A 60,948-nucleotide genomic window follows, 5' to 3' on the forward strand; every position below is an offset into this window, starting at 1 on the left:
CGCATAAGGGCGTGTGCTTAACTCGTGGTCTATCCGTTAAAGTCTGAAAACCTTAAAAAATATCCGGTACACGTTGTAATCTTCTAACTTATCAAATCAAAGTCTGGCTGGCTTTGTTATTTAGGGAGAAAAAGTCTCTTTTTTTTCTTTCTTTTTTTCTTTCTCATAGAGCATACTTGGAAAAATAATGTAACAAACTTTTTTTTTTTTTTTTTTTGCATAAATAATGTAAACTAAGTTAATTAGTTTGTTGATGATTTACAACCTTTTTTTTATAAAAATTTTGGTAAAAGATAGAATCCAACTTCATAACTTTAAAATAAAGCCTTTTTGTCTTGCAGTATTTAGGAAAACATATGATAAATTTTCAACCAAAAAAAAAAGATCAAGAAATATTGTTCTTTTTTCTTAAATCTTACTTCCACTTTCTATATTATGATATGGTTATTTGTTTCACATTAAGATTGTCTAGATGAGAGTAGTTGGGTGTTTGAAAAGTTCTCAATATCCACAATAACCAAAGAAAAAAAAACTTGATTTGATGAGAGTAATATTAAAATGGAAGATTTCTTAGGAAGTTCTTATGTTTCATTATCTATATATAAAAAAAAAATTATTATTATTACTTATTCAGATAGCTTAATTATGTTTACATGAATATAAAATACAAATTGTTTGTGATGTACGTTAAGGTAGGCGCTCGGCACTCATATCTATTAGCATAAATTGAATTTACTTAATTTCCTACAATTCTAATGTAATGCTTAGAATTATAGGATAAAAATTTTGTGTCATAACAATATTAATAGGATTCATTTAATTTTAATGTATATCAAATCAATTACATTCATATAGGCTTTATAAGTGTAAGACTTCAGCTCAAAAAAAAAAGTGTAAGACTTTTTCTCAAAAAAGAAAAAAAGGATATTCTTCTCAAAAAAAAAAAAAAAATATATATATATATATATATAAAGAAGAATTTGATAGACTAAAGGCATATGCTTTATGATTTATTATAAATCATCTCTTTTCTTTAGCACCGAGTATATTTGGGCGAGTAGGTTTCTAAATCACACACACTGCATGTGAATTTGAATAAAGGCCAAGTCTTTTTGTCTTCCTATATCACAATCTGCCAGGTAAGCTTGAATTAAAACATTAATTTTTGTCTTTAATGAGACTAAACACACTGAAAATTACACCTTCGTTTAGGTCCACATTTTCTCTGCCGCCTTAGTTTACTAGAAGTTTTGCTAGTCCTCCTTTCTAGAGAATTCCAAACAAATGGGCTCTTTATTTGTCCATCCACCCAAAATTTGAAACGATTGGGCCCAGTCCGGGCCAGGTTAAGCTAGCCCAAAGAGAAATAAGAGAAACAAGATGGCTAACTTTTTTTTTTTTTGTTGAGAATACTAGATATTTTTAACACACACGAGGGGAATGGATAAAATTTTAAAGAAACTTACAGTAATGTATATCCAAAAGGGCTTAACTCTTCAATATACAGCACAAACTTTAAACTTCTTTAAGCCTCTAACAATATGGCTAACTTGATTTGTCCCAATTTGAAATCAATTGGAATTTGGACCTATTCTCCTGTTATTAAACTGAAAAATTATTCACTCTTATGGAAAAACAACCATGTGTTTCTTCCCCATCAATAAAAAGAAATGATTTCTTATCAATTTCTAAATTTACGAGTCCCTTATAGTGATGAAACCTACTTCTTATCAATTTCTAAATTTAAAGAGTCGGCATAGCTATGAAACCCACAATAATTTACTTGTATTGGTTAGGAAGACACTGTGTATAATACAATAGAAATGAATATATAGATTTTGGTTGAAACTTTATTTTACATCTTATTTCTCTTGCTATATATTATGTGGTTTGAGGGTTGTCCAACATATGTTGAAGTTTATCTTGAGTAGGAGTTAGCCACCAGTAGTGTAATTGTGAAAATTAAAAATGAACTGTAATATTCAAATGTGCTTCCTATGTTATTGGGAAACTCATAGAATATCTCTTTTTAATTTGCCAAAAATTTTGTAACTCAATTATTTAGTTAATACCTCTTAGTGTGACTTTGTTTACACTTTTAGAGCCTAAAATGCACATTTTCAGCCCCAAAATCTAAAATGCATGTTTGGTAAATGATTACCATCGCGCGTTATCAAAAAGTAGCTTTTCCAAATACGAAGGATTATTGCGTTTTGAAAACAGACCATGGAACTGCTTTGCCAAAAACGCAAATAAGTTTGAAATGTTACCATTAGTCATTTTCAGCATTATCCCTAAACTACCCTTATTTTTATTTTGAAATCCCAATTTTAACAAGATCTCTAAAAAAAAATCATGTAGAAGAAGAACTGTTGCAGGCTTCTTCTTCTACTGTGTGATTCTTCTTCAATTCCAACATAAACCCACTACTGCTGCAGACATCTTCTTCAACTGCGTGATTCGTCTTCTGCAGTTGCGACTTCTTCTTCTCTCATTTTTTTTTTTTTTTTGTGTGTAATATATTTCTTTCTTCTTGTCTTTTGGGTGAAGAAGAAGAACTGTATTTTGGTGAGTGGAGGAAAAGAAAAGATATTTGATGGGAATGGGGGAAGAAACGGGTGGATGAGAAAAAAAGTGAAGGAAAAAATAAATAAATAAATAAAGGAATGAGTAGGACACGTGTATATCATGTAAGGAAATTTACTAAATAAAAATTACAATTATGTTAAAACATAACAAATTTTCACAACAGTTGAAGTATCAAATCTTTCATACGTCAAAATAAAATTAAATATATTAACAAAATATATTAAGTTACACCTGGTGTAACTCCTTAAGAGTTACACCTTTTTTGTGCCGTAGATTTCTAATAGATCTAACGGTTGAAAAAATAGCATTAAATGATTAAAGATTTCCACATTAATTACCTAATTAATAACAAATTTTCTCTATCCTCATTTACTACTTTTTTTTTTTTTTTTTTTTTTTTTTAATTTTAAATCTTTTACCCAATAAGGGCATTATCATCAAACAACCCGATTAAGTTACAAGATCCATATATTTACCAAACTGTCGTCTAAAGTATTACGAACTTACTATACATGGAGAAGTCCCATATCGAACTCAGAAAGCATGGAGACCTCACCAAAGAGGTCCTCTCAAGACACCCAGACACAATAGCTACATACTTTTTGGTTTGCTCTTTTTCTTCCGACAGTGAAACAACATTATTAACATCTTAATGGCTTCCTACGCACCATCATCTTCAAGGTTGTTGACCCACTCACATTCATCAATCCATTCACTATATATATCTATGGGTTCAGTTAAAGATGTTATAGTTGAAGATAGGGCGGATTTGAGATCAAAAAATAAAATAAAGAAAGGAGTAGGACAAGAGGAGTGTTTATGTAAAGAAAGCATCAGATCTTGTGGAGTGTCAATCAATGAAAGAAGGTAGCAAAGTGTCAAAAGTGTGTTCTATAATAAAAATAATTTTTGTTACTAAGCTTGCAATTTTTTTTTAATTAATTTTTTTAAGGAAGAAAGGGACACAGTTAAATGATACCCAATAAGGTCTATGGAAAGTAGTAAATGAGGATAGAGAAAATCTGTTATTAATTAGCTAATTAAAGTGGAAATCCTTAATCATTTAATGCTATTTTTTCAACCGTTGGATCTATTAGAAATCTACGGCACAAAAAAGATATAACTCTTAAAGAGTTACACGAGGTATAACTTGAACCCATCTCTTGTGAAAATATTGTGACATTTTATTATATCTCTAAACTTTTTAAATTAGTACAATTTTTCTTTAGGAAAAAATAGTGCTATTGACAGAATATTTTTATAACAATTTCATAATAAAGTTTACATAGTAAGTTGTTATTGGTTCTCATCTAGACCTATTAGTGACATTTTTTTTCCTATCATTAACAACTTTTCATATAGACTTTATTGTGAAATTTTTGTGAAAATATTGTGTCCATAACTTGCATTAAGAGAGATAATTAAAACAAAGAATTATCTTCATATATATCTTGTCCTTTTGGTAATTTATAACTCAAACTACCACTTTTATAAGTATTAGCCAAAACACTCAGATTTTTCTAAAAACACTTTTTGATCATTTTTACCAAACACTATGCTTTAAAAAAAAAAAAAAAAACTCAATTTCATGCCGCACTTTTTAAAATTGCCACTTTTTCAAAAAACACAATTTGAAAAAGCTTAATCAAACTCACCCTTAGTATCTCTAATAAAAAATCTAGGGTTCAAATTCCCAAAGTTACGTTATTATTATTATTTTTTTTTCATATAACAGTACTCAATTAAATATTCTGAATTGTCTCTAATATCTACAAAGTACAAACTCTCCCCTTTTTCTCCCTTTTATCTCTTATTTACAAGGAGACCCAAAATATTGTATATGTATAAAAACTATAGTGAAGAGAATTGGAGAGAATGAGTCTCATATAGCCTTTGAACTTTGAACTCTGTGGACGTAGGCACATTGTCAAACCACTTTAAATTTCATCTTTTTCTTTTCGCATGATATTTTACATTCGTGTTCTATTTATAAGATATTTTTCCATATGCAAAGGGTAATGTGTTTTGAACCATATATGAAGGTATTCTTTCATAGTATTAGTGACTGATAACTTTGGTCCAGAATGCAATTAAAAAGGCCTGACCTTAGGGTAACATCAGAAAGCAAGTGAAGAAGATATATCGTTTACCCAAAAAAAAGAAGAAGATATATCACTAGCAGGACTGTAAAACCCATTACGCAAGGAATCTAACGCATTACAAGGGTAGTGTGTGCTTGAAGTCGATCTTATTTTGTCTTGATATCAAACAAAGTTGATGGAGGACCCTTCATTTTATACATCAAGACAGTGCTCTCGTTATCAATTACTTGCTGATAAGCAATGAACCAAGCCTCTCTTTCTACGATGTCGAAACTATAAAAGCAAAAAAAACCAATTAGATGCTCCTGTATCTGTATGGGACATGTGGTCACCATGCTTTCATACATGCATGTGTCCACATGAGATGTAGTAGGCATCCTCATCAACTCAGATATTATTTTGCTTTCGTGTTGAATTGAAGAGCTAAGATTGTGATAGTGATGGAACATTGGGAATTAACCTCATCATATCGACACCGCATGCGCTATAAGACTTGTGGATAGCACACGGCCTTTCAAACCATGAATAGTTGAGCATATTGGAATTGTCTTTTGCTATGAAAGAGTTTGTTCAGTAAGATCTATGGAGAAAAATTCAAGCTAACTCTTTTTTTTTTTTGAGAATAAAAATGGGGTCTTTAGTGTAGACTTATCTAGTGTACTATTGGAGTTTTGATGCTATCATCATGGACACAACATATTCGTTGAAGAACTACTACTCGAACTAATTAATTTCTACTAAGCTTTAAGTAAAGTAATACGAGAACTTCTACCACTAAACCAGAACTCATGGTGGTTCAAAATAACTCATTTAGGAATGTAAAAGCAGCCGTCTTTAATTTAATTGCTTTTTTTTTTTTTTTGGCTGAATTTAATTTAATTGCTTTAGATATGGTTTATTATCTTAGTTCTTACCAATATTCCCATCGCCAATCTTGAAAAATATCGTAAGCATTGGAATATTAAAAAGTGTGCCACATCCAGATAATATTGCTACATTCAGGATCATCACCATGTCAACCAATTGTTGTGGCTGTGAATGATAATATGGTTGAGGATTCTTTGGCTTCATGTAGAACCCTTGATGCGATGTCAACCAAGTGTTGTGTGCACGCTTTTTTCTTTCTTTCTTAAAGGTAATTAAGCTCACCTAAAAGATCTTAAAGTCTTAAAGTCCTATTCTAGCCTCAAAATTTAATCCTGAGGTATCACAAATGCACAACAAAAGAAAAATAAAAAATATGGAGCATCAAATGGTCGATTCTGTTTCTTTTTTTAGTATATACATACTTTCCTTTTCTTCCTTCTTATAGCCAAGTTACCAAAATACTATTTTTAAACTAGCAGCGCAATCAATCCATTATTCACATAGAAGTTTTCCATAAATAAATAAGAGATAACAACAGAGCCAAAATGACAACACATTTTTTTTTTTTGGAAACAAAATGACAACATATTTAAAAATATAATGACTTAAATAAAAATTATGAGCCAAAATATACCAAAAAGATGTGTTTCAAGCTAACATTTTCTTAAGGGCAAAACGATAAATAAATTTTATTGAATACCTTTATATTCAATGGGAAAGAAAAAAGAGATGACATTTTTTAATTAGACAAGAGTCCCTTTCCCTTTAACAAACCTTGCTAATGCTTGGGTTGAACCATAACAACTTTTTTTTCTCCATAATTGGATAGTTGGGGTGGGAGAATTTAAAACTTAATTAGATGTCTAAGTTAGAAATACAAAGTGAAATCAATTAAACTACAAGACTCTTGACGAACTATTACAATTTAAATGTGAAAAAGAGAAACAAAAACCAAAAGTGCCTTTATGATTTTATCTACTAATCGATTGCTTAATGTCATTCATTAAAAAAAATTCCAAATTTGTTAGACAACATTGTTCCGACTTGATGAAAGGATGATTGGAATGAAATTTTAGGAAATATTTTGTATATTATATTGTTTGAGAGATTAGTAAGAAAACAGGAAATGATTAAATCAAATCCATAATCTACAATGTTTGACTTTTGATTGACTTCATGATATTTTGCCATATAAACTTTTAAGTACTTACAATTTTAAACCTAAATATTCTTATAAATACTATTAATAATTACTATAATTATCAAATTTGACATTTAATATTTTCTACCCAAACACAATCATTTTATTATTATTTATAAATATACAAACATAATTATAATACATGTCTATCAAAAAATTATCATAATTATCAAATTTTATATGTATATACCATATAAAAGGCTAAAAGAAAACAAAATCATTTTCAAAGATAAAATAAAATTTTATTAAATTTTTTTTAATGCTTTACACGGTTCCTAAGTTCCTAACTAGTAAGTATATAATATCCTTCAAAACTTTGTAAAACGATTCATTCCTCATTAATTGTGTGAGATTACACTTTTATTGAAACACAAAAATAATATATGATAGGCAAAATAATAAAATTACACTTTTATTTCCTTTCATGTGCTCATTTTATAAACTCCTAAAAATATTTTTGAAAAATATTTGATTGGTTTCATTCCAATCCACTCAATAAACTTTATGTATTCCATTCATTTCTTTACGACTTCCTAACATGTTATAAACCTTCCTATAATTCTTTTTTTTTTTTTTTAATCTTTCTTTAAATAAATAATAATTTGATAAAATAAAAATAAAAACAAAAACAAAAACCATGAAGGCTCCTTGCCCATATCTCTAAAACTCTTTTCACAAATAAATGGCGACAATTCTATTCCATTCAACCCGAAAGCGATTCCCAAACCTCAATCATTCACTCTCTCTAAATACACCACTCTCCATTCGCATCATCACCACCACAAGCCCGATACTATGGCCACAGACGCCTCCCCGAAATTTCGGACCGTCCCGAAATCCCCAGAATTCCACACCGAAATATCGGTTTCACCACCAACCCACGACGGCCTCGAGTTCTGGCAATTCATGATCGCCGGTTCCATCGCCGGCATGGTCGAGCACATGGCTATGTTCCCAGTTGACACACTAAAAACTCGGATGCAAGCCATTGGTGCCGGTGGGTCATTTCCGGTTCAACATATCGGAGTCCGACAAACTCTCGGCTCCATTTTGAAGCTCGAAGGCCTTGCCGGACTCTACCGAGGTATCGGGGCAATGGGTCTCGGTGCAGGACCGGCACACGCAGTGTATTTTTCGGTCTACGAGTGGAGCAAAGAGGTGTTATCGGGTGAGAATCGGAATAACTCGGCTGCACATGCAGTTTCGGGTGTTTTCGCCACTGTTGCTAGTGATGCTGTGATCACACCAATGGATGTGGTGAAGCAGAGGTTACAGCTGAAGAGTAGTCCTTATAAGGGTGTGGTTGATTGTGTGAAGAGGGTGTTGACGGAGGAAGGTTTTGGAGCTTTCTACGCGTCGTACCGGACTACGGTGGTGATGAACGCGCCGTTTACGGCGGTTCATTTCGCCACGTATGAGGCGGCGAAAAAAGGGTTGGTGGAGATTTCGCCGGAAAGTGCTGAAGATGAGAGGTTGGTAGTTCATGCCACTGCTGGTGCTGCTGCTGGAGCTTTGGCTGCTGCTGTCACAACTCCACTTGATGTTGTCAAAACTCAGTTGCAGTGCCAGGTATATTATTCATAATCATTAGTATGCACTTTGTGGTTTGTACACACAACGTTCATCATTTCAAGCATGATATTAATTTTTTTTTTTTTTTAATATTTATTTATTGATATCCACATTTTAAAAAGTGAAATAAGTAATACGTACGGACGATTTGAGAATCAATATCCTATAAGAAACATGCATCTTATGTTTTTTTCCCCTAAACTTACGTATTAAGAGCTTTTTAGAGTAATTGACTAATCATTGGATAAGTGTGATCTCATGTTCCATATCTTTGAATAATTACATACGAAAATTTAGGACCTCATGTTGTAAATGACAATTAAACCTTAAAACCACTAAAATAACCCCTTAATGTTCCACGTAATACGTACATGTTTTCTTGTATAAGCTAACTATTATTTTTATTTTGGTTCTCATTTTCTTGGCTTCAAAGCCTAATCCAATGGTCCAATTGTTCCCTTAATGTTACCTTGATTATGTGAATATAGACTGCAAAAACATTACACATGCCCCAAATCCCAAATATTAGTTATAATATCATATTTCAATTGTGGTTAATCTCTTATAGTTTAATCGGCACATCTCCATGCACTAAATATTGAGGATTTAGGGAGAAAATGGTTCGAATCGAAAGGTTAGCTATTTTTAAAAAATTAAAAATTAAAAAAAAAAAAAGAAAAAAAGAAAAAAGAAAAAGAAAAAAAGCTATGATATAGATGTGAGTCATGACTCATGTGACTAATGGTTTGCATGTATTTTTCATTTCCTCCTATGTGAGATGAGAGTAGAATTTTATGTCAACAAGTTGGTGTTGTATTCACCCCTAGATGATGTTGCAGTAATTATAGAGCACTGACCGACTTATATTCTAGTTAGTGGGTTTGTAGACCCCTTTCCAACAAGTAACCACTTTTTTAAAAGCGAGAGAAAGGTGATGGGGTGGCCAACAATGTTTAAATAATTGTCTCATGATAACTTATCCATTGGTTTTTGGATAAGATTTTGTCCATCAATACCGATATGTCCAAGTTCTTAAACTAAATTGCATTATCAAGTACACCTATAAAAAAAAAAAAAAAAAAAAGCATTATTAAGTACTGTCAAACAACTGACACTTTTGTTCCATGGTAAAGGGTTGGAAAGTTCATAAATTCAAGACTCACCAGATGCATGTATTGTTTATCAAATACTAATAGTCTATTTGGATTGAAGGGGAGTACGGTAGAATTGACTTAAAATTAGTTTATTTTTAGTCAATTCTACTCTACTTACCTTCACTCTTGCTCTCTCCCCTCAATCCAAACAGGCCCTAAAAAAAGAGAGAGAGAGAGAGCTTGTGTTCAGGTTTTCAAATGCAAGGTTAGATCCGTGGAACAAACTTAGCTCAGGCAGCATACATAGATAAATTTTTAGTCAGGTGAATTAGGCTCTCTCCCATTGCATTAAACAAGGCTCTGTGAGATGCTGTCTTTGCCAATATAAATTTCTTCCCAAATCTTGAGTCTCAACTTACATTTTCACTTTTCTAAATATGTCTTGTTGCACCTTGCATATTCTAATTAATCTGTGCTGGCTGTAGTAGTTCTTGTCTTGTTCATTCACTAGCATTTTACTTGACTTTTTCTTGGGGGTGGATAAGATTTGATATGCATATCATACCGTTATTGATTCTCAAGGTCCTCTTCTGATTGCACAGGGCGTCTGTGGTTGTGATAGATTTTCTAATTGTTCGATTAAGGATGTTATAAACAGCATTGTTAGAAAGGATGGATATCATGGGCTTATGAGAGGTTGGGTCCCCAGGATGCTCTTCCATGCACCTGCTGCTGCAATCTGCTGGTCTACTTATGAAGCATCAAAAAGCTTTTTTCAACAACCCAATAAGTACTTTTTTTTTTTTTTTTTTTTTTTTTGGTTGTGAGTTTTATTTGATTTTGGCTTGCTAATGGTGGTTGACCTCCATGGCCACCGTTAGCACCAATATGAGCCACTACCACGACAGCCAAGCCGCCGTACAAGCCACCATCAAACTTTAGGTCGAAGCACTTGACCACCACCATCGGCAGGATGAACAATGGTGCTGTTTTTCTCTCTTTAGTTTGTTTCTATTTTTTGTTTAATCTATGATTGGGTTCTAAAACTTTTTTTTACTACAGTTTGGGTTTGAAAAATGAGAGGGATTTTGGAATGGATTCAGAGGATTTAATTGGTTTTGGACCTGTGTAACTGAAAATTTTGAACTATATTTACAAATGTTGTGTTCTTGTGTTCATGAGGAAAAGATTTAATGGTTCGTGTTTGATCCGTGTTATGTTCTATTTTTAATAAAAGGGTGTTTTTCTAATGTCTGAGGGTGAGGTGGGCAACAGATGGGTAACGGATTGAAGTTCAGGTGGGCAAAGTGATAAGTTTTGAACCACAGGTAGGCAAAGTGAAAACGGGCCTAACCTCAGGTGGGTTTACTGTAATTATCCCTTAAATAATTGTCTCATGATAACTTATCCATTGGTTTTTGGATAAGATTTTGTCCATCAATACCGATATGTCCAAGTTCTTAAACTAAATTGCATTATCAAGTACACCTAAAAAAAAAAAAAAAACATTATTAAGTACTGCCAAACAACTGACACTTTTGTTCCATGGTAAAGGGTTGGAAAGTTTATAAATTCAAGACTCACTAGATTCATGTATTGTTTATCAAATACTAATAGTCTATTTGGATTGAAGGGGAGTACGGTAAAGTTGGCTCAAAATTAGTTTATTTTTAGTTAATTCTACTCTACTTCCCTTCACTCTTGCTCTCTCCCCTCAATCCAAACATGCCCTAAGAGAAGAGAGAGAGAGAGCTTGTGTTCAGGTTTTCAAATGCAAGGTTAGATCCATGGAACAAACTTAGCTCATGCAGCATACATAGATAAATTTTTAGTCAGGTGAATTAGGCTCTCTCCCATTGCATTAAACAAGGCTCTGTGAGATGCTGTCTTTGCCAGTATAAATTTCTTCCCAAATCTTGAGTCTCAACTTACATTTTCACTTTTCTAAATATGTCTTGTTGCACCTTGCATATTCTAATTAATCTGTGCTGGCTGTAGTAGTTCTTGGCTTGTTCATTCACTAGCATTTTACTTGACTTTTTCTTGGGGGTGGATAAGATTTGATATGCATATCATACCGTTATTGATTCTCAAGGTCCTCTTCTGATTGCACAGGGCGTCTGTGGTTGTGATAGATTTTCTAATTGTTCGATTAAGGATGTTATAAACAGCATTGTTAGAAAGGATGGATATCATGGGCTTATGAGAGGTTGGGTCCCCAGGATGCTCTTCCATGCACCTGCTGCTGCAATCTGCTGGTCTACTTATGAAGCATCAAAAAGCTTTTTTCAACAACCCAATAAGTACTAATTATGTTATTATCAAGTACACCTAAAAAAAAAAAAAAAACATTATTAAGTACTGCCAAACAACTGACACTTTTGTTCCATGGTAAAGGGTTGGAAAGTTTATAAATTCAAGACTCACTAGATTCATGTATTGTTTATCAAATACTAATAGTCTATTTGGATTGAAGGGGAGTACGGTAAAGTTGGCTCAAAATTAGTTTATTTTTAGTTAATTCTACTCTACTTCCCTTCACTCTTGCTCTCTCCCCTCAATCCAAACATGCCCTAAGAGAAGAGAGAGAGAGAGCTTGTGTTCAGGTTTTCAAATGCAAGGTTAGATCCATGGAACAAACTTAGCTCATGCAGCATACATAGATAAATTTTTAGTCAGGTGAATTAGGCTCTCTCCCATTGCATTAAACAAGGCTCTGTGAGATGCTGTCTTTGCCAGTATAAATTTCTTCCCAAATCTTGAGTCTCAACTTACATTTTCACTTTTCTAAATATGTCTTGTTGCACCTTGCATATTCTAATTAATCTGTGCTGGCTGTAGTAGTTCTTGGCTTGTTCATTCACTAGCATTTTACTTGACTTTTTCTTGGGGGTGGATAAGATTTGATATGCATATCATACCGTTATTGATTCTCAAGGTCCTCTTCTGATTGCACAGGGCGTCTGTGGTTGTGATAGATTTTCTAATTGTTCGATTAAGGATGTTATAAACAGCATTGTTAGAAAGGATGGATATCATGGGCTTATGAGAGGTTGGGTCCCCAGGATGCTCTTCCATGCACCTGCTGCTGCAATCTGCTGGTCTACTTATGAAGCATCAAAAAGCTTTTTTCAACAACCCAATAAGTACTAATTATGTGGGTGGGGAGGCAAAATCACTGTAATATCTGCAGACAGCTCTATTAGGTGATTACCTGAAAGAAATTGCTCCACCTGTATATAGCTACTGTATTTTGAGTTGCACATAAGCATAAAAGTCTGCTGGTGCACAGAACGCCCACTTTTACAGGTCTTAAGAGGCGATTGAGTTACATACACATCATCAATTCCTCAAACCCAGCTATTGTTCATATTGGTGGTGCTGGTATTCACAAAAGGGATTGGTTACATATGTATATATATATATGCAACAGATTGTTGAGCCCAGATCAAACACTTTTTATATCATGTATCATTCAAGGAAGGAATACTGGTTACTGTATTTTCCAATTGTGTATTTGGCTCTTTGCCATCAGATGTGGAACTTCTAAACCATATTGCCCAAGTGATGCCGTTAATTTTGGAGGTTGACATGTAGTTGGGTCATATTGGGTGTAGAATTTTATCTGTACTTTTTAATTCTACCCGGAATTTTTTGAATGTAGAAAGTTCCACTACTTTTAATTCTAGTTTACTTTTTCAATTGATTATGATATTATTGCTATTCTTTCCTTCTTAAACGTTTTTCATGGAAAAGAAATTTTTTTGCATATGACACGAGAAGATATCTCATGCATCCAGTATATATAACATCCCTCTCAAAACTTGTAAGTTCTACATAATTGTGGGGTTCACTTGTTACGAGAGGAATGTTACATATATCGAATGCATAAGATAATTATTGTTAAAATACGGTAATCCCACTAATCACAATATTTTTATTGAAATATGTTAAGAGAAGTAGAATAAACAATTATCATCAAGATAAGATATGGACCGCTTAAGGAACCATAAAAGTTTTTATTATTGAATAACAAATTTAGTTTCAAGTCTCCCTTTGTAACAAAAGAGAAGCCAATTGGTGTCTATTCAGCAAAGTAGAATGAAAGTGATGAAACGCATTGTTTCGAGAATTAGCATACATTGATTCCAACTCATAAGCACGGTTCTTTGTTTCCCAAATTAGTGGGTAAAATGATAGTTCCCTCGAATAGATGTTAGCTCTAAATTCTAATTCTGGAATGTAGGAAACTACCGCTTTCTTTTCTCATTTTTTTTCCAATTGAAAATCCTCCAAATTGTATACAAATTCAACGGAATTTATAGTCTTAGAGGAAAAAGAATGGCCAAATTTACATGCTGTAGCTATTGAAGCAATTCCCAATAGGTAACGTTCAATATGGGACAAGCATCAGCAGAGAGTTAAAGGATCAAGAACAGCATAATTCGAAGAGAATCTAACCAATCTATCCAATATATTCTAGTTCAATATCTCACTCAAGAAGCACCAGTGGTCTAGTGGTAGAATAGTACCCTGCCACGGTACAGACCCGGGTTCGATTCCCGGCTGGTGCAATGTATTTTTTACTTTTTTGGCAAATTTTAACGATCAACTGCAATTTGGAATATTGGTTGTCCTCGACCATCTACATGTCCACAGGATTCATTTCTTTTTGTTTTGTTTTTAATAAGAGGGAAGAGTTTTGGGCTAGACATATATATCTGTAAATCTTGATTCCAGACTGAGCTACTCTACAAGTTAAATGAATAAAATAATTTTAGTCAATATCTCCAAATGGATAGTGTAGGGTCTAGTTTCTCTACGTAAACCCAAAGACAATTAATTTGTAGAGTATGGGTTGAAGAACTAGAGTGGACAAGGGAGTTTTTCCGCCAAAGATTATCACTTCTTTTCTTATTTATTGATCAGCTTCGCCCACATTCCATGCCCCGTTTCATACTCTCTCCCTCTATTATATAACCACTCTCACTCTCATCCCTACCGTCCACGTGCTCCCCATCCGTGGACGTGCTCAAGTACCTGTCACGTCAGGCAGCTGCTTTTCATCTCTGTGTGAGTGGCGGTAGGTCATGAAACACTGTTCAGGTGTCTTCTCCACATAAATGCGGCCAGAAAAGCTGTTGCAATGCATTGAATACGGTGGCAGCAGCCTTTCTTATTCACAAAAGGGATTGGTTACATATGTATATATATATATGCAACAGATTGTTGAGCCCAGATCAAACACTTTTTATATCATGTATCATTCAAGGAAGGAATACTGGTTACTGTATTTTCCAATTGTGTATTTGGCTCTTTGCCATCAGATGTGGAACTTCTAAACCATATTGCCCAAGTGATGCCGTTAATTTTGGAGGTTGACATGTAGTTGGGTCATATTGGGTGTAGAATTTTATCTGTACTTTTTAATTCTACCCGGAATTTTTTGAATGTAGAAAGTTCCACTACTTTTAATTCTAGTTTACTTTTTCAATTGATTATGATATTATTGCTATTCTTTCCTTCTTAAACGTTTTTCATGGAAAAGAAATTTTTTTGCATATGACACGAGAAGATATCTCATGCATCCAGTATATATAACATCCCTCTCAAAGCTTGTAAGTTCTACATAATTGTGGGGTTCACTTGTTACGAGAGGAATGTTACATATATCGTATGCATAAGATAATTATTGTTAAAATACGGTAATCCCACTAATCACAATATTTTTATTGAAATATGTTAAGAGAAGTAGAAGAAACAATTATCATCAAGATAAGATATGGACCGCTTAAGGAACCATAAAAGTTTTTATTATTGAATAACAAATTTAGTTTCAAGTCTCCCTTTGTAACAAAAGAGAAGCCAATTGGTGTCTATTCAGCAAAGTAGAATGAAAGTGATGAAACGCATTGTTTCGAGAATTAGCATACATTGATTCCAACTCATAAGCACGGTTCTTTGTTTCCCAAATTAGTGGGTAAAATGATAGTTCCCTCGAATAGATGTTAGTTCTAAATTCTAATTCTGGAATGTAGGAAACTACCGCTTTCTTTTCTCATTTTTTTTCCAATTGAAAATCCTCCAAATTGTATACAAATTCAACGGAATTTATAGTCTTAGAGGAAAAAGAACGGCCAAATTTACATAATGTTGTCCCTACACTTCTGTTTTCTTGTGAGTTTCTGATAATATGCTGTAGCTATTGAAGCAATTCCCAATAGGTAACGTTCAATATGGGACAAGCATCAGCAGAGAGTAAAAGAATCAAGAATAGCATAATTCGAAGAGAATCTAACCAATCTATCCAGTATATTCTAGTTCAATATCTCACTCAAGAAGCACCAGTGGTCTAGTGGTAGAATAGTACCCTGCCACGGTACAGACCCGGGTTCGATTCCCGGCTGGTGCAATGTATTTTTTACTTTTTTGGCAAATTTTAACGATCAACTGCAATTTGGAATATTGGTTATCCTCGACCATCTATATGTCCACAGGATTCATTTCTTTTTGTTTTGTTTTTAATAAGAGGGAAGAGTTTTGGGCTAGACATATATATCTGTAAATCTTGATTCCAGACTGAGCTACTCTACAAGTTAAATGAATAAAATAATTTTAGTCAATATCTCCAAATGGATAGGATTAACTCCTATGGTGTAACCTTTATTTTCTTTTGCAATAGACTTATATAATAATATATTATAAAATTTGTAAATTAAATAGTGCCTATGTTATTTAGAAATAATTTTTTTTTTATAAGTTTTATGTAATGGAACATATAATATGTCTTGCAAAGTTGCAATATGTTTTACATTTAACAACAATACAATAAATGTTACACTTTAATTTTTAGTTATTACTAGTTGCAAACCCGTGCAACTATGATATGATTATTTTTTATTGGATAATTATTGAATTAATATATTAGATTGTATATTCTTTAAAATTCAATATGTGTTATTTGAAATTATGTTTTAAATTAGAAGTTTTTTTTAGTGTAACAAAATATATTTTGTAGTCAGATATTATATATAATGAGATATATATGAAAACACAATGCAATAATTTTATTTTATTTTATTTTTTAAAATTGATAGTGTGAGAACTATCAGACTAAGTTGTAACTATGTATACTTTGTTTATTACTATACAAATGTATGCAATTTAAATCTTATAGATATTTTTTTTTCAAAATATCAAAATATAGATCTATGTCTCTATCTTCCTCACAATTGAAACTAAGTGAAAAATTAAATAAAGATAACTATGCAATAGATCATTATCAATAAATCATATGTCATAAAGTGGAAATATAAAATCAAATAAAATGTAAAAAGAAAAAGTTCCTTAAGTATCTATACATAAAAACATTAAGAGCATAATGATGCTATAAAGTAAATTATATTTCATCTTATTTTATTTTTGGCATTTTCAATAAAGATGATCAACTAAGCAAAGTAAAAGCTTACCAAAAAAGTTCAGATTAACTAAAAATTTGATGGTGGCGATGCTAATTATTTGTAACAAAATTACCAAAAGATAAATAACAAATAGATTTGAGAAAAACACATAAGATTTCTAAAAGAAATTTTACCAAACACATGGAATGAAACAATACAAAATTACTACACTGAATATTTTTTGACTTTTTTGATACTCTACAAATAAAAAAAAAAACTTATTAACTTTTTGTCACAGTATAGACTATAGAGCGATTACAAAATAACAAAATGTCAAGGAACTTATAGCAAAAAAAGTCAAGGAACTTATAATAAAAGGCTTCGATAAAAAATTCTAGTAGAAGGGAGGCTAATAGGCCCCCCCAGTTTCTTCAAAACATAGGGGATTATAAAAGACAATACATCCTTTGTCTACCTTTTCCTCTTTCTCAAATTCAAATTACCAAAGAAATATATGAAGCTAAAAACATTGTAAATACATCTTTATTAAGTAGAATGTCATTGGTAGGCACATTCAAATTTGTAGCCATGTATATTTTGTTTTGACATAAACTCAAATTTCTAAATTTAAAAAAAAAAAAAAAAAAAAAAAAAAAAAAAAAAAAAAACTACGTACTAAAATAATAATGAATTATTCAATTTTAACAATTACTTGAAATTAGAAAGAAGAAAATGAAAAGTTAAAATCAATTTGAGTAGCTGAATAATCAAATATTTGCATTTAAAACAAATTAATAGTAACACGTTGAATAGTAATGGAGTCCATATCTAATTATTTTATATAAAGTAAAATAGAAAAATCATAAAGATTTCTACCATGGAATATCTAATTAAAGTTTCTCTCTGCTAGTGAAGGGTGGGTCTCCATCTCCTCCTAGAGTGTAGAATAGTTGTCCCTTCTGTAGAAGGTGTCTTTGTCCCCTAAGGTAACAGGTTTACCTTGAGGCTTTAGTGGTTTTTCTTCAGGGATTTTGGGAAAGATATATTAGTATAGGATGGAAGAACTCACAAAAACTTGGAACAGCCTAACCCTTTCGGAATGTGAAGGATCAAACTTTTGCATGAAGGAGGAACAGGCGAAGACGGAGTTTATTTTAGCAGCTAAGTTCTTGACTAAAAGAGCTCTTAACATAGACGCCATAGCTAAGACCTTCACACCCATTTGGAGATCAAAAAATGGCTTCTAAATCAAAAAGGAGAGTGAGCATGTGGTATTGTTTACGTTTGATGATAAGAGTGAGATGGAGAAAATCATGGCAGCAAAGCCTTGAAGCTTTGACAAATGTTTAATGGTACTGCAACGGTATGGTAAGGAAACAAATGTGGGTGATACGGAGTTTAATAAGGTGACATTCTGGGTGCAAGTACACGACCTCCCAATCAGATTTAGGACAAGGAAGATAGCTGAACAATTGTGTGAAGTGATTGGAACGGTGACTAAAGGGACTGATGAAGAAGAAACAGAAGGCGATAACTTCATGCGAGTCTGAGTAACCATAGACATCTCCAAACCATTGTGCAGGGGGCTGGTTATCTCGCTGGATAATGGTAAGGAACTGTTGGTGCCCTTCAAATATGAAAGGCTTCCAAGCCTTTACTTCTGGTGTGGCTGTATGACGCACGACGATCGTGACTGTGACCTTTAGGTTGAAAGTGAAGGAAGCCTCTCATCCAAATCCCAGCATTTTGGTCCTTGGCTTAAGGCAGCACCATTTGTGCCAACCCAGAGATATATGGTCAAAGTTCTCAGTTTTTTTACTAGTAAAAAATCGAGTACGTCGACGGAAAAAACCAGCACAGCCAAGAAGCCACCGGTGGTGGTGGTTCACACAGGTAAAACACTATCAAAAATTATTAGGCTTGAAAAGGAAAACCTCGAAGCCAGTGAGGGAGAGAACACAGAACCGGATTTTTAGGGGTTGTATCAGCAGGAGTCACGGTTGTCAAATGAAGAGGGAATCATGGAGGATGTGATGCTACAACAGATTGGGTTAGCAGCAAAAAAGGTGTTAGCCGAGTCTTTTGAGGAGGTACTTGGGGAGATAGATAAGGAAATATAAAAGTATGATTCAAAAGCTATAGTGACATTCGGGTTTGGTGTTAACACAAGAAAGGAAAATGATGTTGACCATCCTAGCATTAATGAATCAAATGTGCCAAGCCAGGTAGCACATGCAGCTCTCTTGTCTGCATCATCACGAGTCCCTTTGGCTGAGATTCCCAGCTTTCTTGTCAATTACATGCACGCTGAAAGTACTTAGAAAAGGCTTACCAAAATAGGGGTGGTATCAGATATGGGTATGTCTGAAGCAGTGGGGGAAAAAAGAAGTGTAGGAAGTACAATAACTCAAACTGAGTTACCAAAAAAAAGAAAAGTTTCTCAAGGAGGTGTAACAAAAAATAAGATATTGGCAAAGGCTGGTTACCAGCCCTACCAAAAGCAATGAGTCTATTATTATGGAACTGTCGCGGGCTTGGAAACCCACGTACAGAGAATAAGCTTGTACGATTGATACAGACAAAAGATTCCTCTATAGTGTTTATAGCCAAAATATGGACAGATGAAGCAAGGCTAGATCGTACTTTGAGCAAGATTAATTTTGACCAGAAGTGGGTGACTCCAAGGCTTAATAGAGGTGGTGGATTAGTATTATTTTGGAAAAATTCTATTAACATTGATGTTGTTGATTCCCACAGGTATTATATTGATAGGATCATCAATGGGAACACTGAAAATGTATGGCGATTCACTGGTTTTTACGGAGATCCCAAAACCCATAGGAGGAATGAAGCATGAAGTAAACTAAGAAGCTTAAATTCTAGGTTGAACATTCCATGGATTTGCGATGGCGATTTTGATGAAATTGTTCGTCAAGAAGAAAAGTGGGGTGGGGCACCTAGAGACCATAATCAAATGCAACTATTTCTAGATGTGATTGATGAATGTCGCTTCATGGACTTGGGGTATGTGGAGCCTAAGTTCACGCGGGCAAAACATTATGTTGATGGACATTCCATAAGAATAAGTTTGGATTGGTGCTTGGCTACAAATTCTTGGTTTCAAAAATTCCCAGGAACTAGGGTACATCACCTTAGTTGTATGTCATCGGATCACTCTCCTCTATCGATCAATTTGTTAGGGATGCCTAAACCTAGGAGAAAGAGGTGTTTCAAATTTGAAAAAATGTGGTTATCGAATCCTACTTGTGGGGAAATGGTTGAGGAAGTGTGGAGTAGCACAAGGGATCCAAATCCAAGCATTAACCATTCTGAAAAAAGTGGCGAAATGTGAAAAAGAGTTAACATGGTGGAACAAACACAAATTTGGGCACATGAGGAGGGAATTGGAGATTAAAAAGAACCAATTAGCTTTGGCCGAGAATGAGGCTATGGTGAGTTGGGAACAATACTTAGGTTAGGAGCTTAAGAATGGAGACTAACTTGCTGCAAGATCAGGAATCAAAGATGTGGTGTCAAAGATCGAAGGTGTTGTGGCTTAGTAAAGGTGACAATAATACAGCTTTTTTTCACAATAAGGCAACAAAGAGATTTAGGAAGAATCTAATTAGAGGAATAAGAAACGGGAATGGAGCTTGGCTAACTGAACAAGATGAAATTGGGCATGTGATGGAGAATTACTACAAAGAACTTTTTTCCACCTCTAACCCAATTCTAGAAGTTGATTCTCTTGAGAAAATCCCATGCATGGTTACAGATGAGATGAATATTGAATTAGTGAAGGAATTTACAAAACTAGAAGTTAAGGAAGCCTTGAATCAAATGGCACCTCTAAAAGTGCCGGGCCCCGATGGTATGCCACCGTTGTTCTATCAACATTTTTGGTCGACAATGCAGCATAATGTTACTTCAGCCATTCTCTTATGGCTAAACTCAGGTATCCTACCCAAACCTATTAACCATACACTCATTACTCTTGTCCCTAAAATACCTAATCCTGAACTTGTGTCTGAATTCCGCCCTATTAGTCTTTGCAATGTCCTCTATAAGATTTACTCTAAGGTCTTAGCAAATAGGTTGAAGAAATTTTTACCTTCCTTAATTACTAAACATCAATCTGCTTTTACTAAGGAAAGACTTATCTCAGACAATATTATGGTTGCATTTGAGACTTTTCATTATATGAAGCACAAAAATTCAGGAAACCATGGTTTTATGGCTATCAAATTAGACATGAGTAAAGCCTACGATCGAGTGGAATTGGTGTACTTGGAGAGGCTAATGGAGAAAATGGGTTTTTGTGCTAGATGGGTCGCTCTCATGATGAGTTATGTGAAAACGGTGTCGTACTCTATCATGGTAAATGGGGAGCCAGTTGGAATGATCCATCCCAAAAAAGGAATTAGACAAGGAGACCCCCTATCTCCTTTCCTTTTCCTTTTACGTACGGAAGGACTTCATGCTCTCATTAAACACTCGGCTAGAAATGGGGATATTAAGGGCTTTTCCTTGTGCAAACAAGGCCTTAAACTAACACACTTGTTTTTTTGTAAATGATAGCTTGCTTTTCTGCAGGTCCATCTTTGAGGATTGCAACAATGTGTTGAAATTATTGGTGAATATGAATCTTGGTCAAGGCAAAAGATCAACAAAGACAAGACCGCAATCTTCTTTAGCAAGTCCACCACAGATGAAGCAAAATCAAGCATAAAGAATCTCCTTCAAGTTCAAGAAGTGAAGTCTTAAGAGAAATATTTGGGTCTTCCCTCCTTTGTGGTTAGGGGAAAAAAGGCTAGCTTCAATTACATAAAAGAGAGAGTTAGGAGAAAACTCCAAGAGTGGGAGGGAAAATTGCTCTCACAAGCCGGGAGGGAGGTCCTCAAATCTGTGATCCAAGCTATTCCTACTTATGCTATGGGGTGCTTTAAATTACCATTGGGGTTTTGTGATGACATTAAGGTAATGATAAAGAAGTTTTGGTGGGGACAAAGGGGCAATAGAAGGAAAATTCATTGGATCCGATGGAGTGATTTGACTAAGTCCAAAATAGTAGACAACATGGGTTTTCACGACTTGGCTCACTTCATTGACGCCCTTTTGGCGAAACAAGCTTGGCAGCTCTTGCATAACAAGGAAACTCTCTTCTACAAAGTCTTTAAGGCAAAGTTCTTCTGTAATCACTCTCTTTTAGAAGCCAAGGAATCAAGTACGGGTTCCTACGCTTGGAATAGTATTTTACATGGTCGTGATGTTATCCTAGATGGTGCTTGTTGGAGGGTGGGGAATGGTAAATCGATCAAAATTTGGCAGCACCATTGGCTGCCCCGAAAACATCCAACCAAGATACTCTCCCCAATGGTAGATATAATGGAAGAAGTTACAGTTGATTGCTTAATTGATGAAGGAACTAGAATGTGGAATGTAACAATGGTGGATGGGATTTTTGCTCCACAAGAAGCTGAAGAAATAAAAAATATTCTGTTGGTTAGGAATGAAACGAAAGACATCATGTATTGGTCGTGGGAGCATGATGGGAGATATAGTTGCAAAACGAGCTATCGATTCTAGAAGGAGGATGAAGTTGGTTTTCAGGTGGCAAAGAATCAAGACCATAAAAAAAGGTTGTGGAAGAAGATTTGGGCTCTTGAATGCCCAAATAAAGTAAGGAATATTATTTGGAGGGCCTATTGTAATTCACTCCCATCAAAGTGCAATCTAGTGCATCGAACAATTATTTCAAAGCAGAGCTATGATCACTACAAGGAAGAAAATGAAGATATTTTGCACGTGGTGTGGAGCTGCAAAGAGCTGGATGGAGTTTGGGGAGCAAATAATATATGGATCTTTCGGAACCAACGGTGTTTCTCTAATTTCAGCGAGCTCTTGGCCTCGATATTTGATCACCAAAGGAACCCAGTCCTGTTTGCATTCACCATTTGGTCCATTTGGCACCAAAGAAATTAGGTGAGAACCCAGGAATCCCACTGTCCTCTAAACCATCTCTCTCAAGGGGCTGGTATGTGGAGTTCAAAGCTCTGAAAACGGCGCCAACTACCAATAGACCAAAGATGAGAATCCGATGGAAACCACCTGCTCAGGGAACGTTTAAAATCAATTTCAACGGAGGCATATTTGCCAAAGATAAATGCTCTGGCCTGGGAGTTATTGTTCGTGACAGGGAAGGTCTTGTTATAGTTTCCATGGCTACTTGGGTTCCTCAACAACTCCAGCCTATAGAGATTGAAGCTTTGGCTGCCAACAAGGCTCTCGAGTTTGCTAGAGAAATGGGTATTTCAGAGGCTATACTGAAGGGCAACTCTTCACTGGTGATGACAACTTTGAACTCTAAGAACCCTAGGCTAGCTCCTTTTGGCTTGCTGATACAAGACTCTTTAAATGTATCTACAAGTTTTTCTAAATTGCCTTACTCTCACACTAAGAGAGAGGGCAACACAATTACATACAACTTGGCTCAATTAGCAGTTAATTTTTCAAATTGTGTAATATGGATGGAAAATGTTCCATCTGATGTACTGTCTTATTACCATGCTGATTTAGCTGATATTCCTTACTTTAATACATCACAATACTATTTCTCAAAAAAGAAAAAATAAAATAAAGGAAAATCATAAAGAAAAATGTTTTTTTTTTTTTAAGTATGATGTGACTAATAAGATGACTCAACATGAATACAGCAACATAAAATGAGAAAATCTTGTTACACGCTTGATGTTACACACTCTTTGAAATCATGTTTTCAATACACGATTTCAGCCGTGGCTGTATGTGTATAGTGAATATACATTAACAAGTGTGTAATAATCACTACCCAAACCAAAATATGTTAGTCAAATGTAGTTCGTGCTGTTCATCGGGTTCAAGTTCATATTGGTGGCAGTCTTGCAGGGGTTGAAAAGACCATCACCTTTCACCTAGTGCTTAAAAGAAATGCTACCCCCTCACTGCCTTGACCTATTCTGAATTAGCCTTATCTCACAGAATAAAAACGCAAAAAGAAAACATAAAATACATTTTAAGCAATAAAATAATATCCACTGCATCACAGCCATTCAACTTCCACAGGAGGAAACATTTATGGTTTGATTCAACAGGTCTTCGTCCTTACAATGAAGGAGGCCTGAAATACAGCCACAGCATATGAGCATATGAACATATTACCACACAAGCATGTTCTGCTTTAGAACTTATCTATAGTTACACCATCTCTAAGAACCTCATAAGCCTCTCTACTCCTGCTTTTCTTCATACCGGCTGTGAAATGTAGCTTTGATCCATCAGATGAAATAGCGGTCACTTTTACCCATATCATCACCTTTGTCTTAATCCCATCTATGTCTGTTAGCTTTCCTTTTTCCAGATACCCGGAAACGATGGTGGAAAAACGCAACACAGATGAGTCTTTGTAGCCCACTTCACAGACCGCTGGTATGTAGACTATAAGCTTCCCTGTTGCTTCAGTGAACTCATAGTTTGTGGCATCACGAGGGAAGATCCCTACAGCCATGTCATACTCCTTTAGGAGTTCTGGCAATGGCTTTTGCATTTTTCCTGCACAGAAAATATTGACAACAGGTTAGAGGAATGTATGGCAATGTTAAATGCAGAGTGGGTTTTGGGAGGTAAAAATTCTGTTTTATAAAGTCCCTATAGCACAGCAGTGAAGAATGCATTCTCGTATATCCTAAATCCTAATCTTACCTCCTGAATTTCATCAATGTCAAATCTGATATCACACTGCTCTTCTTTCATGTTCTAAAAACATTAGAATTACCAAGAAAGGGAATCTAGTTTGTCTATGGAGACTTAAGAGAATTAGAGAATATGAAAGCCTAGGCTTAGACACAAAATAAATCATGTTGTAAGTGACAACTGAAACACCAATCTTCATCACTGAACAAGTTGTATACCAAATACCAATATGCCAGTGTTCTAGTAACTTAATTTGTAGCAAAATCAACAATATTCACAGAGTTAATTTATAGAATAAGAAAAGTATATATCTTTTACATACAAAGGAATAAAAGAGTGCAAATGATGTACAGAGCACAAACCTTTGAGTTTATTAACCAACCATTTTGTACCTCCTTCAATACTGGTCGACAGAGACTAATTGCAGTAGAAAAAACGTCAGTAAGAAGTATACCTCAAATAAATCAAGCAACAACAGTAGTGTGCAAAATAAGAAGCTGTATGTGCTTGGCCATGTCTTAACATGCACCATTGGTGCATGTAAACAAATCTTTTTTCAAGCTAATCCAGTTAAACATTTTACCAAAGTTGATGCTGGCATCACCCATGGATATGAAATTGTGTTTAACTGAAACTTTTTTTCATCAGTATGTTTAATTGAAACTTAGAAATAAAAGCTTAGATTGAACCGAGAGAGACTTAGAAAGATTGAAGGTCAACCTTGGTTCATGGAAACTTCTGTATCTTTTGCTTCTCATGTTTGGTGTCTTATAGTCATTCTCTATTATTTTCACATACTGATTTATCTTTTAATTTCTCAAGAAAAAAAGCAATGATCATATCCAGAATGCATTTCATATATAGAAACAAAGCTGTATTTGTCTATATGAAAATGAAAAAGAATTAAACACATTGCATTCCTAAGCACATGGATGCATCTGACTGGGACCTTCATCAGCCAATGGTGCACTGAGAAGATCACCAGAGCACTGCTCGCTAAACAATATAATATGAAAGGCAACCATAAAATTAGAGTGATTCATTCACTTAATTTCAGTTCCACACCTAATTTCGAAACTTTTGCAAAGTGGTACACGAAGGCGAAGCACATTGCACAACAAAACAAGGAAAGAAACCCCGGGATCCTAACTACTATGTAAATGGAAACACTCATTTACAAACCCCCCACAACTAATGCTTCATCCAACATCCCATTGCTACAAGTAAACACCTGTAGACATCTAGCGTTCTTAGGGTAACTTGAGAACATGACGTTCTTGAAATCCTATCCATCTCCGTCGTGAAACGAGTGGATCAAATTTTGCCACATCATCAGCATTTAAACAAACATTGACTAACACCGCTTTGGTATCTATTACGGCCGACGTGGCAAAATCCAATCAACTCATTTCACAATGAATGGAATGGAATCTTAATCCAAATTTTATTTCCTTATTTATTTAAAAATTTAATACATAAAGATTATAATTTTTTTAATTATTAAAAAAAAATACCCATCTTCCAGCAATATCACATTAGTATAAAAATTGACCTAAATGTTAGAAAGATGTAGCTAGACTGAACAATTTGTGCATAGTGGTTACCAAAAATGTGATAAATCACATTGATTTACAAATTTACGTTATTTGAATTACTATCCCATAAATTAAAATCTAGTGTTAATTATCAAATTCAAACTACCAAACCATTTCCCTTAACAGAAATCATTAAAAATTGACCTAAATGTTAGAAAGATGTAGCTAGACTGAACAATTTGTGCATAGTGGTTACCAAAAATGTGATAAAATCACATTGATTTACAAATTTACGTTATTTGAATTACTATCCCATAAATTAAAATCTAGTGTTAAGTATCAAATTCAAACTACCGAACAATTTCCCTAAACAGAAATCATTAAAAACCCTAATTTAATTAACATTTCTTCAAGCAGATCGATATTATAACAGAAATTTAAACAAAATCACGAATTCAATTCAAGAGAGAGAGAGAGAGAGCTCACGTTGATATCATCACCGACGGAGTTGATCTCCTTGTTAGCTCTCTGGCTGAACCAGTACGAGCCGACCTTGTTCAATATCTGATCCATGGCGTTGATTTGACCTGCTCGATTTTTCTGATCTCTCTCTCTCTCTCCTCTTTTTTTTTGTTTTTTTGCTTAAGAGGGAAGGGAAATTTCTAGAGAGAGAGAGCGGCCGTGTCGTTGTATTCTTTGCGCGGACTGGTCAGAAATTATCACCGCTTGTTTTTCTCTTCCAAATGATGAATGTCTTGGACAATCATATAATGCCACGTCGAAATTGTCCTTTTTTTAATTTATCCACCATGAATTTTTTTTTTCCACGAATAATACTAACTCAATATTACAACAAGGTAGAGAAAGAGGATATAATTTTTGGTTCAACTCTTATCTACTTAATGATAATAATAATTTTATGATGATGATGTTTTGTTTTGCTTTTATTGTTGTCTTAAATAAATTTTAGGATACAATTTTTATTTTATTTTTATAATGGTTGAATTAATATATATGATATGTTGTAATTAGGGAATAATAAAAATGGTTAAATGACAAGTCGGTATAAAAGCAACTTAACAGCAACTTAGCATCATAATGTAGATTTTTAATTATCTCAATGTAAAGTCTATTGTCCTCAAATAAAATATCTAAGTTCAAATCTTATTTATATTAAAAAAAATCCATTTATAATTTCTTTAAAAAAAAAAAAAACAAATGATTTAGGTGTCTTGGTTTGAAGATGAAGCAATCATATGAAATTAATGTCATAGGTTCAATTTCTATCATATGTATTAAAAAAATAATTAATTAACACATCTATTGAAAAAAAAAAAATCCTCTTCTCCTTTTGATATTGATGCATTTCATAGTTTAGATTAATTATTATGAATAAAAAATGTGATATTCATAGCACATCATTTATAATTTTAAATGACATGAGCACTCGATAAATAAAATCTTAATTATGAAATGAATTCTCTCATTTTTGTGGACACTCAATAAATAAAATTTTAATTATGAAATGAACTTACTTATTTTTCAATGAAATTGAAAGGAATCTTGTTCTATCTCAATAAGGAGTTCAAGCATTAGTCTGGAGGTTTCAACACCTTCTATGGTGCGCAATGTCTGACATTCAAAGTTTCGAACCCCACTTCCTCCCTTTACTTATTTAGAAGAAGAAAAAAAAAAAAAAAAACCTTTAACATTTTAGTAATTTGTGAAAAAGTGGTGTTCTTAAGATTAATTTTGCTTCTCTCTTAATTTAATTAACTAGAGAAAAAGTAGAGGATGATAAGCTCTATAAACAATATTCAAAACCATCCAAAAGGAGCATTTCTTTTTTTGTATTGGTAGCTTATAAGGCTTTTCTCTTTTTCATTTTTTCTTTTGTGTATATATATATATATATATTAACAAAGACTTTGTGTTGGTTAAAAGCTGGTGGTTTGTAATGAAAGACGTTCAAACACAGCTTTGAAAAAGAGAGAATCGTCCATCATCAAATGTGAAAGACAATGAAAATTTCAAACAAACAATATTTTCCTGATGGAACTAAAAGAAGGTTCCTAGAAGAAAATGTCGCGTTTTTTTCTATTCCCTATTATATATATTAGTCTGAAAAAAGAAGAAGAAGAAGAAGAAGAATAAGTGTTTGGTATTAGATTCTTCCTAGAATTCCTATCTATATTCTCAAAACAAAGAAGAAGAAGAAGAAGAAGAAGAAGAGAGTTATTTCTTTCATAGTTTGTGAATTCCAGGCCTGAGTTCTCTTCCACAGGATTGAGATTTTAATTAGTAGTTAGGGGCGGAGCTACATGTTAGGTTTTGGGGGGGGGGGGGGGGGGGGGTGCTACATGTTAGGGAGGGGGGGGCATGAATTTTTGAATTTTTTTTTTACTATATAGAAATATTTAATATTTTAATAATTAGCCCTCAAAAATCGGACTTGCCCCCCCCCCAACTATTTGAGTTGGTCCAATAATGTTCTTAAAAAAGATTGTCCAATTTGTCTAGTAGTTATAGAGAATGTATTGTTTCTCAAATTCATTTTTTATGGTAAAATGTGTTCTTGTATTTTTTAAAATTTTGGATTATTTATGTCTGTGAACACTTCATTAATTCAATTGAATTTTTTTTACTCACAACGGTAGAAAATTTGATAACTTATATTAAAAATGAAAATTGTAAGAATTTTACTATGGAAGATGGTGAAAGATTAATTTAATTCTATGAAGCATTTAATTTTAAGGATTTATTATGAAAGATACTAATTTTTTGTATATGTATATAGGTACATGTGTTTGTGTATGTGTATAAAAGTTTGTATTGACTAATAATTTAGCAACACAAATCGGCCCCCCTAGACAAAAATTTTTGGCTCCGCCCCTGGTATTAGTACGTAAAATGACTTAATTTATGCAATCCATTGTATATTGTGGTTCTAACTTCTAATAGCAACACGCGTGTGTTTTACAAAGTAGAACAAAGATGAGAGAGAAATAAAGGAAGAACATTTTTTTTAGGACATCAATGTTTCCTCTTATCCATTAAGTGACAACTCAATAAATTATATTATGCACATAATCATGTGATATGTTAAATAATTTAATAAATCATGTGGTTTATATAATAGTTAACAGTTAACGGGATTATTATTTTGAGAAAAAATCTATCCTTTTATTTAAGCCATCCATTCTTTCTTCTTTTTTTTTTAGTAAATCCGGATAATATTAACAGAATCAACAACAACAAAATTCAGAAAACTACTTAACTACACTTCCGATAATACAAACCTACAGTGTCATAAAACAAAAGCAAACATAAGTCCATTCTTTGCTTAAATTGCCTTCCCGTGCTTGCATGAGAGGTCAATTCGTTGGTCAGTGTCCATATATTCATAATCATATTCATATATAGGAAAGAAATTAAAGAAAACAACCAGTACGGTTTTGGAATCTTAGCTATATATACCTAGACAACCTAGCTATATATACCAGACAACCTATATACAACTGTATCGACAAGAGGAGAGGACTCTGAGTTCAGTTTCTATGGTCCAAGAATACAACACTATCCAGTAATATCTGGGGAAGCATCTGAGTCCATTGAATCAAAGGCATGCATATATATATATATATATATATCTGCACATTGCCACAGTCATTAGATAACGTAATGTATAGTGTTCACTGAATCACTAGGTAATTGGTACAGGAGCATCAGCATATATATTTTACTCTCTTTTTTACTTTTTTGAGTTTCTCTTGAGCCACGGAAGCATATATGCCTTTCTAGCTAGCTAGCTTAATGCATTTGATTGGGTTAGTACTCCAATGCTTGACTTGAATATAGCAAAGAGAACGTCTATCCGAAATATCAATGTTATTAGTCTCTATTATTGTACTTTCCATTCATCAAAAAAAAAAAGTTTATTGTACTTTCCGTATTATATAAATACCCCTTTTGTACAGTTTAAGAGTGCAATGCAGAATTCAGCAAAAAAAAAAAAAAATCAGCAAAAAAAAAAGAGTGCAATGCAGAATAAAATATTGATTTTTGATTACATGATATCAGAGTTAAGATTATGAATGAGACCCTTGCTCTCTTTTGCATTCCTTTTATCTTTTCTAGTGTTCTACTTTAGTAGCGTCTTCCTCCAATAACAATGCATTTACTACTGGTTTAGCATGGTTTGTACCTTTTTTTTTTTTTTTGGTTGGTAAATCCAAATAGCATTAACGAACAGAATCAACAACAATAGAATTCAGATGACTACGATCTTTCATAATACAGACCCATATTGTTATAAAACAAAAACAAATATAAATTTATAAAACAAAAGCAAATATAAGTCCACAAACAGACTATCAAAATACATAATTTCTTGATCTAGAATTGGACCTTTTCTGGCCGAGACATCAGCATACTTGTTTGCTTCATAGAAGCAGTGACTCATCTTCATTTAAAGAATCTAACTAATGAGAATCTTGCAATCCAAGATAAGAAAAGTATGATATAAATTATTACTATACTCCTCAGCTACCCAATCAAACACAATTTTAACATCTAATTCAATTTCCACTACCCCTAAATTCAAATTTGTATACATTATAAACCCTTTCCTTAGAGCCCATAACTCTACATCAACACTGACAGAAATCCCAATAAAACGAGTGAAGTCTTTTATCCAAGCCCCATTATGGTCTCAGATAAGGCCCCTTCCACTAGCCAAACCCAAATTTCCCAAAGAGGACCCATCCGAATTCAACTTAACCCAGCAAATTCCAGGTTTATTCCACCTTTAATCAGTCTAGTTCGAGCGGTACCAGGGGCGGAGCTACAGCAAGGCTTGGGGGGGCCATGGCCCCCCCCAAAATTTAAAAAAATTATTTTTTATTATATGTAAGTATTAAAAATCTAAATATTTAGCTACAAAAATAGAAGTTGGCCCTCTAAATGTTTGAGTTAGTCCAATGATGCTCTTAAAAACCAATAGAATTTATCAATTAGTCTAGTAGTTATAGAGATAAGGTAGTTTTTGTTTTTGTTTTTTTTTTTTTAATTCATTTTTTATACATATTTAATATCAAACTAGACTGCTTTTGTACAAGTTAGCCCCCCAAATGTTTGAGTTAGTCCAATGATGCTCTTAAAAACTAATAGAATTTGTCAATTAGTCTAGAAGTTATAGAGACAAGATAGTTTTTGTTTTTTCTAATTCGTTTTTTGTACATGTTTAATATCTTTGTATAGTATTGGAGTTTAAAAGATGATAAATTCTCCTAAAAAATTATCTTGCGAATATACATATGTGAAAGTTATTAATTTTATTCACAATATATTCATAAATTATGACCTACTCTAGTATCAAAATATTAATGTTTATATTTGTGTATGTGCGTTTACGCATGTGTGTGATTGTTTATCTTGACTCAAGACTAATATATTAGTAAAAAAATTTGGCCCCCCCAAACAAAAAATCCTGGCTCCGCCCCTGAGCGGTACAGAACATAAACTCACTGGTCACAACCCAAATCTCCCTGCTATGGTTTGTATGTATTAGATGTTAACCTTCCGAATCTCTTCGTGAGACTACTTATTAATCACATAACTTGAAAGATCTGAAGTCCGAGCTACAAAATGTTGTGAAACTCATCCTAAAATACCTTCACATGTGCAGCCAAAGTGTTCTGTCAAACTAGCCCACACGCTAGTGCGCTACCACTTGTCGCTAGCTAGCTATAGGAGCTCTCACGAGTCAGGCCCCTCTTATCGTCTCCACATGCATGCCTCACAAGTTTTCACATTCCAATAACCCGGGAAATGATCTCATCCAATTTCTTCCTATATTTAGACGAAGGTACTGACACATTATTAAAATTAGAGGGAATTGGAGGGATAACACCTCACCACATACTCTATGCCAAATGTCAAATCTGTAACCAACCAAGTACATTACCCATGCCATATCTTTTACCATGTAATGTGCTACACGTCACCTTCCGTGCAACGACCCAATAATCGGGTTTTCACTTCGTAACTATGTCGTTGTTTTATTTACTTTTTCACAATATTTATTATTTTTTATATAGTTGTGCACATGATTAATTGAATTGGAACCCATTGCATAATTGAACTTACTAATCAAGTTGGTTAATGGACTTAAAATAAATCAATTGGTTTCTAAATTCACTTTCACTATATAGCGTACCTCAATATTGTAATTTATCTACTTATGCTTTAGCTATGTCTCTAATAATAGGTTAAGATCTATGTTTGGTTAGATAAATGCCCTAATGGTATTGTTACTCATGTACTTTCTGATATTCAGTCATTTTAATAAAACTATTGTTTACTATTATTATTATTTTTTTAAAACTAGATATCATATCAAGGTTTAAGATTTTTTTAGAGTTTCCAACTAACTCTATCATGAAATACTTATAATCATAAATTGAATTGAATCAACTACTCACTTTCTTTACATTTTGGAATTGATGTGAAATTTGCACAAGCATTCACATAAAACCAAAAAAAAATGTATCTTTTACTACCTTTTTTATCCTTTTCACATAAGCAGATACTATCTTAATACTTTCTTATCCTTCTTTAATTTTAACTGCACCAAACCTTTGTACGAGCTTTTCTCCTAAGGCAATAGGCAATTTCGTTAAGATTTTTACCTCGTAATTTTCCATTATACGATTTATGAAAATGACACCCTGCCGTCACAATCCAGAGAAAGCTTAGCATCGGGTTCATATATAGATGCACGTCTTTTGAATTTCACCCTATGTTGTTGTCTGATGAAACTGAAATGATTCCCACGTTGTTTCTCATCTTATATATTGAAAACACAATAGCTATCCATAAATCTTATACCAACCCCACTAGTTGAAACACAAACAAAGAAACAGAAAATCATGAAAATGATCTAAACTCTTGCTAAAAGTAGCTTACTATCGGAGATTACCTTTGGGTATAAGAAATCATAATTGTTAATTAACAAGAAAGACATTATAAAATATTGCTAACAATCCAAAAGCGGCGGCAAGTTGCATGATTGTTTAAGGTTTTTTTGGAAGTACATATTGATTATTTAAGGTTTGCTCTATGGAAGGCCTTGAATTGGTTTTGTTAATTCCCCACTATGGTCATATATTTTTAAAATGTCAAGTGGAAGGAAGCCGGTGATAATAAGGAGTTTTTAAAAAAAGAGAAAGAATCAAATCTAGCTGAAAGAAGTGGGTGAAGTTTCAAGGTAAAAAAAAAAAAAATCAAATAAAATAAAATAAAGAAAAGAAAAGAAACTTAAAAAAAGAAATAGAAAAAAAAATTATCAAGTGGGTAAAACTTTGAGATTACACGACGAAGTCAAGATAAATGTCTAAAGATTATTACATTTTGGTCTCGAATGTCCATTTTTTACAGTTTATTGGCTTTATAATTATAATTGTGTAAGACCCACATACAGTTAAAAGGAGAATAAATATTTTTTATAGATAAGATATCTTCTAACGTAGTGTATTATAGCATTGGACGGAAGTCTTGTCTTAAACTTTCAAAAGTTTTAAAAGTATTGTTAAGGATGTAATATTTTTTTCATTATTCTTTTTCCTATTTACTGATATGATTTATTGTAATTAGAGTCCGCTACAAGCGTGAATTTGAAAGGGAAAGTGTAAAGTGAGGAGTACTCATACATCAAGGAAGTCATGCATGAACATTTTGATGGCTCCACATCAACGTCCATATCATCCAGGTATACATCAGTAGGACCCAGACCTCAGACTGCAAGCATGAATTATGCCCATGTTGCGGATCATGTGCTACAGGGTTTGAGGGTCCAAGTTTTTTAGCCCTGACCCTCAGTGCTTGGACCAGGAAAAAGTGAGTCACGTTAAAGACTTAAAGCTAGCGAAAGGTTATAAATTAAAGAAAGCAAATTGTTACAGAAACACGGCTGATTTGGCGGGGCATGGAAGTAAGAGTAAACGCTGGCTAACTTTTAAAAGAACAAATTAATTAAATAAAATGTATAGAAAAGAAAGGGAATTGGTCCAATTTTTCTTCCTTCAATTCAGTCTAACCACAAGAAAATGAGTGTAAATCCTTATCTTAATGCTTCTCTAGCAACTTCTCTAGCAACTTGATCGCCCATTTGCCAATCTTTTTGGTAGCGGTTGAGCCATATGTGCCTTTTTGTGCTCCAAATTACCAATGTACCATTTCACTTGAATGGATGGGAAATTGGGAATGAGATTGTGGGTGTAGCAAATGACACAAAGATCCTTACAACTTGTACAAGCAAGTCTTTTTGATAATCTAGACATAACTTTTTTCACAACAAATTTTACAATTATTGAATTAATCGACTATAAGGGAAGAGTGGTAGACACAACTAATATTTCATAAGCTAATCAATTTTTCTTCATCAATTACGGTCGATCAACTCGACAATTGTGAAATTTGTTGTGAAAAAAATTACTTCATTTACACATCACAAAGCAAGATAACCGTGGGGGTGGGTTTTTGCAATTGGACCCACAACATTACAGACTTACAATCACGTCCGCTTCTGACTAATTTGTTATTCCTCAATTGCGTTTCATTTTCATCTCATGATCAAAGTTAGATTTGACTGGTTTTTCAGTCATGTGATGGGTAGAAGAAAAACGAATGCGTAAGAGAGAGAGAGAGAGAGAGAGAAGGAAATAGTTCTATCTTTGGACATGGGATAAAAACAGTTACATGATATGGAAAGATGAGAAACACACATGCTAAAGCAACATTTACATTCCAAAACAATTCAGTACATACATTCATCCCTTGTGTGAGATATGAGACATTATTACTTACATGCAATGTACTACTCCTCCCTCATAACTAAAAGTAGGTTTTGCGTGTGAGATTTATAGGTGTGTGATTTGATCACTCTAATGTTAGGGGAGAGTATAATACATTAGATGTACTGTACTGAACAATGTCACTTAAGATAAAATAATTTCATTTTTTTTTTATTAAAAAACATTAAAAACTATAAACTTCTACATTTTCATGTCAATTTATCTTATATAATTATAATCAAGCTAAAGCAACATTTAACATTCCAAAACAATATAGTACATACATTCATCCCTTATGTGTAAGATATGAGAAATTATTACGTACATGCAGGGTACTACTCCTCCCTCATAACTAAAAGTAGGTTTTGTGTGTGGGATTTATAGGTGTGTGATCTGATCACTCTAATGTTAGGGGAGAATATAATACATTAGATTTACTAATTAAATAATGTCACTTAAGATAAAATAAATACTTTTTATATTAAAAAATATTCAAAACTATAAACTACTACATTTTCATGTCAATTTATCTTATATAATTATAATCATGCTAAAGCAACATTTACATTTCAAAACAATATGGTAAATGCATTCATTCCTTGTGTGTAAGATATGAGACATTATTAGGTACATGCATGTAGTGTACTACTCCTTCATAACTAAAAGTAGGTTTTGTGTGTGGGATTTATAGGTATGTGTGATCTAATCGCTCTAATGTTAGAGGAGAGTATAATACATTAGATTTACTAAATAATTTCACTTAAGATAAAATAATTACTTTTTTATATTAAAAAAGTATTCGAAATTATTATCTACTACATTTTCATGTCAATTTATCTTATATAATTATAATCACTGGTGGAATGGTGTGTGTATATATATATATATATGATAATCTTAAAACCGTGATAAGATATATTCTAACACCGAAATATTTGAAAGATATTACTTATTAATTTTGAGAATTTCTTTTCATTATTATTACTAGTGTGTAACTCCTTGCATATGCACGGTAAATTTAAAATGTGTGTATATATATTGTTTGCTAATTGATTATGAACTAAAAAATAAATTGAAATTAACATTTAGAATAATAAACGTAAAAATAGAATTAGTCATGCCAAGACAACATTTCCTAAGGGACCATCTTGCTAAGACGTGTAGCTTTGTTAGCATTCCTATACACCCAATTAAATGCCAGCCAGTCAAATCTTGCATATAGCAATCTGACTTCAACAACAAAATTAATAGTTCTCCAGTGCACTAATTTGGATCTATCGGTCACTACTCAACTCAAATTTTGGAATTACCCTCAATTACCACATTCTAAAACTACTTTTGACCTGCGAATTCCAGTGCCCACAAAAAAGCTTTGGCTTCCACTTGAATAGGGACCTTAGTATTCACTTTTTTTGAGAAGACGAATGAGCTACACTATAAGCCACATTCCATGGGTGCATGTAGGAGCTATGCCTCATACATGATTCTAATATCAAGTTCAACATGACATAAAATGACCATGAATGACAACATTCAGGAGAAAAAGTTTGTTCTTAAAAAATTTAAAACTCAGAGCTTGCCTTGAACTATGGATAATGAGAATGCCTCAAGAGTCAAGGTTAAGTTAGGTACATTTGATTTGCAAAGCTTAAGGTCAAGGATACAATTATCAAATGACATGCACTCATTATTATCCTTTGGCTCACAAATCAAACTTTAAAGTATCTTCTCTCTCAACCATGACATTCACCCACTATTATATTATGCTACATAGTTCTCATATGAAATATTTTCAGATTCATCCTTAAATCTTCCAAACCAAAATCTGCTCACGAATTAAGACAAATAAATAGCTTTCATTGACAGCTTTCATTTGTTTCACCATATTTTCTGCTCTATGATACCATTGTTTCTAGCAATACTTAGCTTCATTAAAAGTCGTACATAACTAAGTGTATACTTTGAAGAGCATTACAAACTATGGAAAAAAAAAAAGGCTCATTAACTAAACAAATTTCTCTGAAAATGGCCACAATTTATAATTTTCCTATTTTTTTGGTTTGTTTGTTAGCTATTGATGAATATTTACCGCTTTTGAGTGACATCCCCCATATTGGATCTAAGTAAATACTATCTCTCTATATTTACCTATTGAGAAACTAAATATATTTTAAATTTTTAATCGATAAATCTCATCTACCTAACTATATAAAAAAAAAAAAAAAATAATTTAATTCTTCTATTTAATCTTGTTGTTTGTTTACTAGATATTTTTTTGTGTGTGTGTTAAAAATGGCATTGTTTTGTTTAGACTTAATGGTGGGAGGTCAAGAAATAGATTTACATTGAAAAAAAAAAATTAAAGTTAATCGATTGAAATACAAAAAAAAAAAAGAAGAAGAAGAAGAAGAAGAAAGAAAGGCTTAGAGGACTAAATGAGATTAGTTCAAAGTTAAAGAGTATAATTTATAGTTTAACCTTATTGTTATTAGAGTGATGCTACTTTTAATACAAATCTTATTACATAGATGTTCACATTTCACAAATTGATATATCAACTTAAAAAAAAAACTTTTAAAATATTCACCCTAAAAAAAATATTAAAATATAAAATAAAATAGCAATTTTAAATTTAAGAGTTCAACGTATAGATCATTTGAAATTGTACAACTAAAATTTAATATATAAATTTATTTATTACACTGTTGATATGAAATTAATCACATTTATATTCACTTCAAGTTATAAATATTTATAGTAAAATAGATAATAGCTTTAACATTTTCTCTTTGTTATTATTATAGCCTATTAATGAAGGTTATGTAGGTTAAGGCATACACGATTGTAAACTTTCGTACATATGTACAATTCATTTTGTCTCAAGGTAGGAATCATTAAATGTTGTCTTTTCGATATCAAAATGTCAACAATTACTTATCTTAATAGGGTGTGGGGGTAAATAGCGGAGTTCAAGTCTCTAAGAAAGATTTTCACACACATATATATTTAAATTAAGTTAAAGTAGAATTTCTATCTTTATAAAAAAAAATGAAAAAAAATTTATTCTCAAAAAATAATAATCTATATATTTAATAATAGGTAAGCTGAAAGAAACTCTAATTAGATTTCAATTGAATTCTTAATTTTGTGCCATGTATCCTATCTAAATTTTTAAAATTTTTGTGCAAAATAAATAATACATTAACACTTAATACAAAAACCAAGACCACAAAAATAATCTAAACAGGAACATTTCACCTGGACACTTCTATGTAGACTCTCAGTCTCCTCTCTCCCTTTCTCTTAAATGTTTCTCTAAATATAATCTTAACCCCTAACTACTTGCTATCATTGGCAAACAACTCTTAACAACACACCAACAACCCCCAATGTACAACAAACAGATTTGTAAGTAAACTTGCAACCCCTTTTCTATTCATATTCATTGACTTATGAAACATTGTCAATTCATTTTCTCACATTTTTTTATTTTATTTTTTTATGGTTAACAACTCTTTTGTTTCATAACTAACCATTGAATTGAACAATTTCAATATTCAAATGTATAAATGAAACTTAAATCCCATATGAGGATTAAAATAAGCAACCATACGAATTTGAAAAATATGGCTTTTGGAAACTATACTTCATTATAATGCTATTTGGAGATTTTAATTATTATTAATTTTGTTGTTGTCATATACCTTTTTTGTTTTGCGTTGCATCTCAACAATACACAAAGCCAGTAATCCAATTATTTGTGATAAGAATATAATGGCATGATTGGGCAAGATTAGTAGTTCTTTTTTTTTTTCAAGTCGAATNTAATTAAACAAAAACCAAGACCACAAAAATAATCTAAACAGGAACATTTCACCTGGACACTTCTATGTAGACTCTCAGTCTCCTCTCTCCCTTTCTCTTAAATGTTTCTCTAAATATAATCTTAACCCCTAACTACTTGCTATCATTGGCAAACAACTCTTAACAACACACCAACAACCCCCAATGTACAACAAACAGATTTGTAAGTAAACTTGCAACCCCTTTTCTATTCATATTCATTGACTTATGAAACATTGTCAATTCATTTTCTCACATTTTTTATTTTTATTTTTTTATGGTTAACAACTCTTTTGTTTCATAACTAACCATTGAATTGAACAATTTCAATATTCAAATGTATAAATGAAACTTAAATCCCATATGAGGATTAAAATAAGCAACCATACGAATTTGAAAAATATGGCTTTTGGAAACTATACTTCATTATAATGCTATTTGGAGATTTTAATTATTATTAATTTTGTTGTTGTCATATACCTTTTTTGTTTTGCGTTGCATCTCAACAATACACAAAGCCAGTAATCCAATTATTTGTGATAAGAATATAATGGCATGATTGGGCAAGATTAGTAGTTCTTTTTTTTTTCAAGTCGAATGTACATGACTTATTTTTGGGAGACACTAAGTCTTTTTTTTTTTTTTTTTTTTTGAGAATACTAAATGTTTTAACATACACACATACAAGGAGAGGGGAGAAGGTCTTAAATATTTTTCATATTGCATGAGATAAGATCTATAATAAAAAAAAATATATAGTTGAATTTAGTTATATAATTAGTAACAATGACCAGACTTTAATACAAGTTTTTTTTTAAACACACTAAAGATAATTGACTAACATGGTAAAAAAAAAAAAAAAAAAAAAAAAAATCTTATCTTTATGGGTGCATTCAAAGGGTGAACATGTAATTTAGGATAACGACAAGGTGGGGCTAACGTTGTAATTTCACATACACCCACTAGGCTCTATTTTATCTCCCACATGAATTTAATTAACTCTTTCCCTCTTAAGAAAATCCAACCAATCCACCCTTCTCTCTCTCTCTCTCTCTCTCATCCCCCACTAGAGAAAGACCACCCATAGCCACCTCTTGTGAATGGTTGGAAAGCGACTAACCCAACTTCCATCCTCAAATATATAAACAGAAACACACACGCATACAATATATCCCTCCACATATAGATACATACAAATCCAAACCAAGCTAAACCCATCAACAACAACAACAACAACAAAAAAGTGAGAAGCGAAAAAAGAGAGAGAGTAAAAATGCTATCGAATCCGCCGAAACCGTCACTCTTACTCCACAGAATCAACACCAACACCACCAACATCGCAACGACGCCGCGTCAAGATGAGTTGCTGTTCCAGAAGTGGACCCCACAAGCTTGCCCCGAAATAGTGGCGAGGTACCACGCCCACTCCGTGGGCCCCAAGCAGTGCTGCTCCGCCGTGATCCAGGAGATCGACGCCCCCGTCTCCACTGTGTGGTCCGTCGTCAGGCGCTTCGACAACCCCCAAGCCTACAAGCACTTCGTCAAGAGCTGCCACGTCATCGTCGGAGACGGCAACGTGGGCACCCTCCGCGAGGTCCACGTCATCTCCGGCCTCCCCGCCGGCAGGAGCACCGAGCGCCTCGAGATCCTCGACGACGAGCGCCACGTCATCAGCTTCAGCGTCGTCGGCGGGGACCACCGCCTGGCTAACTACAAGTCGGTCACCACCCTTCACCGCTCTGCGTCAACCGCGGGTGACGGCGACAGGACCGTCGTGGTCGAGTCCTACGTGGTGGATATTCCGCCCGGGAACACCATGGAGGACACGTGCGTGTTCGTCGACACCATCGTTCGGTGCAACCTCCAGTCACTCGCTCAGATCGCCGAAAACGTGTCGAGACGAAACAACAAGTCGCTGTCACAATAGAGTAATCGTTTACTATAAAAAAAATTGTTCTTTTTTTTTTTTCATTTTATATATATACGCCGTGGTTTTGTCATTTGTGATTATCCGATGTGGGTTTGTTTGCAAAATGAATCGACGTTAATAGTGTTTTGTTTTTTCTTCTTCTTCTTCTTTATTTTTTTTGTGTAATATTTTTCATAATAATTTAAGAATTATGACATACACCTCCACCAGTGTCTTTGTTTATTCATGACCGAATTGATAAAATGTCGTTTTTTGTGTATAATATTATAGCACTAGTAATGTTGAATATATGGTTTTAAAAAAGAAATGAGAGAGAAAGATTGGGTGAGAGTGAGACACAGCGGAAGTTCGGATTTTGGAAGCTATTAAGGTATATACCATGTAGGGGTTTGTGACTTTGTGTAGGTTAAATACTTAAAATCGACACTGTACGATTACATGGTGTCAGAACTCAGAACTGAAAACTCAGAAAATCAGAGAAAATCAGAACTGAGAAAGAATCGCTGTACCTTTTTTTTTTTTTTTTTAATAATAGAAGTGATTGGTATTATAATTATAAGTTTCCACGCGAAACGGCAGCGATTGAGTTTGGTAGTCCAGAAGTTAAGGCGTCCATGACGACGGCGATTATGCCAGCTTTTCGTTTTTTCAGTCTAAGATATTTGGTTAATAATTATTAATTTGCAGGTTTAATTTTAAACAGAGAAATTAAATATTAACAAGGTGCATTTCTCTGTTTATTATATGTGCAAGCACCACACAAGAAACTTAGTAGTTAGTGCAACTCCGTGGCCGAATTCATGCATGCACATGGTTTGTGCTGGTACTTTAAATGTACAAGAAAGCAAAAGAAAACATTAGGTTTGATGTGTGAATAATTAAGTATAAATCATAATGGCATTCACGTTAACCATCTAGCCCAAGAATAATATTGCACAAGCTCGAATAATTCTTGGATTTGTTTTTGGGGGTTCTTTACTAGCGTTGAAAACTTGATTCGTGTCTGTGTTTAGTATTATATATTTTGTTCACAATTAGTAATTTTAAATTTGAGACCTTCTAAAAATATATGTATTTAAATTTGGAAAGTAGAGAAAGATTGACAGTCAATGTAAAATTTAATTACTTTATTATGAATAAATAAATATATGTGCTTGATTTGGACTAATTTATCGAGAATTCATAATTTTAGTTAGTAAGGTTTTCTGACTTCCTTGAAGGGCCTCGCATCGTTTTTTGTTCCGAGAAGTTTCAACTCTATTCAAATTTGGCTTTTAGAAAAGGACAAATATTTTTAACTTTATTCTTTTACCTTTTTTTCCCTTTTACCGAGTGTGAGGTAGACCGTAGAAGAGGTAAATAAAGAAGAAGTGAAAAGAAAGAAAGTAAGAGAATGAAATGAATGAATGAAACTTTAGCAGAGAGATGGTGGAACCCCGAAATTTCTTGTGTAGAAAAAAATTGCATGGAGTAGTGATTATTGAACAACATGTTGCATTAAAATAAAAACAAAAACAAAAAAATAACGTGATGACTGATGGGAATCAACAGCTGCACTGCATGCCTGGCTGCAACTTGACTTTTTGATAACTCAACTAGCTGTTAATTAAAAGAAACGAGCAAGTTGCAAATTGTTTCTCTCTCTCTCTCTCTCTTTCTGTGCTTAAAGAAATGCAACTTGCTCTTTCTCTATCTCTATCTCTCTCTCTCTCTCTCTCTTTCTTCGTGAATGCTGGTTTTGAATGAGACGGTTTTTGCAAGTTGGTATGCAAGTGGGAGAGAGAGAGAGAGAGAGAGAGAGAGAGAGAGGCTTTGCTTTTAATGATCCCCGTGTACTTATGTCTACTTTTGAATGCGTTCACGCCACTCTCTCTCTCTCTAGCTTGACCTTTTAAACGTGGTTATAGAAACCGCGCAAAAAACGTTATAATTTTTTTTTTTTTTGGGTTGACATGTTTAAGAAGGAAATGTTTTAGATAGTCGGTACGAGCGATTCTCCAAACAAAAAAAAAAAAAAGATGGTCGGTAGAAGTAATTTTAGGTAACTTCAGGGAGAATAATGAGTTTTTCGAAAAATTATTAGGTACTCTCGAAGTACTATAAAAGTATATTCTCTCATCTCACATGAATAGTAAGTCTCATTAATTAAATTCATGATGGAACTTACTATTTATGTAAGAATAAGGAGTACACATTTATGGTATTCCAGAAATACACAATAATTTCTCGTGTTTTTCTCTCACATTTATGGTATGATCCACAAATTAAATTTATGATGAGGTCTATCATAAATATAAGAGGATGGAGTACTATTTCACTATAATTCAAAACTACCTAAGAATTTTTCAATTTGTAGTATAGTAAAAGAGAAATGATATGTGCACAATATTTTCACAACACTTTTACAACAAATTTTAAGTGGTAGGTTGTTACTGGTTGTTATTGTTAGGGCAAAAAAGTAATCTTAGTAGTAGATTCAAATTTTAACCAATAACAACTAACCACATATGATTTGTAGTAAAAATATTGTGAATGCATAGTAAAATGATATTTTTTTCTCTCACATCTATGGTGGACCCTATCATGAATTTAACAAATGAACCCTATCAAGAAAGTGAGAGGATGAGAAGAGAGATCATCATTCACCATACTTTGAGAATACATAAGAATTACTCATTTAAGAAATTGTTACAAATATCACTGCGTACTCTTAGCGTGATGATCGGTTCACAAGTAATAAATTCCTATGTTGGAGTTCAAGTCTATAAAAAAGAGTTTCATATACACATATATATATATATATACACACTTAAATTAAGTTATAGTAAAATTTTTATTTTATATTAAAAAAAATGTTATAGACAACAATTAAGGAAATGGATTAGTAAAAAAAACGGGTTCTTGTTTTATATAAGGATCGTATGGGTATAAAATATTTGAGTAATAAAAAAAATACTAATACAAACAAGTGTGCAAGCCAGTTTTGGTTGTCTTTATTCTTCTTGTTTCATTTTGTGTATTTCATGGCTCTCCATATTTTAGTGGAGCTTTACATGGATATTTTGCTCCTTTCGCTGGTTCAATCGATGGGGTTTGGTTAAGATGACATCCAATGTGCAATAAATGCAGAACCAAAATTCTACGTTCAGTTCATACTTCATACTTCATATACACTCGAATCATAACATTTGAAACAAAACAAAAATATTTTGTACTTTTATGAAACTTTTTAGGAAACAGATAAGGGCTTCATTTTCTTTAGTGCAATATTGTTTTATTATTGCAACAACATGAAAGTTTGTGATTTTGAAAGATTCGTATCCAGCTCTTCAAAACATTTAAAAAAAAAAAAAATCAATTTGAAGAGCATTAATTGTAACCGGGAATCTAAAATAAATAAAAATAAAAACAACCTCACTTCCTATTCTCCAATATTATTCAATTTTTTTTGTAAAAATGCTCAAGTTTGGAGAGCACTCTAGTGTTTTGTACAAACTTCTCTCTCTTTCCCCTAATTTTTTTTTTTTTAATGATGAATTGATGTATATAAATATAAAGAGAATAGTGTGTATTTGTCTATTTGAAAATGGATAGCTAAAAAAAAAAAAAAAATTTATAATAAAATTTGGTTGAAGTTGCAAGAACGAATTTGAATATTCTAAAATCCATCATATAAAAATATAAAATAAAATATAAAAAAAGTGCCCACTTCTGACCTATTCACCGGCCCCCTCCCCTAAATTGTCACTTACAAATCTTTGTAAATCGTGTAACTAAAAAAAGAGATACATAAATTTATTTAGCAAGTTGTTAATATGATAATACCAATTAATCACATATGTTAATACCTTAACTTGTAAATTTTTATAATATAATGGCCAATAATTTTGCTATTTAATAAATAAAAAAGAGGTTTCAAAATATATACTACAATTTATAGCATTTTGACTTTCTACGATGGCTACCTCTTACTTGATGCCTATTTTTATTCGTTCAAAGTAAATCAGAACGTGATTGCATTGTCAAATCTTGCCCAACCCAATTAATCAAATCGGTAAACCAATAACCTGGTACATTCTTCTAAAACAAAAATAAATAAATAAATAACCCGGTACATATATACCTAGACAAGTTCAAGTCTTTAATTAAATTGTTTTAAGTATATGGCCCAATCAAACTTGGAAAATACTTTTTACCCGTTCAACTAAGACAAGTTCTTAAAAACTTCCGGTTTTTCATCATGTATTCTAAATCATTCATTTACCTAACTTCTAAAGTGTTTCTTATAAGGACAAAACTTAAGTATAATACTTTAGGTGCTGTTCTTTAAGTTTCTCTCTTAAGATTCAACCATGTGCATAGTTGTCAAAATTGTGAAAATGATAAAAATGGTAAGTTCATACGTAGAATCGTATACGATCGTATGGAATCTTACCGATCCTACCAATCCTACCAAAAACATAAATTTTTGGTTTTTTTTTTTTTTTATGAGATAAATTTTTTGTTTTGATGAAATTTTAAGGGTTTTTATTTTTTCATGTTATGATGGTATGACTTTTTATTTTTATTTTTTTATAAAATTATGTTAACCTAAGCAAATGTTTTCTAGTTTCTAGTTCACTTGTAACTAAAATGAAGGAATGCTTCATCATTTCTAAATGAAGAATTTGATGTTGGATTTGCTGCCTTTTAAGCTACTGTATAAATATATAATGTCTACATAAATGATAAAATGGATGATGATATTTAGGAATTTAGGACGGTGGTTATAAGAACCTTAGAATAAAAATAATTAAATATTCACTTCACCTTAATATTCATCTTTCTTTTGGATTTCATATTGTAGTTAGCTAGTTTCCATTTGCTAACTTATTTTGGATTTCAAACTTGGAACTTAGAACTTGGAAAATATTTTCCATATGTTTTGATAAATATTTTGGCATTTAGTTGTTAATTAAACATTTATTGAAATTTTTAAATACATTGGGTCAAAATTTAAATATATTTGTTTTGTTAGTATAGACTTAGCAATATATAATATGCAAATTATATCATATGATGCAAATCTTAATTTTTTTATGGATGAATTTATAATTTACATGATTATTTAACATACAAAGTCATTATCAATGTGTTTTTTGTTTTAAATTTGAAAATATGTAGGATCTTACGATTCACGATCCGATCCTACGATTTATGATCCCACCTACCTTCAACTATCCTACGTAGAATCCCGATTTTGACAACCTTGGTCATGTGGCTATTTAACTAAAAAAATACTTTTCTATCCTATGAGAAAAAAATCTACATGGCAGAATTTTAAGAAGTAAACCTAAGGAACAACACATAAGTATTATACCTAAGTCTTGTCCTTCTTAAAAATACATTGACATTTTGGTCTCTATGAAAAAAGAGAGGAAAATTTACAATATATTTCATTATTTACTTACAATTTTTTAATTTATTTGAATTTATTATGAAGAAAATTATAAAATTTCAAAATAGTTGAAAATTATTTTTATTTCAATTTTTTGACTTTTTAATTTCAAAATAATTTTCTTTGAATGAATTATTCTTGCTTAAATTGTGTTGACATTCTTAATATATGTCTAATTTTTCTTTCATAATTGTATTTTTTATTTTATATATATGGATACATACATACATACATATATATATATATATATATTCCTTAATAAGTTAAACTCAATATTACTTTAACTACCAATATTAAGTCCTTTTGTAGTTGTACTCTGGTTATGTGATGTATTATAAACCCGATTTAAAACACTAGTATTATTATTTTCGTGTATGTTCTAATAAGTATTATTGTTTACTAAAAAAAAAAATTTACTTTATGGTTTTATCATGTAAGTATTTGTCGGATTATTGATTCTATATATTTATATACCATAAGTCTATAACTTTAGGATTTGATATTAACAAATTTAATATATGTATAAAAAAAATTATTGAGTTCTAAAAGTGTACCTTTTATAAAGAACACTCAATGTTTAGGTATTATTATTCAGTTTTTAGTATTTTGAAAGTATGTGTTTGAGTGTTATAAAAATACATGTCAGAAGTGTTATTTTTGTTTAAACAATGAAAATTATTGTTTAAACAACAGTACCAAACAACCCATAAGATTGCATTAAATACGTTATTATGGATGTTTTATACAATGCTTTGTATTTTTTTTTTAAAAAATTGATCTATCAATTTTTTATATTTTATAATATATTTGTAATTGTGGGGCCCGTGGGCCTGACAGCCACAGCCCATCGCGTAGTAGGCCCAAGGCCAGCGCCAAGGAAGACTGACCAGCCAAGGCTAAGTTGGGGAAAGCCTCTTTTTTGGCCCACGCCGAGGACCTCTTCGTCCTCGGCATACTAAGGATAATTTTTGGGAGGGGACAAGCCCAGAGCAAGCTGTCACATTCACACTTAATGTATTCACCTAACCCCTCTGGCCGCATTAATGGGGATATAACCCCTTAGCAGGGTAACGTTGATTAGAGTGAACCACTTGAGTACCGATAAGGCCTCTGATGGGACGGACGGTCAGAAGAGAGGCGAATGGATGATCAACAGATGGAAGAAGGAGATAGGAAGATGAAGACTATATAAGAAAAGCAAGTAAAGTAAAAAAAGAGGGGGGGAAGAATGGGAAGAAAAGGGGCTCCTCGGCCACGGGCCGAGGAGCATCCCCCCAGTTGTAAATAAACTCTAAGTTTTTTTTTCTTTTGTAAAAAAGAGTTGATGCTTGATGAATGACGGCCAGTGCCTAAACCTTTAACCCACTATCTATAAATTTATTGTTTGGGCTTGTTGGGCTAAAAACCCATTCATATTCAGGGTCAAATCCAAACTGAGTCCCTACAGTAATTATTATTTAAATTTTTATGATTCGATTAATAATCCACTAGTTGAACTAATGATTCACCAACCCAAAACCTTCAAGTTTCATTCTTGGTTTAATAACTATGTATGGATGTTTATTTTTATTTTTATCTTTTCCTCCTACTATTTGTGGAGCACTATGGAGAACTAAGTTGCTGAAAACAAAAATGAGTGGTCCAATTTTCATCTATCAAAATTAAAATTGTAAGGACCAGATTTGAATCCCTAGCCTAACAGGTGGATGGACTTAGACCCAAAAAGTCCAAAACAATGAATTTGTAGAGAATTAATTGAAAAACTAAACTTTAATGAATCAGACAAACATTCACGTAGATTTAGATGACAAGAAAATGTAAATAGACAGGTTTATGCTGAAGAAAATCGTCATCGACAAAGTCCGAGGAGATCTGTTTTTATATGTTTCTTTCAGATTTGATTACAAAGTCAGTTCTTAATGCTACAGTATTTTTCTCTTAGTTTTTCAATCACCTTCTTTCATTGCTCCCTCCTTTTATATTTTCTTCCCCTTTTATCTTTTTGTTCCACGTGCATGCCAGATAGTTGATGTTTATACTTATTCCATCAGCATATCCCATAAGTCTTTATATAATAGTTGTAAGGCTGAAATCCACTGTTCAGGCATCACCTCCACATTAATACGGCCAAAAAGTTAGCTACAGTGCATTTAATGCAAAGGCAGTAGCTTTCTCTTTAGATATTTTAGGACTCCTCCCTGTCTGATGTCTTTGCAATGCTTATCCGCACCAACAAAACTTCCTAGAACGTTACCTTGGTTGACAGACTACCTCTTTGAACCTCATCTTTGGCTAGCCGAGGAGGCTAGCCGAGGAGGCATTTATCCTCGGCCCATCCTGTTAAGCCATTATGACCAAAACTAACCTCGTTATTTCCTAACACGGTCTCTTCTGACAAAGATTCCTCCTCCTTGGGCAAACCCTCGTCCTCGACTTGGACCACAGGCCCAATATACAAATAGATAATAAACTCCTGAGCCCAATATCCTTACAAAAATGATATACTATTACGAAGCAATCAAAGGAGTTAGAATTAGTGAATCACGCATTTATACTAAAATAAGTTGAAATATATTCATTTCATCTTGAAAGCTTAACTGATACCTTATAGTATTTCCAATGAAAATGTCTAGAGTTCAAATACCTATCCCTTTTATGTATATATTAAATTATAAACAAGTAAGGGTAAGGGGTGGATCCAATCTGCCAATGTTCTTGCTCAATAAAAATAAAGTGGTCACACACACCAAAGACAAATAGCACTTATTTTCTAAAGTTTAAAACAAAAGGGCACCACTTGCTTAGTGGGCAAAAGATTATATAGAACTAGCTGAAGCATGAGCTACCGACCATGTTTGGCTTTTAGGGACTGTATAATTAAGAAGCACAGGGAACAAGCAGAAATCGGATCAATGCACACTGCCATATTCACAGACAATTGGCTTAATGCATATTGTTGTGCGTACTATCACAGTGTGTTTTGGATTCAAAATCAAATCCATGGGCGTATGTATGTAGCGGTTTGAACCTTTGAATTTCTTGAGGTTCCTTTACGACACATGGATGTGGAGATGTCAACATCCCTAACCTAATCCACATATAGGCCACTAGAACTGTTAGGCCTAACCAGTGCACTATAATATATATCTTTGGTTATTTCTTAAGTTACCAATATATATATATATATATATATCCATTATCTAGGTTTAGTTTTCACTATGGTCATAGTCATCAACTATCAAAATCTAACTTGTCAATAAATTTTTCTTTTCTTTTTTTGAGCAAAACTTGTCAATAATATAATCATATATACATATAAAAAATTTTAACGAGTTCTAGCCACTTTGTTATGAAATGAAACTCTTTGTCTTATTGTGTGTGATCCATTTTATATTTCATTAACTATATAGCTTATTGCACGTTTTTTTTTTCCCCTAAAGTAATCAAAATTTAAAAAATCAAACACGTGAGTTTCAAAAAAAAAAAAAATCAAACACGTGGTATATTACAAATCCTAGAGTATAAAATGGAATAATCTTTAATTTAATGAGATGGTCCAATGTTCATGTCTTTACTGCCCAATTAGCAATTCTTGTATCTATTTTCAAATCATGTTAGGTTGGGAGACAACTACAATGAAATGTGCACCGGACTATCCAATTTGCCCTTTGATATTTTGTTTTCTCTGAAGTTAAGAGCTTTAACAAATTGGATGGTAATTACGATGAAAACCAAATCTTATCCACAAGGGGGTTATAATTACTTATTAGTAGGGCAGTAAATAGAATTAAATGGCCCATTTATCCCCTCAGCTACAGTGTTATTTTGTTCAATGGAGCGTGCAAATTAAACTTCCTATAGCTTTCATCAAACTACCCAGAAATGCACTTCCACCTTTCATAATTAATTCAAGGAAAGTGTGATCATGAAAATGATTCTCACCAACCGCAACAAGAAGCTTCAAAAAGGAGGAAAAACCAGAATCTCACACACAAAGGCATAGGGGAGAGAAAGTTGATTGGAATGGCAAAGAAACACCAAATAGTTCTTGGAATATGGGGAATCAGAAGCAGCTTCCGTTCCCTTATAGCCTTACTTGTGACTATCCTAATAATCACAGCAGTTTATCTCAGCCAAGACAGTGGAAGATTCTTTGAAAATAGAACCAATGTTGAATTGTCACAGTGCAATTTGTTTTCAGGTAAATGGGTGTTTGATAACCAAAGTTACCCACTATACAAAGAGAAGGAATGCACCTATATGTCTGATCAATTGGCTTGTGAGAAGTTTGGAAGAAAAGACTTGAGCTATCAGAACTGGAGGTGGCAACCTCACCAATGTAACCTCCCTAGGTATATATTTTCTCTCACTTGCTTACATCTGATATAACTCTTTATAATGTTACAACAATTCTATAACTTTTTATGGATTAATATTTTGAGAGTTTTATTGTTGTAATATATGACACATTCACTTCATTCTTAATTAATATTTTGCGTATAATGTTAAAATTAAAGATACATGAGCTTTAAACATTATACATGATGAGATCAATGGTTATCGACTTTCAATCATCTTGGTATTTTACAAGCATGTATGCATATTATAACAAAGAAACATAATCTAATGTTAATTTGTCAAAATACTTGTTCAATAAAAAATTATGGGGTGGTGTAAATTTAAAAATATATATAAATGATGATGTTAAAGATGTCTTTGTCTATGGTTTTGAGCTTTGTGGAACTTTTTTCTATGTTAATAAGGTTCAATGCCACAGCGTTGCTAGAGAGGCTAAGGAACAAGAGGCTTATATTTGTTGGGGATTCACTGAATAGGGGCCAGTGGGTTTCGATGGTCTGTCTGGCCGATTCAGCAGTCCCTCCAACGCTTAAATCCATGCACACCAATGGCTCATTGAGCACCTTTAAGGCCACTGTGAGTAATAATATTTGCTGCAAAAAAAAAAAAAAAAAAAAAAAAAGGGGGTTGTAGACGTGCATTATACACTTTGTGCTGTGGATCTAGGATATCTGGGCTGGCCTTTTTGCCAATCCAACCACTCTGGGATTAGGCTTGAGTTTCATAGTTGGGCTAACAGTGAAAGCTAATTAAGAACCCAAACATACCCGATAAGAGAATAGTATCTCATAGAGCAACTGTATATAGTGGCTTCTCAAATTATATGGGGCCCAAAGATGTATGGGATATACTGCTGCGAGAGTTGTTGCATATAACAGTTCCATCAGATGGTTTTTCCAAAGAATGGATTACCATTTTGCTTAAAAAGGGGATGATGAGGGATCCAAACCAAGAAAAAACAATTTTATGTTCTCTCACAATTGATGGAGACCACACACCAATGTACCCCAAATATTGTGAAATGTTAGTTGGATATATCTCTTACACAAGATATCATAATTTTTAATTAAAACCGACCGAGCACAGTTATTGAGCTATAAGGTCCTTGGTAAAGAAAGAATAGCTATTAGTTATGAATACTTAATAGTTGATTTTGCAGTTCCCTACAATTGCTATAAATAATTAATATTGAAATAATTCTTACATTTGTGCTTTTTATAGTTGTAAATTTTACCAGAGAAGCTAATGGTTAATTAATCTAATGAAGGAATATAATGCCTCCATTGAGTTCTACTGGGCTCCATTGCTAGTGGAATCAAACTCTGATGATCCATTGAACCACCGAGTACCAAATAGAACTGTCAGAGTCAAGGCAATTGAAAAGCACGCTAGGCATTGGACTGATGCAGACATACTCGTCTTTGATTCCTACCTGTGGTGGAGAAGGCCCACAATGAAAGTTCTGTATGTACCTTATAAAACTCAATTAATTTTTTTTCTTAATGATAACGATAATAGGAGAGTCAGAATTTGAAGCCTTGACGTTTCTGTTAGAAATATTAATAAATGTGAATTGAGTTATAAGACTCTCGGATAATTATTAACATCTGCAATTATTTGATTGTTTGTACATTTTCCATTCCAAGAAGAAAGATCCTGTATAATTTTAAAGTTTTGTATAACTTATTTGTTGGAACCACCATTGACTTAGTATTAATCTAATCTTATTTTTATGTGACAATGATTAGGTGGGGATCATTCGAAAGCCCAGATGGGATATATAAAGAAGTTGAGATGCTTCGCGTCTATGAGATGGCTCTAAGAACTTGGTCTGATTGGTTGGAATTTCATGTCAATCCAAACAAGACCCAATTGTTTTTTGTTAGCATGTCACCAACTCACGAAAGGTATCTTGACTAATTCCTTTCTCCTATAACTCATTTATAATCTGACCCTTCTCCAAGGTATTGGTCTGAGTAGTTTTGAATTTTTATCTCATTTATGAGGTCTTAGGTTGAAATTTCTTAATCAGCATCTTCGGCAACCCCCAAAGGATAATTAGGTGTTTTAAGAATCCTAAACGTCCACGTTAACAAAAACATACATCAACATTCTACATTAAAAAAAACAACTCAGCTCTTTTAAGTAATTGAGAAAGCTGAATTCATGAGCAACGTTAGGGAAATAAAAATTTTCACTACTTGTTTGAGTAACAAGAGCAACATCAATTTCACATGAACACGTCATTAACAACTATTTTTATTATGTACCAATCATTGTATGTTATGTTAAATTTATCATGAATCCAAACATGGGAAGGACTTAAGCTCAAATTATGGCATATGGTCATTTTATTGTTTTACGTTCAAGGAAAAAAATACATCACTTTTAATAATTGCTATTGATTTTTTTGCTAATTAATAATTGCTATTGATATTGCATAGAACTAGTGGAAATCTAATATGTATGTATATTCCAGTGGTGAAGATTGGGGTGATGGTGAAAATTGTTACTCAGAAACAGAGCCAGTTTTGAAAGAGGAATTTTGGGGAAGTGACACAGATCCAAAAACGATGCGTGTAGTTGAAAATGTGCTAGACGATTTGAAAACAAGGGGTGTAGATGTACAAATGCTCAACATTACACAACTCTCAGAATATAGAAAAGAAGGCCATCCATCAATCTATAGAAAGCAATGGGAACCTCTAACCGAAGAACAAATATCAGACCCAAGTAGTTATGCAGATTGTATACATTGGTGTCTCCCTGGAGTACCAGATGTGTGGAATGAGTTCTTGTATGCTTACATTGTTCATCAATGACAAATTGGAATTAAAAATAAAATTCAAGAAAAGTTTGTACTTTTTCAATTTTAATTGTAAGTCTTTTATTTGGATTCAAACGTGGTAACGTAGTTGCCAATATCGTACCATCCGCAATACATATCGTATCATGTGGAAAAAGTTCTGTATTGTATCGGCATATCATAAGTGCTCATGAATCGTACAATACAGTGTGCATGTCGTAAAATCGTATGTATCATACAATACATAGACAAATGCTTTAAAATGAGATTTTTTGTTAAAATTTGTACTTTTATTTGAATCTAACAAGTTGTTAGACTTTTTCTCCAAAAAAAAAAAAAAAGTTGTTAGACTTGTTTTTAGCAAAAAAATTATTGTTTACTTAATTTAGTTTACTAAAATAACATATTCATAAGTTTTTTTCCCCTCTCTTCTATAATTGGAATACACAGTACACACTTACCTTTCACTTTAATATTTTAAAAAAAAAAATTTATTTTAATCATTATTGTTATAAGTCCAAGAAACTAGAATGCCAAAAAAAAATTATAAAAAAATTATTAAAATAAAAAGAACAAAAAGAGATAGTAAATGTTAATGACGAATAACGATGAAGAAAATTTTAATAAAGAAATAAATTTACAAAATTATAAACATGATGATAGTGTTGACTTAAATGGGGTTGATTAGGCAATTTGATAAATATGATAAAAATAAATTATTATTTTTGGGTTATTTGTAATATATTATCACTTTTGAATTTAAGTAATTTAAATGTGTTTATTATAAACACATGCTAGTTTGATTTATTTAGTTAGCTTGTTAAATATTATTACATAAGTGATAAATAAATTAGTCATTAGTTGAATGCATTCAAAATTTATAATGAATATACCCTTTATATATGTATATTTATAATTTTTTATAAATTTTATTAAGTATTTGTATATCTTACAATACAAGATACGATACGATATACGATACAAAAAAATTAAAAATTGATTCACAATACGATTTACGTCTTGACAACTATGCATGGTAATGTCATCTTTTGTTGTGATAACCCAATGGTTCAAAACTATGCATGGTAATGTCATCTTTTGTTGTGATAACCCAATGGTTGACTTCATCTACGGTGATTGCAATTTAACCTCATTCCTTTTAAAAATAAGGATCATATAAGTATATAACTACAAAGTAAAGAGAGTGATGCCAATATTACATATTTTACTACATAGCTCTTACCAAATGATGTGCCACTAATAATGAAAAGTAATTTAAATACTCATTAATTATCTTTTTAATGTGATGCCAAGTTTGTGGTGTCACATTCATTATTACATTGTTTAAGATAAATTACATTTTTCCACCCTAAACTATCACATCGACTATACTTAAGTCTTTGAATTAGTGAAATGCACAATTAATCCCCCCAAATTTATAAATCTATTTCAATGTCCCTTCTAGACTCCGTTTTAGTGTTATATTTGACAAAATTTAGCATTTAAAGACCAATTTATCCATCTCTCCAAAATAGAAGCCTAAAGGGTAAATCGGTCTTTCAATACAAAAATTCATTAGAGTTAACAACAAAACAAAAGGCAAGGGGTTAAATGTGATGTATTTTTCAAATCAGGGGTCGATCATGTGTTTTAATAGTTTAGAGGGTTAAATATAACTAAGATAATAATTTATGTTGGAAAATTATAATTGGTCCTATCAATATATAAGTTTTTTTTTTTGTAATAAAAAGCTTTTTGTAATATTTTAAGGTAAGATAGATAAGATAATTCAAATATCAAGTGTTTAAGGTAATTATCAGGGGAATAGTGTTTGTGATTCGGTGGGTCTCCAAGATGTTCGTGCATGGTCGTGACAACACGGTATTTATGGACTGTCTTTGATCTTGGTGATTGCGAATCCAGTTTTGCCCACATGTCTTCAACTCTTCATATAAGAACAAAAGGCAACTAGAAATTAGATTATTATTTCTAATTTTTGGTAAAAGATAAGATCCGAAAACACTCCAGCTGGCCTACTCAAGACTTGAGTGGTTATACTTTAGGAAAAATGTCAAATTACTACAAATTACTGCCGAAGAAGTGCTATATATACAATATTTTTTAATATTTTTACATCAAATTATAAGTGATAAATTGTTACTAATTTTAATTTAAATCTACAATTTAAATTACCTTTTTAACCACTTGTAACAGCTAATAACAACCTATTAGCTAGAATTTCTTATGAAAATATTGTGAATTATAAGAGTTTCCATGTATATATAGTATATAGTTCTCACGCATATATGGCATAGGAAAATTGTTGTATACTTCTACAATATCATAAATGCGTACTTCCTCTTCTCACATAAATAGTGGGTCCCACTAATTAAATTCATGATAAAACTCAACATTCATGTGAGAAAAAAAAATATGCATTTATAATACTTCAAGAGTACCTAATAATTTTCCTATAGCATACACAGCTTTAGGAGGAAAATTCTAAGAGCACAAATAAATGGGCAATTTCTTCTCTCAAATACCATATCAATTGATTCCAACCCTTCCTGGGACCAGCAACCAAACTTTCATTTTCATACATATAACCTGCCCCAACAAAATTAATGATCCAGCTAATTATGACCTCGCAAAACTAAACAAACTTTTTTTTTTTTAAGGAATTCACAAAAATGCCTATATTAATAATGTATTTTAAGGAAATTTTTAACTGCACACATTAATCAGACCCTTTTTTTTATATGGATTATCACTCTCTCCCACATTCTTATTATTAAAAAATAAAAAAGTTTGATTACTAATTTAGTTCTAATGTTTGTCATATGTATCAAAATAGTCCCTAATATTTTAAATGCATAAGTTTAATTCTTAACCTTTTAGTATTGTGAAAAAATAGTTTTCACTTAAGTGATGAATGAAAAATTTGGTGTGATTACTGATTAATAGTAAAATTAAAATATTAACTTTAAATATTTTATTTTAAACATTACTCGGTGGAAATCCAAGTTTGATTCCAAATGGCATTAAAAAAAAAAACCAAAATGTTTATCTATGTTAGCATTTCAAGAGTTATTTTAACCTAATACTAAAATGTTAAAAACTAAAGTAACATATTTACACCACCATGCAACTTTGATGAGGTAATCACTCTACAAATATAAGTATTTGAGGAGTGTGGAAGACAAGAATCAAGTTTCAAATATCTAGAAGAAATATTCATACAAATATACACAGATTAGACTATAGTAGAATTTCTATATTGTATAAATAAAAATAAAAAAGAAGTAACACATTGACAACTTTAGCATGTATTATTGGCATGTACTACAGAGACTTTGGATTAAATATAAGTTGTCTTTTTTTCCTTTTTTCTTTTTTTTGAGAATGATTAAATATAAGTTGTCTATTAGCAAATTTAAAACTTTGTGACCATTTTTACATGTATCACCAAAATAATAATATCCCATTTACAATAACTTTAGCATTTTCCATTAAACAATTAGAGGACGTGATTGGCACACTTATAAGTGCATTTATATTCAGCCAAAAAAAAAAAAAAAGATTGGCACATTTATAAGTGCATTTAGTACCCCCAAAACACCGAATGGTCCGAATCATTGCCTTAAGTCTTAATCTGCATTAGTACAGGATACATGTGACATCAAAAAAAAAAAATCTGCATTAGTACATGTAAAGCTGAAATCTCGGACCAAAACCAAATATCAAACCCTGTTCGCGTTCTTTCCAATGTTGTAGTCAAAATCTTTTACAACACACACACACACACACAGAAGATAACCTGGGATTTGCTTCATCCGATATTGTATTATACCATGATTCTGCGATGGAATAGAAAGAAAACCCATTTCCCTCTCATAGCAATTCTCTCTTTAGTCTTCATAGTTTTCACAATCCTCTACAATGAACGTAGCATAAGGCAAATCCAAGAAAACCCAGATCACGTTCTTCATCACCAAGAAGCTCCAGTCACTTTTGTTAAAGCAAATCGTATAAACCCAGCTCAAGGTATAGTCCATATTATCTTCTTCTTCTTCTTCTTCTTCACCACAATATTTAATGACAATACACAATCTGGGTCCACTTAAAGTCAATACCTTTACTTGGTTTCAAGTCAATTTCATTACTGTATATTCGAGTTAGTTTCTTTACTGGGTGCCGTGGATTTGAAATTTTTGTTTGTTTGGTTTCAGAGGTTTTGGATAGATTCAGTAAGTGCAACTCCACCAGAGACTATAGTGGTCGGAAAATCGCTTGGGTTGACCGTAATGACGGTCAACGGCAGAGAGTGGCATCGGAGAGATGCGACGTGGCTTCGGGCAAATGGGTGTTTGATAATACCTCGTATCCACTGTACAAGGAGTCGGAGTGTCCGTACATGTCGGACCAATTGGCGTGTCACAAGCATGGGAGGCCTGATTTGGGGTACCAGTATTGGAGGTGGCAACCCCACGAGTGCAATTTGAAGAGGTACTTCTTCTTTTTCTTTTTCTTTTTGGGTTTCAATACAGTTCTATCAGCATTGAATTTTTCTTTTTAAATATAAGCATGGAATTTAAGGAGGCATTTCTGAATTTACAACTTGGTTTCTTTTTTGTGCTATTGAATTTGGACTAAATTTGAATTTTGTGATATATGTAAAATATAAATTTAGAGTGTAATCAGGATTTTATTATGGCACAAGTTAAGTTCACTATAAATGCTGCCTTACTTCTTCTCAAAATAAATAAATAAATAAATAAATGCTGCCTTACTAATGTGCTGAAAAAAAAATGGTACATATAATTGGGATTTTGGAGTTCTTTTAATTGGGAGTCTTGGATTTGAAAGTTGAGGGCTTTTTTTTTGGTTAATAGAATCTAGCATGGAATTTGAGGCTAATTTCTGAATTTACACCTAGGTCTCCTCTTTGTGCTAGTGAATTTGGAGTGCATTTGAATTTTGTGATATGGATTAAACTTGTTGGTTGGAAATCATGAGACCTCAAGTCACAATTTCAGTTGCTTTTGGGGTTGTGTGTAAGAAACACTACTCTTGTGATACATGCAAAGTATAAATTTAGAGTGAAATCAAGATTTTTGAATTTCATAGAATTGGAAGTTGTGATTAAATTAAACACAAGTTCACACTAAATTCTTCCTTACTAAAATACTGCAAAAAATGGTATGTAGTTTATTGGGATTTTGAGGTTCTTTTTAATTGGAAGTAAATTGATTTTTTCTTTTTCTTTTTTTGGTGGGCTTGTTTTGTAGGTGGAATGTGATTGAAATGTGGGAGAAGTTGAGAGGGAAAAGGCTAATGTTTGTAGGGGATTCATTAAACCGAGGGCAATGGATAGCAATGGTGTGCTTGTTACAGTCAGTGATTCCAGCCAATAAGAGATCTATGTCACCAAATGCGCCTCTTACCATTTTCAGATCAGAGGTAAGCAAGATTCCCCCCTCTAGAAAAGCAAAATTGTTTTTGCTTATGACTGAGGAGAAGATCGTGACTTTTGAAAGATATTGAGAATTTCATGTTGTTTCTCATTGTTATATCTTTGTGTGATTTGCAGGAATATAATGCAACTGTGGAATTTCTCTGGGCTCCATTACTTGTTGAATCTAATTCTGATGACCCAGTGAATCACAGATTGGATGAACGGATAATCCGTCCTGATTCAGTTCTGAAGCATGCATCAAAGTGGGAGCATGCTGATATATTAGTTTTCAACACGTACTTGTGGTGGCGACAAGGTCCAGTTAAGCTATTGTAAGTATAGTAAAACCAACTAAGCATCTAACTAGAAAAATGAGTTATATAGAAAAAATTATTAATTGGTATCCTCGAACTTCTTCTTCTTTTTTTTTTTTCTTTTTTTTTTTGTGTGTGTAGATGGAGTGCTGGAAAAAATGGGATTTGTGAAGAATTAGATGGACTTGGAGCCATGGAATTGGCCATGGGAGCATGGGCGGACTGGGTTGCTTCTAAAGTGGATCCCCTCAAGAAGCGAGTCTTTTTTGTTACCATGTCCCCAACGCATCTCTGGTGAGCGCCAAAACCATTTTTCCCATCCATCTCCAATATTAATTTGCAATTCCTTTCAGTTTTAAGCAAAACCCATGCATATTCCAAGGCCACTTTTGGATTGTTTCTTCCCTCGAATATTATGACTGCATTTTTCATTCAAAAAATATATATATAGAAGGAGCATCTAGCATGTTTCCTGGGTTTGTATTTAAAGCTGGATATAGAATCGTTGATGCTCAGAATGGTTCATAAAATGATACTTGAAGTCTGATCTAAGAAATTTATATTTGATTGAAAATAAATTACAGTCATAGTTGGCCATGGGTCCAATATAATAGGCTTAGATCATTGTGTCAATATGAACATTTTCTTGTCATCTATTCTTAGAACTCTTTTAAAATTAGTGCTTGCTGTTTATATAAATTGTCTCGACCTTCTGTTAATCCTGTGTTTGTAGCCAGTTTATTAAACAAGGCACTTGTATCTTGTTAATTGGAAACTAGACCATAATCCAACCTTTAAATTATTAAGGGTCCAGAAAGTTCAAAATAGAAATGGATTTCTCATATTTTGGATCAGTATTCAATAATCAATGGCTTACATTTTGATCTGGCCACAGGATAAATAGGAAGAAAAAAGGTCTAGATAATAGTTGGGGGAATTTTATGACAATTAATGGCCCAAATAGTCTATCCTAATATTTTATAAAGGAGCATTCAAACTGTCTACTTAATTTCATGTGTAAGGACTAAGGACATTGTCATATTTTCAATATCCTACTTCAAAGCTTCATATCCCCACTACTGCCTTTGGGAGGTAGACTCTTATAGCATCTTCTCATCATTTTCATAAAACTTGTGTTATAATTCAGGAATCGAGAGTGGAAACACGGAAGTGAAGGCAATTGCTATGATGAGAAAACCCCTATAGATTTTGAGGGCTACTGGGGAAGTGGTTCTGACTTGCCTACAATGCGCATGGTTGAAAAGGTACTTAGCAGGTTAGGTTCAAAGGTTTCTGTTCTTAATATTACTCAACTCTCAGAGTATCGCAAAGATGGCCACCCGTCAATTTACCGCAAGTTTTGGGAGACACTGAAACCTGAACAATTGTCAAACCCTCCAAGTTACTCTGATTGCATACACTGGTGTTTGCCAGGTGTACCTGATGTATGGAATGAGTTGCTATTCCATTCTTTGTAAAAACAAATGTAAACTAGAAAGGTCTTTTTAGTGGTTTCCTATAGCAAATTAGCAATTGAAAAGGGAATTTTGAGTTTTGTTTCCATTCACAAGGAGAATGGTTGCTTGTAACAATTGATATTCTATTAATTTATGCAGTTAAAAATGAGGGTTTCATTGCTATTATCACTAGTGAGAAGTTAATATGAAATTGACTCATTTGAATGCAAATTCATTGGGTGTGTTACCACTTAACTATGGTGAATTGCATGTTTTCATTTGGAGGCAATTTGCTTAATTTATTATTAAAAATGTTTTGAACCTTCTAAAAAATTTTGGTAGAGTTTTGACTTGTCCAAAAGTGAACTTAAAATGGATAAGGGTTCTTTAAGAAAGAGAATGGAGAA

General features: G+C 32.8%; 5 protein-coding genes and 2 non-coding genes across 7 annotated transcripts; 6 read left to right on the top strand and 1 right to left on the bottom strand.

Annotated features, from left to right (window-relative positions):
- The first annotated feature begins 7,416 nt into the window (after positions 1 to 7,416).
- Positions 7,417 to 13,148, top strand: LOC111988218 (uncharacterized). Its single transcript, XM_024020010.2, has 2 exons — positions 7,417 to 8,328; positions 12,384 to 13,148. The coding sequence occupies exons 1-2, from the start codon at positions 7,555 to 7,557 to the stop codon at positions 12,576 to 12,578; spliced, it is 969 nt and encodes a 322-aa protein (XP_023875778.1). The 5' UTR covers positions 7,417 to 7,554; the 3' UTR covers positions 12,579 to 13,148.
- A 780-nt stretch (positions 13,149 to 13,928) lies between these two features.
- On the top strand, positions 13,929 to 13,999 carry TRNAG-GCC (transfer RNA glycine (anticodon GCC)). The gene has a single exon. It is a non-coding gene; the product is annotated as a tRNA-Gly (tRNA).
- Positions 14,000 to 15,766: 1,767 nt separating this feature from the next.
- On the top strand, positions 15,767 to 15,837 carry TRNAG-GCC (transfer RNA glycine (anticodon GCC)). Its single transcript has one exon. It is a non-coding gene; the product is annotated as a tRNA-Gly (tRNA).
- A 7,074-nt stretch (positions 15,838 to 22,911) lies between these two features.
- On the top strand, positions 22,912 to 23,457 carry LOC111988222 (uncharacterized). Its single transcript, XM_024020014.1, has one exon. The coding sequence runs from the start codon at positions 22,912 to 22,914 to the stop codon at positions 23,455 to 23,457; it is 546 nt and encodes a 181-aa protein (XP_023875782.1).
- A 427-nt stretch (positions 23,458 to 23,884) lies between these two features.
- LOC111988230 (uncharacterized protein At5g01610) lies at positions 23,885 to 26,771 on the bottom strand. Its single transcript, XM_024020024.2, has 3 exons — positions 26,575 to 26,771; positions 24,916 to 24,970; positions 23,885 to 24,412 (listed from the first exon to the last, which is right to left on the bottom strand). Exons 1-3 carry the CDS (start codon positions 26,659 to 26,661, stop codon positions 24,042 to 24,044), a joined length of 513 nt encoding a protein of 170 aa, XP_023875792.2. The 5' UTR covers positions 26,662 to 26,771; the 3' UTR covers positions 23,885 to 24,041.
- Positions 26,772 to 39,787: 13,016 nt separating this feature from the next.
- On the top strand, positions 39,788 to 40,919 carry LOC111988217 (abscisic acid receptor PYL4). The gene has a single exon (XM_024020009.2). The coding sequence runs from the start codon at positions 40,057 to 40,059 to the stop codon at positions 40,708 to 40,710; it is 654 nt and encodes a 217-aa protein (XP_023875777.1). The 5' UTR covers positions 39,788 to 40,056; the 3' UTR covers positions 40,711 to 40,919.
- Positions 40,920 to 50,134: 9,215 nt separating this feature from the next.
- LOC111988226 (uncharacterized) lies at positions 50,135 to 60,727 on the top strand. The gene is made up of 11 exons (XM_024020018.2): positions 50,135 to 50,502; positions 50,914 to 51,085; positions 51,777 to 51,973; positions 52,258 to 52,416; positions 52,989 to 53,325; positions 56,993 to 57,359; positions 57,545 to 57,821; positions 58,604 to 58,775; positions 58,906 to 59,102; positions 59,226 to 59,378; positions 60,232 to 60,727. Exons 1-11 carry the CDS (start codon positions 50,174 to 50,176, stop codon positions 60,560 to 60,562), a joined length of 2,691 nt encoding a protein of 896 aa, XP_023875786.2. The 5' UTR covers positions 50,135 to 50,173; the 3' UTR covers positions 60,563 to 60,727.
- The last annotated feature ends 221 nt before the right edge of the window (positions 60,728 to 60,948 follow it).

The sequence above is a fragment of the Quercus suber genome, unplaced genomic scaffold (genome assembly GCF_002906115.3).
Source record: "Quercus suber isolate HL8 unplaced genomic scaffold, Cork oak 2.0 scaffold_403, whole genome shotgun sequence".
NCBI lineage: Eukaryota > Viridiplantae > Streptophyta > Magnoliopsida > Fagales > Fagaceae > Quercus > Quercus suber.

What these genes read in the sequence shown, in the direction of transcription:
- LOC111988217 (XM_024020009.2), top strand. Translation starts at nt 40,057, where the DNA reads ATGCTATCGAATCCGCCGAAACCGTCACTCTTACTCCACAGAATCAAC.
- LOC111988230 (XM_024020024.2), bottom strand. Translation starts at nt 26,661, where the DNA reads ATGGATCAGATATTGAACAAGGTCGGCTCGTACTGGTTCAGCCAGAGA. An exon ending in CCGTCGGTGATGATATCAAC is followed by an intron (nt 24,971 to 26,574) that starts GTGAGCTCTCTC and finishes TACTGCAATTAG; the next exon opens with TCTCTGTCGACCAGTATTGA. An exon ending in GTTGGTTAATAAACTCAAAG is followed by an intron (nt 24,413 to 24,915) that starts GTTTGTGCTCTG and finishes TTTTCTGTGCAG; the next exon opens with GAAAAATGCAAAAGCCATTG.
- LOC111988222 (XM_024020014.1), top strand. Translation starts at nt 22,912, where the DNA reads ATGAGAATCCGATGGAAACCACCTGCTCAGGGAACGTTTAAAATCAAT.
- LOC111988218 (XM_024020010.2), top strand. Translation starts at nt 7,555, where the DNA reads ATGGCCACAGACGCCTCCCCGAAATTTCGGACCGTCCCGAAATCCCCA. An exon ending in AAACTCAGTTGCAGTGCCAG is followed by an intron (nt 8,329 to 12,383) that starts GTATATTATTCA and finishes CTGATTGCACAG; the next exon opens with GGCGTCTGTGGTTGTGATAG.
- LOC111988226 (XM_024020018.2), top strand. Translation starts at nt 50,174, where the DNA reads ATGGCAAAGAAACACCAAATAGTTCTTGGAATATGGGGAATCAGAAGC. An exon ending in CACCAATGTAACCTCCCTAG is followed by an intron (nt 50,503 to 50,913) that starts GTATATATTTTC and finishes TATGTTAATAAG; the next exon opens with GTTCAATGCCACAGCGTTGC. An exon ending in TCGTATAAACCCAGCTCAAG is followed by an intron (nt 57,360 to 57,544) that starts GTATAGTCCATA and finishes GTTTGGTTTCAG; the next exon opens with AGGTTTTGGATAGATTCAGT.